The sequence below is a fragment of the Podarcis cretensis genome (assembly GCF_951804945.1).
Source record: "Podarcis cretensis genome assembly, chromosome: 14".
In the NCBI taxonomy this organism is placed as follows: Eukaryota; Metazoa; Chordata; class Lepidosauria; order Squamata; family Lacertidae; genus Podarcis; species Podarcis cretensis.
In genome coordinates, this window is record NC_137183.1 from 56025101 (window position 1) to 56097189 (window position 72089).

The window sequence follows — 72089 nt, forward strand, 5'->3', positions numbered from 1 at the left end:
ATTTAGCCCCAACATATTATAAAACCACAGTAAAACATTAAACATTAAAAACGAATAATAATAATAAGGAGTTGTCAGGCAGTTTCAATGAAGCTCTGCTCTTTGCTCTGGTCACAGCCTTGGTCCTTGGCGTCTTCTCTAAGAACGGGGACACACTCCCATTGTCAAAGCCAACAACCGGGACCTCACCTACACTCTGCTCCTTGCCCTCTTGCTCTGCTTCCTCTGCTCCTTGCTCTTCATTGGCCAGCCTCACCCAGTGAGCTGCTCTTTACAACAAACGGCCTTTGGCATCATCTTCTCCATTGCGGTGTCTTGTGTCTTGGCCAAAACCATCATGGTGGTTCTGGCCTTCATGGCCACCAAACCAGGATCCAGGGTGAGGAAATGGGTGGGTGTCGGGGACTGGGCAAAAGAGGAGGGGCGGTGGAGACAGCCTGCCCATCCTGACCGTTCCAGGGTGAAAGGAAGAGGAAACAGTATAGATTTACAACAGGGCTTTGTGGGAGGTCACAGCTCACAGGCAGATGAGGGAAAAAGTTGGGAAATAATGGGAGAGGCAGAGCAGCAGCTGGTTTGGTGGTGAAGGAAGGCCCAGGGGTGAGCGGGTGATCGCACAAAAGAAGCTCAACAACATTGGAGCTCAAGAACTGTCCGGATTTTTACTTCTTGAAATATGGCAACCCTAGCCTGAGGTTATATACCTGCCAGTTGCCACCAACTTCTGGTTTAAGGAGAAATTATAATTAAAATGCTGAAATAAAAAAAAAGCATGTTTTAATCATTTGGGCCTAATAAAGATTTTAAACAGCCAAGAGGTGGTCCAACTGGTGGAAATGTTTGTTTGTTTGTTTGTTTATAGTTTTACATAACAAATTTCCATTTAAACATATCCATCACCTTAGGGACGCGGGTGGCGCTGTGGGTAAAACCTCAGTGCCTAAGACTTGCCGATCATATGGTCGGTGGTTCGAATCCCCGCAGCGGGGTGAGCTCTCGTTGTTTGGTCCAAGCTCCTGCCCACCAACAGTTCGAAAGCACGCTTAAGTGCAAGTAGATAAATAGGTACCACTTTATAGCGGGAAGGTAAAGGGCGTTTCCGTGTGCTGCGCTGGTGCTGGCTCGCCAGAGCAGCTTCATCACGCTGGCCACGTGACCCGGAAGTGTCTTCAGACGGCGCTGGCTCCCGGCCTCTTAAGCGAGATGAGCGCACAACCCCAGAGTCGGTCACGACTGGCCTGTACAGGCAGGGGTACCTTTACCTTTACCTATCACCTTTACATTTAGGATTCTCAGAATCCCTTGACTTTCCCTGACCTTCTCTGGTTTCCATTGTCCAGCCTTTTTTATCCTCCCCCCCCATTTGTTATATCTATTTATATTTTTATTATTATATATTATATATATTATTTTATTTTATTTATTATATCTATTATTAACTTTTCCATTATATTTTGTCTTTTACAAGTATTACTCTAATGCTGCCAAAGTTTTTAACTGTTTACAATGTTCTCTTAAGTAAGCTATAATTTCCCTCCCATTCTCCCCTAAACTTCTTCTTGTCCTGGTCTCTGATTCTACCGGTCAATTTCGCCATTTCTGCATACTCCATCATCTTCTTCAGCCATTCTTCTCTGGTTGGAACTTTGTCCTTTCCATTTCTGGGCCAGTAGTATTCTTGCTGCTGTCATTGCAAACATAGTCTTTTCTGCTCTTTCAGAATCTCTGTACCTATAATGCCTAACAAAAAAAATCTTCCCCCCCCATGTTATTTTAACCCCCCTCAACTCATTATATATCATTTCCCAGAATTCTTTTGTTACCTTGCACATCCACCGCATGTGGTAGAAGATGCTTTCTTACATTTCCTACATACATTAGAAGCAGTTCTATACATCTTTGCCAATTTTACTGGTGTGAAATACCATCTATACATCATTTTTATATAATTTTCTTTCAACGAACAGCATGCTGTAAATTTTAAATTTTCCTTTCATAATTTTCTTCAAGACTCAAGCTGAATATTATGCCCTATGTCATTAGTGATTTGACTTTTTCATCTTTTGTATGCCATTCTAGCAGCAATTTATACATTCTAGATAAAAAATTCACATAATTTCCCAATTATTCTTTTTCAAACCTTGAGAATTCTGTACTGAATCCTCTTTTCTTATCTACTTTAAGCACATCATTTATTTGGTGATATTGCAGCCAGTCTGTGACTGTCTTATAATTTTATAATTTCATTTGCTGTTCTCTCTCAATGAGCAACTCTTTATAATTTACCCATTCTGCTTTTGCGTTGACTTTTTTTTAAAAAAGGATATCACTTCTATTGGGGAAATCCACCATGGAGTTTTCTGTTCCAACAGGTTTTTATATTTTTCCCATATACCATAAATTGCATTTCTTATTACATGATTAAAAAAACCTTTATGCACTTCTCATACCACAAATATGCATGCCATCCAAATCTGTTATCATGACCTTCAAGGTCTAAAATATCTGTATTTTTCAAAATTATCCACCTCATAATACAATTTTAAATCTGGCAGCAAGAAGCCCCCTCTTTCTTTATCATCTGTTAGTAATTTATATTTAATCCTTAGTTTCTTCCCCTGTCAGATAAATTTAGTTATATCTTTTTGCCATTGCTGGAAGCATCCCTCCCCACTGGCCACAGGTATCGTCTGGAATAGAAACAACATTCTTGGCAATACATTCATCTTTATGACAGAAATTCTTCCCCAAAGTGATAAATTCATTCTTCCCCAAATCTCCATTTTTCTCTTTAGCTCTTTCCAAGTTGTTACATAATTATCCTTAAATATATTTATATTCTTAACAGCCATTCTTAAACCAAAATATTTCACCTTTTTTTTCAAATGTTAATTGCATTGCCAGTTGTAATTCATTTTTACTTTTTTCCATCATATTTTTAGCCAATACTTTTGTTTTGCTTTTATTTAGCTTAAATCCTGTTACTTGTCCAAACTTGTACATTTTGTCCAATACCCTTGGTAGACTCACTGATGAGTTTTCTATTGTTATTACAAGATCATCTGCAATGCTCTCAATTTATACTCTTTGCATCCAACTGATATACCTTTTATTTCTTTTTCTGATCTTATATTTCTTGCCAGTATCTCCAATACTAAAATAAACAATAATGGCTGTCCCTTTTGTAATTTTGCATCTTTCTGATATTACATTGTTCACTAATAACCTTTCCTGTTGGTCTGAATATATTGCATCAATTCTCCGAAATTCATCAACCCTATAGCTTTTTCATAAAACTCCACGACACATTATCAAAGGCCTTCTCTGCACCCACAAACATCAGTGTTGCCTGCTTTTCATTCCTGATCTCCAGATATTCTGTTATATCACTTATGTTCCTTGTATTACCCTTCATCTGTTGGCCAGGAAGAAAGCTGGCTTGATCGTGATGAATTAACTGTTTAAGCATGCATTTCAAACGGTTCGCCATAATATTGGCAAATATTTTATTACCATTATTCAGCAGAGATATCGGCCTGTAATTTTTTACCAAAAGTAAATTCGTGTCTTGTTTCGGGAGTAATGTTATATATGCCTCTTTCCATGATTCAGGAATTTTGACTGTTATCAGTATCTTATTCATTACTTCCACCAATGGTTGTATCAGAAAGTCCTGTAATTTTTTGTAGTATTTGGCTGATAGGCCATCTGGTCCTGCAGATTTACCTATTTTAGAGTATTTGATCACTTGTTGTATCTCTTGAATCGTTATAGGTACATTTAAGTCAATCATTTTTTCTTTTGGAATTTTAGGTAAATTACTTTTCATTAAATTTTCTTCAATAATGTCTTAATTTTCTTTGCTGGCTCGATATAATTCTGTATAATATTTCTCAAATTGTCTTTTAATATCTTTAGGATTATATATTATTCTACTTTCTACCTCCAATTTATTTATCACATTTTGGCCTTTCTTCTTCTTTAATTACCAAGCAAGCGATTTCCCTGGTTTATTTGCAAAATCATTTTTTTGTCTTAACCTTTTCAATTTCCATTCAATTTCTTAATTCTCTTACACTGAAAATTGTGTCTCTAACAGTTTTATGCTTTGTTTTATCAAATCTTTCCCAGGTTTCTTAATCAACTCTTTTTTAACAACCCCACCATAATTTCCTTTTTTTTCTTTCTTGGATGCTTTTTTGATATGCACTTTACTGAATAAAAAAACTTCTCATTACCACTTTGCTTGTGTCCCATACAATGTTTAGATGTGTCCCTTTATCCAAGTTCAATTCAAAATAATCCTTCAGAATCCCCCCCCCCCTTTTTGCATGGTTTCTAGATTATCTAGAAGGCTGTCATTTAGTCTCCACCTAAATATGGAGTTTCATTCTCCTTTTAACTCTAATAACACTGGATTATGATCTGATAAAGATTTTTTTTGTATTTCAGTTCTTTTTATTCTCTGTTCTCTATTTTATTCTCTATGTTAACTCATTTGAAACCCATATCAAATCAATTCTCTCGGCAGACTAATTTATTTTATTTTTAATCCTGTCCCTCTGGTGAAAGTGCTGTTTGTAAAGTGGAACTAGCAGAATTATGCTAGTGTAATAAAGAAATGCAATGAATATACTCTGATAAGGAGCCTCAGCTTAAAGCAAGAGGTGTAAGATCTAGGGGAAAGTGAGTTGTTAATAAGACTAAGGACTCAGCTAGATTGGTAAAGGAAAAGCGTTCTATACGCATGTTATATGCGATATAACACAGTGACACCATATGGTGCTGTGGAGTCCCGTCTTTCCGTGTATGAGTTTAAAATGCATTTATCTGAATTGCTTCTTTGACACTTCTAGATCCAGCCTAAAATCACTCAGTTGGGGGCTGCATGCTTGCCAATGACACCCACAATTACCAGGGCACAGTTCAATAACAAATACGTATTATTATTTTGCTCTTACTGTTTTCTCTCACAGGGCACAATGCTCTAAGGAGATCACTTTGGAACAAGTAATTATTTCAAATTGCTGGGTTTCATCATCTTGTCAAATCCCACATACATTCTATCAGGCCATAAACACAAAGTGTATATAAAATAAATCCTGTGTTATTCGGAGACCCAGTGATAAATTCTGAACACACAGGATCTCATGGGTCAGAAATTTGGCACATCCCCTTTATCAAATTAATCCAGATCCATTGAACCTAATGCAATTCACAGTGGATGAGAGAGAAATCTGGCTTTCTGCATAACTGTTGGTCAAGATGGTAGGAACATTTCTGCTGCTGATTCTTCTCTTCCTGTGGCTCCAGATGCCTCCAACTGAGTGCAAGGAAGACTCTGAGAGATGCACCATGACGGATCCATTCCAGCTTCCATTCCAGTATTATCAGAGAGGGGATCTGATCATTGGAGGAATTGTTACATATTTGGGCTACGCATTTGACAAAATAGATTTCCAGAACCACCCAAACACCAAATTTACAGATGAACTTTTGTAAGGAAATTACTCTCTCCTTGATAGTGTACACTTCTATATGCTTCTATATGAATAACTACACCATACAAACAATGGCATGCTCAGAAAACATTTGCATATACCTTTTTCCAAGTGCGAAGGTTAAATTTTTCTTCTCTTTATATTTTCTTCTCTTTATATTGTGATCTTGGCATCTTCTTCTGCGTTGCTTTATTCCTCATTTTGAGGTTTCTGTTGTCTGCCTCTTCTGCTTTCTCCTCCCCTGATCTCATGGTTTTCACCTGATCTCATGTTTTATCCCCATTTTCCCTCTGTCTGTCCTTTCACACCATGGATTGATAGTTGAACTTTCCCCACATTCACAATCATCGTCATCTAATCTGACAGTCACAGATGCTGAGACATCATAGATTTTGGATTATATTTCTTGCTACACAATCTAAATAATATTGTGCAATTAAATCAGCAGTGTTGCAATCTTCTTCTTCTTCTTTGCAAAATAAAGGGTTATATCTAACGGAGTTGTATGCAGAGTAGAAATTAATACAACTATCCTCCTGTCCAGCAGCACACAAGGAAGCAATTGCTGTTTGCTTTAGCAACCTGTGAGGGGCCATGAATTGAAGCTCCAGTGGTCTACCTCCAGATAAGAGAATAACTTATGTACATGTGTATCTTGCAGGATGTGAATGTTCTGCTCAAAATTAAACACCTGTTAGATGTTCTATTCCTAAAGCTGACTGAATACTATCCATGAATTTCAATTATCAACTGTTAGGAGACACAATGCATATGTGTTGTTTGCATATTTGTTTTATTTAATCTTTTGGAATCTGCCTGAAAAAGCCAGAAATTAACCTGTGTACTTAAAAAGTAGAGGAGAAGAATATCTCTGACATATAGCACAACTCTTTTAATAGTGGAGCACCAAAGTACTACCAGAATATTCCCTCCCTGGTGTTTGCTGTGAAAGAAATCAATGAGAACCCTAATATCGTCCCGAATATGAGCTTGGGGTTCCACCTCTATGAGAGCTACTTAAATGCAAGGATGACTTATCAGAACACCCTGAAACTTCTGTCCACCACAGAAAGGATTGTCCCCAACTTCAAATGTGACAAGAAAAGAAACATGATAGCTGTTATTGGGGCAGTTAACTCTGACGTCTCCCTTCACATGAAGACGATCTTAGGCATCTACAAGATCCCACAGGTAAGTGAGTGTGTGGGCAGTGGAGCTTTTCTGCCTCTGGTACAATAATTCTCTTCTGGGTTCTCCAGACTTTCTTTTACTTTGGTTCCCTTTTCTGAAAAAGAGGAAAGAGAGAAAAATATATAACTGAACGTAAATAGCCAGGCTTTGCTCTTTTTTGGGGGTAGAACGTCCTACAAGTGTGGTGTAGTGGTTAAGAGTGGTGGACTCATAATCTGGGGAACTGGGTTCACGTCTCTGCTCCTCTACCTGCAGCTGCTGGGTGACCTTGGGCCAGTCACACTTCTCTTAAGTCTCTCAGCCCCACTCACCTCACAGAGTGAATGTCAGCCGCTTTGAGACTCCTTCGGGTAGTGATAAAGCGGGATATCAAATCCAAACTCTTCTTCTTCTTTTACCTGGAAAGCTAAAGAGTTATCACTGATATTCATGGTGTCCATGTTGGGCAGGGAGCCCTGAAGTCGTGGCTGTAGGGGAAGGGGTTGGATGACTGCCTGACCTCCTGTCACTTGTGTCCCTGCAGCTTTTCTGGAAGTAGAGGGGTATTGGGAAGTGGGAGGGAGGTTAGTACAGTGGCAATGCACCAGTAGGAGATCTCCTCCTCCCAGTAAGCTGCATTTTGGTTCAGAAATGCTGCCCATCTGATTGGCTCCCAATAAAATAAAATAGATAAATTTGTATTACAATGAGAAGTGAATTCCTCTCCTGTCCCTGGATGTTTCTCATCAGAAAGGGATGTTTCTTGTCCATTCGTTGCCCACCAGCCTCAGCCACTATAGCTCAATGACCAAGGATGAGCACTTGGACTTGGAGTTCAGGAAGTTCTGGGGGGCCATAGGTTCCTCACTCATGAAATAAAACATGATGTCCAAGTGCAAAAGAGTTTCTGGACAGAAAATCCATCTGCAGTTCCCTTGAGCTGTCCTTCCTTCCAAAGTTGCAGAACTTGCAGGAAGATGTCAAGATCTTGTGCTCCTTTAGTGGGGTTCTTCACCTTCCCAAGTTGTTGCAGTCAAGAGAAGAAAAAGACCCCATGGAGAGGGGGGATGCAAAATAATCTGAAAATCATCAGGCCTGTTGCAAAACTCTGTTTTATGGCAACAAGGATAAGACAGGCTGCCTGTGATGGCTGCCAAATGAATACAGATATTAATCTCCAGAATACAGATTTTATCCGAAGAAATGTTACCTAATATAAATAAGTTTATAGGGATTTTTTTTATTACACCAGCTTCTTCATGTGGATGTGGCATATGCTGCTTTTGTTAACTTTGCTGTCTGGTCTTTGACCACAATAAAGATTGATTGATCAATTGTTCTTCCTTAGATTGCTTATTGTGCATTAGCTCCAGTGAGGAGGACCGAGTTGCAGCTCCAAACCTTCTTCCGGACGGTGCCCAATGAGAAATATCAATATGCAGGGATTGTGAAGCTGCTTCTTCATTTCCAATGGACGTGGGTTGGACTTGTTGCATCAGATGATGAAAATGGAGAGAAGTTTGTGCAAATCTTGGTGCCCATGCTTTCTCAGCATGGAGTCTGCACAGCCTTCAAGGAAAAACTACCAGGCTTGTCTCAAGGGTTAGATAATTTCATTTCACTGGATCTCATGCGCGCTAAGTTCTCTTTCCTGATGGCCTCAGAAGTCAACATATTGATTCTATGCGCAGAATCTCAGACCATTACATTTGTGAAGTGGTTGAAATATTTCTTTTCATTAACTGAAGATGTTGCAGAGAATTCTGCAGGCACGGTGTGGATTTTGACAGCTCAATGGGCCTTTGCATCAGAAAAATTGCAAAGGTATTATGATATTCAAGTCTTTGATGGAGCCCTGTCTTTTGCAATTCACACAGAAAAAGTCCAGGGATTTAAAGAATTCCTTCAGACCCTAAATCCCAACTCTGCAAATGGAGATGGGTTCCTCCAAGCTTTTTGGGAACAGGCATTCAACTGTTTATTTTCTGTTTCAAATGACCCCAATGAAAGCAGAGACACATGCACTGGCAAAGAGATTCTGGAGAGCCTTCCTGGGCATATTTTTGAAATGACCATGACTGGTCAAAGTTACAGTATCTATAATGCGGTTTATGCCATTGCATATACTTTGCACACGATTCTCTCATCTAGACCAAAACACAGAATGACGTCAGGCAGAGGTGGACTCGATCCTCCCAAATTGCAACCTTGGCAGGTAAGATTTCATATTCAGAATAATCTTTGCTTGGGGCTGATCTAATGGGTGATGACACACAGTCCATAGAATGAATACACACAAACACATAACCTCTTACAGCATTAAAAAAACTTATTTATTGATTTTTCACACACACAATAACCCTTTACAGATTTTTACAGAACGTAAATTACTTTTTTCCAGCCCCTACTTCCATGGTTTCCATATTTTACCCTTAAATGCTGCATATTTTACGTATAATAGTCCATGAATCCATTTAAACCTATTTTTGTTAAAAATTAATGCGGATGTTCATATTTCAAGTCATGCTCACGTTCTCATCCCAATAAAATAGTTCTTTAAATACTCAATAAAAGGTCTCCAGTTTTCAATGAATTTTTCATCATTTTGGTCTCTAAACTTTGCTGTTAATCTTGCTCTGACTCATACTCCATCATATTCAAAAGCCATTTTTCCTTTAATGGAATGTCTTGTTCTTTCCTTCTTTGGGTATATAATATACTTGCTGCTGTTGCTATATACATAAATTAATTAACCAACTCTTTTGGCACATAATTATCTATAATTCCTAAGGGAAAAGCTTTGGGTTGACACAAAGTCCATAGATTGAATTCTCTCTCTCTCTCTCTCTCTCTCTCTCTCTCTCTCTCTCTCTCTCTCACACACACACACACACACACACACACAAACACACAAACACATATACAACCTCTTACAGCATTTACCTAACATACAGAATATGGCTATTTTCAGCTGTAATTATCTGGTCATTTTTGAAACTTGCAGCTGGCAATGTTCATTGATTGTAGTGTTCCTACAAGTTATGCTCACATTACATATGGTGGAGAAAAGTAAATAAATAAATGGAGAGCAGGTAAAACTCACCATTACCTGCTCTCTATTTATTTACCCCCTCGCCCCTGCCCTCCCAGAAGGTCTTCCTTGCTGACCAGGCTCTCAGAAGGTCCAGGGAGGGCCCTGGGTGTGCAGCCCTCCCCCTTGCTTGCTGGGCTCTGGGAAGGAGGCATGAGGGCGCTTCCCTCCCAAGGCCAGGTGAGCAAAGCAGTGCACTCCATACCAGCCTCAGGGAAGGAGACACAAGGCCAAAGGGTGCATCTCAGTGACCAGCAAAGAAGATGCCCCCTTGCTTCCCAGGCTGTGGGGAGGTCATGGCAGGGCTCTGGGAGCATCCCTGGATCCTCCTGAAACCTACCCAGAGTCTAGGAAGCCCTTCTTCATCTTGTGAACGGCAGTTCCAGGGGTTCCTTTGTGCCTCTGCACATGGACCCCCAGAGCTGAACCCCCAAATACTTAAGTGCCAGATCAGCTGTACTTCCTAGAAATCCATTTGTGCTCCAATGGTGGACCACACCATTTTTGACTCCTTCCCATTGTGTGACATATATTGATTGATACTTTTTCCTTTCCAAAACCAATCAAGCGTCTCCCTTTCTTTATCTTTTGAACTTTGACTTGTTTTATACTGTCTAGCTTCCCTCTTTCCTGAGGAGCATCTCCTTCAACAACAGTGCTGGGGACTTTGTGTCTTTTGATGAGAATGGGGAATTGGCATCTGGATTTGACATTATTAACTGGGTTACTTTCCCCAACCAAACCTTCTTGCGAGTGAAAGTAGGAAAGACAGAACCACAGAAATCCCACGATGTGGAATTCAGCATAGATGAAGAAGCCATCACATGGCACAAAGCATTCAATCAGGTGGGAGTGGCCTCTTGGGTTTTTCTAAAAAAGGGAACATTTTAAAATTTATACCACTGATATAAATAAAAAGGGTAATGTATAAATTGTTCCTCATTATTAAGCAAAATGATTCTGTAGATCCCATATGCAGCAAATTCTTTCCCCACCATTTATGATGTGAGAAGTAGATCTTACACAGATGAAAAAAATAATTTCCCTTCTGCTTTGCTCCCAATATTTATATTATAATTTATTCACACATACACCACCATTCTGGAATAAGGTGAATCTGCCCAATGATCTCGTCTCTTTGGTTCAAACTGTGTTCTTTACCATGCAAAAGGGAGCTTCCTTTTCTCCTCTCTTTCTGGCTAGGTGCTGCCCCTTGGTTTGTGCAATGATCGGTGCCAGCCAGGCTACAGCCGGAAAAAGAAGGAGGGGCGGCCATTTTGTTGCTATGACTGTGCTTCATGTCCAGATGGGATGATTTCAAATCAAACGGGTAGGAGACATCAGCTGCTCTTTTATAAAATGCTTACTAAACTATTTCAACAGTTTCCCCTTATTAGCAGTTCAGTACTCCTAAACAGAACAGCAGTTGCACTCAGATCTGGAAGAAAGAAGACGGACGCAGAGAGTGGGGCAAACTAGAGCCACAACTTTAACCTTTCCAAAGTAGACCTGTGGAAATAGGTGTGGATTTTGTCCTCCCAGTTGAACGACGTGGCCCAGGGAGAGAGGGAAAAATAGTGGAAGTGAACAGCTGGCTTCGCAAATGGTGTAAACAGGAACGGTTTGAATTCTTAGATCACGGACTGCAGTTTCTTGAAGATGGACTTCTGGCAAGCGATGGGCTGCACCTCACAACGGTTGGGAGGAATGTTTTTGCCAAAAATCTCAGAAACCTCATCAGGAGGGCTTTAAACTGACTAATGTGGGGGAGGGAGACAGTGCTCCTGAAGGTAGGAGTCTATCAATTGATGAAGATGATCATCCAAATGTCATAGACCAAATGGAGCAAACAGCACGCAGACCTAGTGGTGGGAGGAAAAAATCCTTAAATAAGAGACACGGGGGAATGATTAATGGACTTCAATGTCTGTACACTAATGCGCAAAGCATGGGAAATAAACAAGATGAGCTTGAGCTCTTGGTACAGCAAACTAAATATGACATAATAGGCATCACTGAAACCTGGTGGGATAACTCTCACGACTGGAATGTAATAATGGAGGGATACAATCTATTTCAGAGAAATAGACCAGACAAGAAAGGAGGAGGAGTGGTGTTATATGTCAGGGATGTGTATACCTGTGAAGAGATCCAAGATTTAGAATCTCAAAGCCAAAGTGAGAGCATTTGGGTCAAAATTAAGGGAGAGAAGAATAACAGTGACCTCATTGTGGGAGTTTACTATAGATCCCCAAGCCAAACGGAGGGCATAGATGATGCCTTCCTGGAACAGATAGCCACGCATGCAAAAGGAAGGGAGATAGTAGTAATAGGGGACTTCAATTACCCAGATATTTGTTGGATGTCAAACTCAGCCAAGAGCATAAGGTCAAACAGATTCCTCACTGGCCTTGCAGACAACTTCATTGTCCAGAAAGTGGGAGAAGCAACAAGAGGAACAGCCATTTTAGATCTGGTCCTAACCAATGTTGATGACCTGGTTAGTGGGGTAGAAGTGGAAGGATCATTAGGTGCGAGTGATCATTGTGGAGTTTGGAACTGACAGGGTTAAAACTCCGTGGTGTCCTGTATCTGGGAGGAGCTTGAGGCAGAGAAGTGCGTCACAGTCTGCAAGCAGAGTTGCTTTCAGTTCTGACTGAGAGACACAGCTCAACGGAGAGGCTGTGAATGTGTCCTTTTGGAAGCACGGAGAGATGCCGGAATGGCGGAGGTTTCTGATGGAAAGAGACTGATTTATGGCTTGTAAATAAACGCTTCTAGAGATAAGAACCGATCTGCCTCTGGACTTGATTTATCCCTATTCTCACACCGACGCAGGAGCGCTGCTGCTCCTCTGCTCTCCTGCCAGGTCAGAGCTTCCAAGCAGAGAGCTGCTCAGAGGAAGCGTGACTGGACGGAAATTTATCTTTACCCGAAGGTGGATTTATATTCACGCCAACAATCATGCTCTTCTGAAGTTTGCTATACAGCGGAAAGGAGCAGCCAAGCATACTAGGACTCAATTTTTTGACTTTAAGAAAGCCGACTTCATAAAACTTAGGGAAGTGCTGGGTGAGATCCCATGGACAGTAATACTAAAAGGAAAGGGAGTTCATGATGGCTGGGAGTTTGTTAAGAGGGAGATAGTAAAAGCACAACATCAGGCAATACCAAAGAGACGGAAACATGGAAGGTGCCTAAAGAAGCCAGGGTGGCTATCTAAAGAACTTTTAACTGAGTTAAGATTAAAAAAGGATGTGTACAAAAAATGGAAAAGGGAGGAAACCACCAAAGAGGAATTCAAACAAATAGCCAGCATGTGTAGACACAAAGTCAGAAAAGCTAAAGCACAGAATGAACTCAGGCTTGCTAGAGAGGTTAAAAGCAACAAAAAAGGCTTTTATGGGTATGTTCGTAGCAAAAGGAAGAACAAAGAAACAGTGGGGTCACTCAGAGGAGAAGATGGTGAAATGCAAACAGGGGACACAGAAAGGGCTGAACTCCTCAATGCCTTCTTTGCCTCAGTCTTCTCTGATAAAGAAAACAATGCCCGACCTGAAGAATTTGGAGCAAATGATTCAGCAGAGGAAACACAGCCCAGAATAACTAAGGAGATAGTACAAGAATACTGTTGTATTTGCAGAGTCTTTTACGTAGTGGAATAATGAGCAGTACGTGCCACATACTTTACTTTACTTTATTTACACTTCAATGCTGAGAGATTACAAACATGCATCTTGCCTCTGCGAGAGCAGAGAAGCAACTCCTCTGTCCTCGGAAACACCGAGAGAACTGTGAAAAACAGGAAACCAGTGTACGTCACATCCAGTCTCCCTTTCCCGTGGGAAACCCAACAGCAACTCTGACTGTGGAATGTAAACAATGCCTTGTGACTAGCATTTCACTGCACAGTGAAGAAAGCAAAAACCAACATCCTCCCCCTTTCTGTGAACATCACTGGGCAGCGTGTTCGTACAATATCAGTACAAACCCAACTTCTGCACATAGGTACAGTGTTGATCCCTTGACACAATCTTGGACAATACATCAGCAGGAATTTCATTACCTGGCATATCGGACACCGTTACGAGTCCCTTCTGAATACGTTCCCTAGCATGTTGCAACTTCAATTGCAAGTGCTTCGTGCTTTGCTTACAACCTTCAGAATTCAGTAAAGCCAAACATGCTTTGTTGTCCTGGTAAACCTGGATTGGACATTTTACAGGAATTTTCATGTCTTTGCACAATTGTAACAACCATTCACAATCTTTAAGTGAATAAGACAGTGCATTCAGTTCAGCTTCACAAGTACTTAAGCTAACTGTTGCTTGCTTCTTGCATGACCAATCAAATAGACCCTGATTGTACATATAGCAAACTCCAGACGTACTTTTCCTGTCTGTTGTGTCACTTCCAAAACTTGCATCTGCAAATATCTCAAGACCACCAGACTTCTGATTATTAAATCTCAGGCTGTAATGCATAGTGCCTTTCAAATAGCGCGCTATGCGTTTCAGAGCTTTCCAATCCTTAACAGTAGGATTGTTGACTTGTCTGCTTAGCAAATTACAGCTAACAGCAATGTCAGGTCTTGAACATCTGGCAATGAAGTTTAGCTTGCCTAGCACACTTCTGTACAGTGTAGTGTCAGAAAATGCTTCTTCAGTGTCATCTACCTGATAACCTGTTGTCATCGGTGTGTCTACAGGGTTAGCATCCATCAGGTTTAGTTTGCTTAACACATCAGCAATTTTCCGTGACTGGTGTACTAGAATGTTACCATCTTGATCTCTCTCTATTTCCAGAGATAGGTAGTTGTTTAACTCACCAAGATCTTTCATGTCAAAGTGCTCTTTCAGTTCAGCTAGGGCGTTATTGTACATTGTGACATCTTCCCAAAAGAATAAAATATCATCAACATAAAACAAGCAATACAGTTTCTTTTGCTCCTCCTCTTTGATAAATACACATGGATCAGCTTTCCCTTGCTTAAAACCTAGAGAAAACAATACCTCAGTGAGTTTTGTGTGCCAACACCGTGCACTTTGTTTGAGACCATAAAGGGATTTCTTCAGAGCACAAACAAATCCCTGTTCTACCTGTACGCCATCAGGTGGAAGCATATAAAGTGATTCACCTAGAGATCCGTACAGAAAAGCTGTATTCACATCGTGGTGACTAACGTGTAGATTCTCCTCTGCAGCCAGCTTGAGCATAAGCCTAATGCTCTCATATCTCACTGTGGGTGAGTAGGTCTCGTGATAGTCTTCACCTGGTACCTGTGCAAAACCTCTGGCTACTAATCTGGCTTTGTGTTTGACTATCTTGCCATTTTGATCTTTCTTCGCTTTGAAGACCCATTTGCTTCCAAGCAGTTTCATTCCTGGAACTACTGGAACAATCTCCCATGTTTTGTTCCTTTCTAAGGAATCAAGCTCAGCCTTCATGGCATTTAACCATGGCTCAGCATCCTTTGAATCCAAATCCTGGATTTCTTGGAAACTTGAAGGTTCAAATACCTTCTTGGAGCTTTTAACAGCTGCTACTGCTGTCTTAGCAAACTCATCAGCAAATCTCTTTGGAGGTCTGCCTTTTGTGGCTCTTTGTGATCTGCGAATTAGCCTTAAGTCTTCAACACTCTCCTCTTCCTTCTTAGGAGAAAAATGACCTATTGTGAACAATGGTTCCTCCAATTCTTGATCAGAGCTTTCAGAGGGTCGCATAGAGGCTTTCGCACTCTTGAAATCCTCTGAATCACCCAACTCAGTTTCAGACTCAGAATCAGAACCTTCATCAGTGGGTGTGGGTTGTTGCGGCTGCTTTTGTTCATCCTCAGTCTCATCACTGTCATCAGGATAACATTGGAAAATTCCCACATTCTTCCCCCACTTGGCATTGTACTCAACACTTCTTGTGAGCTTAATTGTCTTTGAGTCAGTCATCATTATTCTGTAAGAACCTTTCTGATAACCTAGAAAGATACCATGCAATCCACGCTTGCCTAACTTGGAGCTTTGTGGTGTGTGAACCCACATGTCAGAACCAAAAATTTTCATATGTTTGATGTATGGCTTCTTGCCAAACATCTTCTCATAGGGGGTACAACCAATCGCTGAAGATAACCTGAGATTATAACTGTAAGCAAAACACGAGAGAGATTCGGCCCAATAACTCTCTGGAAGATTGGCATCATGCAGCAAGGTTTTTAACCCTTGAAGCAATGTTTGATTTGCCCTCTCGCAAAGTCCATTCTGCCATGGCGAGCGAGGACTAGACAAATCGTGTTGAATTCCTTTCTCAGTCAGAAAAGCTTCAAACTGCTGAGAAGTGAATTCCCCCCGCGATCAGTGAAAAGAGTTTTTATCTTCTTACCATGCACATTTTCCAACCAAGTACAGAATTCCTTGAAAAACCTTGGAAAAGCCTCTGATTTCTGCTTGAGATTGTACACATAAATATACCTGGAAAATGCATCAATGAGAACCATGAAGTACCTGTTTCCACCCAAAGAGGGCGATAGTGGACCAACCAAATCAGCATGAACAACCTGGTATGGTTCTGTAGCTTGCCTACTAGACACCTTACCTTTTGCAGCCATTTTCACTTTGTTTGCTGCACATGCCTTACACTTCATGTAGTACCTGCAGGGTTTAATAGTCATACCTTCAACCAAGGCAGGCATCTTAGATACTGCCTCAAAATGCAAATGACCAAATTTCCCGTGAAAATCACGAATACATTCTGCATGCAAACTTTTGTTAGAACCTGCAATGCAACAAGTTTCATCCTGCACAACATCATCATAATACAAAACAAACAAACGATCAACATATTCAGCATGCAATACATAATCGTTTTTCTTTGTGATGGTGCACTTCTTGTTCTTGAAGGAAATGTCAATGTTCCGTTCATTCAGCTGCGCAACACTGAGTAGATTGTGTGTGGCATCTGGTACGTAAAGTACATCCTGTATCGATAAGTCCAAACTGTGAAGAACAACAGTTCCATAGCCTTGACTGGGGATCGTGTGGTCATCCGCCTGGTGAATCGTACCTTCCTGCGGTGTAAAAGACACGAACAGTCGCTTATCGTTGCACATGTGGTGCGTTGCAGCCGAATCCACCACAAAGAAAGATCTAGACGTCTTCTGGACCTTTGCAACCTTTGGAGTGAAGCGTGAGACCATCGCCTTGTGCTGCGTTGTCCTGGACACCGGACCTTTGCCTTGGCCTTGGCCTTTTCCACGCGATAAGCTTTCGCTGCGCTGCTCTGTCTTGGCCCTGGGATATCTGCATTCCCTCTTCATATGGCCTAGACGTCCACACGAGTAGCATTTCACTGCCTTCAAAGCTTTGGTGCCATCTGGTGGTTCCACTGCACTCTGGGATGACGTCTGTGAAGACTCCCCCTTACCCATGCAGCTAGCACCCCGGCGGTCTGCTTCATTCAGAATCACGGCAGTATCACAGGCTACTGTGAGCTGAGCAGCAGGCTGTACAGCAATCTGAGTGGCAACAGACTCCCCACTTGCATCAGCCAGCATTGCATTAGCCATCTCTGCTTCATTAAATTAAGCTGCGTCACTGCTGCTTCAAACCTCATTCCAAAAGCAATTTTAAAAGTACTTTCGGTTTTCAAGCCTCCAAGCCTTTGCCTTAGAGCCTTTGCATGTGGCGCGGCAAAACAGCTTTAAAAGTTCAAAGTCCAGCCATAAAGCCACTAACTAGAAGCTGGCAGGCTGCCTGGAGCATGAGCACATACCTCTCATCAATCATCTTGACGCGCAGAGCAGATAACGTCCGTCCGTTTCTCTGTTCCCCTGCCGGCACTCCGATTCTTTGCTCCTTTGTTCCTTTGCCAGGAGCCCGATCCGACTTCTGGAGCCCATTCTTCAGTTTGACTGCGTTTTTCTGGGCCCGGAACCAAAAATGTTGTATTTGCAGAGTCTTTTACGCAGTGGAATGATGAGCAGTACGTGCCACATACTTTACTTTACTTTATTTACACTTCAATGCTGAGAGATTAAAAACATGCATCTTGCCTCTGCGAGAGCAGAGAAGCAACTCCTCTCTCCTCGGAAACACCGAGAGAACTGTGAAAAACAGGAAACCAGTGTACGTCACATCCAGTCTCCCTTTCCCGTGGGAAACCCAACAGCAACTCTGACTGTGGAATGTAAACAATGCCTTGTGACTAGCATTTCGCTGCACAGTGAAGAAAGCAGAAACTAGTTTAGATGTTGTCAGAGCTGCCTCCAGGTCCCAGCTCACAGAGGACCAACGCTAGGCTGTAGTTATGTACAAAAGTCTTTATTGAGGTTCAGTTTCCATTTTAAAGCCGCAGCGCGCAGCTCTACGTCTCGACCTTAGACCGGCGAAGTCCCGTCTGAGTCTCCGCCCCTTCCACACCAGTTTAACACTCTCGCTTTGCTCCACCTCTTCCTAAGTTCCTTTCTCCTCTGGGCCCTCCTGCCCGCTAGGGTTTCATCCTTTCTGGACTCCTCTGACGCTGACCCTGATGATTCTTCCCCCTCCTTCCGGCGGGCTTTAGGACCTGGTTCCCTATCCGGGCTACCTTCTGTGCCGCTCGCCTGTACATTTGAACTTGGCGCGCGCACCCAGCCTGCAACTTTCCTCTTGACCGTTCCCTCGCTCTCCGATGGAGGCGTCGCCAACCCTGACTCATCTTCTCTCGCTGGTGGTGCATATGTGGGCTCTGATACCTGGGACTCCTCCCCCCCACTACGCTCTGGTGGGGAAGCTGGTCCTGATTTCCAACTGCTGCTCTGGGAGTCCCCGCTGGCCCCTTGCTTCTGGGGTGTCCCCCTTGGGTCCCCCCTTGCCCTGCTCATCGGCGCCCCCTTCTGTGAATCTTCCGATTCGCTGGAGAGGCTCATGGAATCTATCGGGCTGCTGTCATCTTCTCCTACGCTGCCCTCGGATTGCTCCCCCTCGCTCTCCATCTCCTCTCCTCCCTGCGCTCCCGCTGAGTCCCTGACAGATGTATTCAAGTCTCCAGGGCCAGATGAACTACATCCAAGAGTATTAAAAGAACTGGCAGATGGGATCTCAGAACCACTCGCTGTCATCTTTGAGAATTCCTGGAGAACAGGCGAAGTCCCGGCAGACTGGAGGAGGGCAAATGTTGTCCCTATTTTCAAAAAGGGAAAAAGAGAGGACCGCAATGATTACCGCCCAGTCAGTCTGACATCAATACCAGGGAAGATTCTGGAGCAGATCATTAAGCAAACAGTCTGTGAGCACCTAGAAAGGAATGCTGTGATCACCAAAAGTTAGCATGGATTTCTGAAAAATAAGTCATGTCAGACTAACCTGATCTCGTTTTTTGACAGAATTACAAGCCTGGTAGATGAAGGGAATGCAGTGGATGTAGCCTACCTTGATTTCAGCAAGGCATTTGACAAGGTGCCCCATGATATTCTTGTAAAGAAACTGGTTAAATGCAGACTTGACTATGCTACCACTCAGTGGATTTGTAACTGGCTGACTGACCGAAGGGTGCTCATCAATGGTTCCTCTTCATCCTGGAGAAGAGTGACTAGTGGGGTGCCACAGGGTTCTGTCTTGGGCCTGGTCTTATTCAACATCTTTATCAACGACTTGGATGATGGACTCAAGGGCATCCTGATCAAATTTGCAGATGACACCAAACTGGGAGGGGTGGCTAATACCCCAGAGGACAGGATCACACTTCAAAATGACCTTGACAGTTTAGAGAACTGGGCCAAAACAAACAAGATGAATTTTAACAAGGAGAAATGTAAAGTATTGCACTTGGGCAAAAAAAAATGAGAGGCACAAATACAAGGTGGGTGACACCTGGCTTGAGAGCAGTACATGTTAAAAGGATCTAGGAGTCTTGGTTGACCACAAACTTGACATGAGCCAACAGTGTGACGCGGCAGCTAAAAAAGCCAATGCAATTCTGGGCTGCATCAATAGGAGTATAGCATCTAGATCAAGGGAAGTAATAGTGCCACTGTATTCTGCTCTGGTCAGACCTCACCTGGAGTACTGTGTCCAGTTCTGGGCACCACAGTTCAAGAAGGACACGGACAAACTGGAACGTGTCCAGAGGAGGGCAACCAAAATGGTCAAAGGCCTGGAAACGATGCCTTATGAGGAACGGCTAAGGGAGCTGGGCATGTTTAGCCTGGAGAAGAGGAGGTTAAGGGGTGATATGATAGCCATGTTCAAATACATAAAAGGATGTCACATAGAGGAGGGAGAAAGGTTGTTTTCTGCTGCTCCAGAGAAGCGGACACGGAGCAATGGCTCCAAACTACAAGAAAGAAGATTCCACCTAAACATTAGGAAGAACTTCCTGACAGTAAGAGCTGTTTGACAGTGGGATTTGCTGCCAAGGAGTGGAGTCTCCTTCTTTGGAGGTCTTTAAGCAGAGGCTTGACAACCATATGTCAAGAGTGCTCTGATGGTGTTTCCTGCTTGGCAGGAGGTTGGACTCGATGGCCCTTGTGGTCTCTTCCAACTCTATGATTCTATGAGACTCTATGAGTCTCTTCCAACTCTATGATTCTATGTCCAGTGTTCTCTGCCTGCTCCCCACCTGCCACAGCTTGTGGAATTAGTGAAGACTTGCCTAACCCTCCATCCCCATAGTTTCAGGGCTGAGAGCCAGAAAAAGGAACAAATGTCTATAGCCCCTGAGCTGCTGAATACTATTCAGTGAATCTCATCTTACTATTTTGCACAGTGTATCACTAAGAATGATGTTTATAGACGCTGAAAAAGCTTTTGATAATGTTTCTTGGGTTTTCATCTCTGATACTTGTTTGCAATTAATTGATGGCTCAGAATTGTTGTTTGGGGGCAGGAGCAATATTTATTTCAAATAAAATTTAAAAGGCCTTTGGAGAGTTGGGCAAACTAGAGCCACAACTTTAACCTTGACAAAGTAGATCTGTGGAAATAGGTGTGGATCATGTCCAGTGTTTATTGCCTGCTCCCCTTCTCCCACAGCTTGCTTAACCCTCCATCCCCATAGTTTTAGGGCTGAGAGCCAGAAACACAAAATCAAATTTTGCTGCTCCAAGATATCATGGTGGGCTTCTCACTTTTCAGCAGAGATGACCGTTTGCTCTTTCAATGGCACCATATTAACAGTCGTCAATACTTTGCTTCCTAAATTCCTGGTGATGTGATTGATACCACCTATATGGTTTATGAAGAAAAAATACCTATTGCATTTTACTGGCTTCCACTTATCTCAGATACTTGTTTGCAATTAATTAATGGCTCAGAATTGTGTTTTGGAGGTAGGAGCAATATCTATTTCAAAGAAAATTTAAAAGGCCTTTGGAGATGTAGGAATCCATTTTATTACAAAGAATGAAATATGACAGTAGAAAAAGGATGCCTTGTTTGAGGGAACTCATATATCTGTTTTTTTAAAAATATATAGATATGGATTATTGTTTTGAATGCGAAGAAGGCCAGTTTCCAAACCACAACAGAGATCAATGCATTCCCAAGAGACAAAATTTTCTTTCCTACGCAGAGCCTTTGGGAATCACATTAGCTGCCTTAGCTCTGCTCTTCGCTCTGGTCACAGCCTTGGTCCTTGGCGTCTTCTCTAAGTACGGGGACACTCCCATTGTCAAAGCCAACAACCGGGACCTCACCTACACTCTGCTCCTTGCCCTCTTGCTCTGCTTCCTCTGCTCCTTGCTCTTCATTGGCCAGCCTCACCCAGTGAGCTGCTCTTTACGACAAACGGCCTTTGGCATCATCTTCTCCATTGCGGTGTCTTGTGTCTTGGCCAAAACCATCACGGTGGTTCTGGCCTTCATGGCCACCAAACCAGGATCCAGGGTGAGGAAATGGGTGGGGAAATCTCTGGCCAACTCTGTTCTTCTGGCTTGCTGCTCACTTCAAGCCAGTATTTGTGCTGTTTGGCTCTGTACGGCTCCTCCCTTCCCAGATGTGGACATGAACTCTCTGGCGGAGGAAATCATTGTGGAATGCAACGAAGGCTCTGCCCCCATGTTTTATTGTGTCCTGGGGTACCTGGGATTTCTGGCCAGTGTCAGCTTCACGGTGTCTTTCCTGGCCAGGAAGTTGCCAGACAGTTTCAACGAAGCCAAGTTCATCACTTTCAGCATGTTGGTGTTCTGCAGCGTTTGGCTGTCCTTTGTTCCCTCTTATCTGAGCACCAAAGGAAAGCAGATGGTGGCTGTGGAGATCTTCTGCATCTTGGCCTCCAGTGCAGGCTTGCTCGCTTGCATCTTCTTCCCCAAATTGTACATAATCCTTCTGAAGCCCGACTTGAACAGCAAAGACCACTTGATTCTGAGGAGCAAATAAGAGTCAACTTGCGCTGATGCCTTTAATTGTTGCATTATGAGAAATTCTGCCATTTATTGGAAGAAAACCCACCAAGAACAACACACACCAAAACTATAGTTAACCCCCCTCAGAAGTCACATGTAGATGTGAAACAACACTGGGGATAGATTTGAACTCTGCAGAGCCCCACATGGAAGGCTCCCTTGGGCCAAGTGACGCTCCCCAAGCATCACCCTCTGAAAACGACCATCCAAACGACCTACTAGGAAACAATGCTGCTTACCCCCAACTGAGTCTGCTGAACAAGGACCCCATAGTTGATAGTATTGAAAAGATCAAAGGGATATATTAACCCCATCTCTCTCCTAATGTTGCTTATCATAGAAAGCCACAAAAGTAGTTTCCATGCCTAAATTGGGCCTGAACCCAGACTTAAAGGGCTCTAGAAAATGGTTTTCATGGCTCTGCCTATCACCACTGGCTCAGGGACCTTGCCCTAGAAGGGCAGATGAGTGACTGGCCAGTCATTCCTTAAGCTTTTCAAGGCAGGGTTTCTAAAGAAGTGGTCTTATCACTGCCTCATCTAAGCAGGTAGGGGCCGTCCCCTTGCACAAGGAGGCCTGAATTGTTGCAGAGTACCAGTATTTAGCAGCTTGGAAGTTAAATCTTATGTAAGACTGGCACCCTTTTAGGAATTGTTCATACATTCCTTTAATGTTCAGAAGCATTACTTGCAGAAGGGATGATAAAGAAATAATATATTGAAACACATTCCTAAAATGTAAGCTTATCCAAGCATAGGCTCAGCTTCACTTAGAAAAACACAACTTCTTGCTTTAAACCCCACCGTGTGTCTCTCCCTCTTCCAGATATGCTCTCGGCCTGTACTTTAGGATAGAGGCTATGCAGGTAGTTGAAGAAATCCGCTTTCAATTTCTGTCCTTCTCTCTGTTTCACTTCAGAGACTTCACTCACCGCTGCTCTGCTCTCTCTCTATTCACTGGGAGAAGGAGCATCAAGAGTGTTTCTTCTCAATGGTGTCCAGAGAAGATCCCAAGACTTCTTTCCCAGCTGTGTTCATCGCACAGCCATCTTCCTGCGCTGTGACATCACAGTGAAGTCACTCACACCAAAGGGAGTCTGTGACTTGGTGCTTCTCATGTGACAAGTTAACCAATCACACGAGAGCCACTAGAGAACCTATTAGAATTAACTGTTTAACCAATCAAAACTCAAAGTGCTTTCTGTAACCACACAGCAATAGATATTTAAAAATTCCTATCTTAGCATATTAAACCCCTATACCAAACATTATTCCCCTCTCCCATCCCAGCTCACTGTTTTCTCCTTGGTCAGTTTCATCAGCCAGTAGGGGCAAGGGGCAAATACAAACGGAACACAAAACTCACTGTTAGAGGTAAATGTAACTGTTCTTGGAAAACGCAACTGTGTAAAGTGTAACTGTATAAAGCATGAAACTACTGAAAGGGCAACTGCAATAACTAGACTGGAAAATGTAAAAACAGTAATAACCAGAATGTATCCTTTCTGCAAAACGATTTCAATCTGTCAGCTTTGACAAATTTGACAGATACGCAGTGCCACCTACTGGGTCTACAGCAAAAGCCACCAATTCAACTGCTTCATTGAATGGTTCATTCAGAAAACAGTGCAGTCCATTCCGAAAGTATCGGCAGTTCATTCATAAATATGTCTGCTGTATTTTTTCAAAAGACTATTTAATCATTTTTTCCGTATAAACAACAACTGCAAAAGACACATACAACAAAAACCACAATAACAATAATAACACAATATGACAATTCAGATTTGAACACACCCATGACTACACCTTTTTTAACAATGTCTGCTGTATTATCACAACTACAGGAACTAGCAGGGAAGGCCCGGCTCCTTGGTTTTTCTTTCTTCTCTGAAGGAGTCATCACAGGCATGTCCATCAGGTCTGTCCCTGAAACCACAACACAACACGAAACCCACCATTCCTCTGGGAGCCAGCTTTCTGTTCTTCATGGAGCTGGGAAGGTTCATGAGAACCCAGGTTACTCGCTTAGGAGTGGGTGTCCCTCAGTGGGGGTTTCTGTTTCTGACTCTTGTTCTGGGAATGCCGGCTGTGATGGGGCCGTTTAGCCAGGTTCCGCCAGCCTGCTGAATCATGGCTCTGGCTCCTGTGGCTGCTCGGCCTCAGGGGTCACCGCTGGGCTTACTGGTTCTGCCTCCCTTGCCTGTTCCTCTTGCTCTACGGACCTCACCTCCCAGCTGTCCCCTTGGGATCCCTCTGTCCAGCCCTCCTCCTGGTTTTCCCCTGGGAATCATCCCCTGGTTGATCACAGTGGCGGCGCCAGCATTGCCCTCCCTCCCTCAGCACCCCTGTGGTCTGTCGCCCTGGTGACTGTGGTGGGTCACCGGGCCCGCCTCAAAGTTTTTGCATACACTGGGTCCCTGGCCCGGAAAGTCTGGGGGTCCCTGCTTATCCCCAGCACTGCCTCGTCCTGAGTTCTATCAGGGTGAAGGCGGTCCAGTCTTTTTGTGAGGCGCCGGCCCATGAGTAGTTCTGCTGGGCTCTGGCCAGTCATTGTGCTGAGGGTGCTGTGTTGGGCTAGAAGAAATGCGGTGAGGCTGGTGGACCAGTGTATACTGGCAGCCAGCGAGGAAAATCGACCACCTGAGGATGCAGGGTGACAGTAGTTGAGGGGTCTGCTTTTCGGGGCCAACAGGCCAAGCAGCGGCTTGTGGTCGGTCACCTCAGTAAAGGGCCGCCCATACAAGAAATTGTGAAATTTCTTTACTCCCTTCACGATTGCCAGGCCCTCTTTGTCTGTTTGTGAGTAGTTCCTCTCAGCTGCGGAGAGGGTCTGAGAAAAGTAAGCCACTGAGCCCTCTCTCCCTTCCGGGAGTTCGTGCCCCAGGACGCCACCGATGCCGTAGAGTGAGGCATCACATGCCAGCACCACCGGCAGCCTCTCGTCAAAGTGTGCCAGGACTGAGTTCCAGATGAGCAAGTCTTTGACTGCTTGGAACGCGGCCTCCTGGTACTGCCCCCACACCCACGGGGCCCGTTTGTCTAACAGTCTGTGTAGGGGCTCCGCTACCGCCACCTTATGAGGTAAGAAGGCATGGTAAAAGAAGGCCTGGAGTTTGGCCTTACCCTTAGGTGCTGGAGCATCCCAAATACCCTGCACCTTGTCCCCGGTCAGGTGGATCCTGTCCGCGTCCACCATAAATCTCAGAAAGTCCACCTGTGGCACTCCTAGCAGACACTTTCCCCACTTCACCTTGAGGCTAGCCATCTGGAAACGGTGCAGGATGGTGTGGAGTTGGTCCCAGAACTCCCCTGGTGTGGCCCCAGCAATCAACACATCGAAGAAGGGGGTGATTCCTTTGAGGAGAGAGTCCATTACATTTTGGAATATGCCTGGCACCACGCTGATGCCAAATTGCAGCCTCTTGAACCAGAATGTGCCCCTGTGCATTACAATCGTCTGTGCCTCAGCGGTGGCCTCATCATCGGGCAACTGCTGATAGGCCTGGATCAAGTCCAGCTTGCCAAAAATTGTACACCCTGCCAGGGTTGTGAGGACATGGCTGATCACTGGCACCGGGTACACATGGACCGTAAGGGCCTTATTTACGATACATTTGTAGTCCACGCAGATGGAGACCGAGCCATTGGGCTTGACGGGCATGACGGTCGGGGTTTCCCAGGGGGTGTTGGGCACCGGCTCAAGCACTCCTTGCTCCATGAGCTGGTCCAATTCCTCATCTATGTGAGGTTTCAGGGCGAACGGGACCCAGCGGGCCTTGAGCATGATGGGTCATACAGCAGGGTCTAGTTGTAGGCTGACTGGGGTGGGGCAGTATATCGCCCCAACACCCTATCGAACACTTCCAGAAATTCTTTGCCTATGGCGTCCATGTGGGAGTTGGTGCATTTCACCCCGGTGATGGCTACCCCCAGTGGCCCAAACCACGCCAACCCCAGTAAGCTAACGTACGGCCCCTTGACCACAATCAGGTCCAAACACCACTTCCAACCTCGATATTGTACCTTAAAGGTTCCCACCCATTTACATTTCTGGAAGTCCCAGAGACTGAATGGGAAGGGCCTGAGCTTGGGAATGCCCTTTGGGCACAACTTTCTTAATGTCCGTGCTGATGTTATGGAGAGGGTTGAGCCTGTGTCGAGCTCCAGGCAGCACAGGGCCCCCTCTATCTGTACCTCAATGTAATGTTTTTCCACGTTGGATTGAGGCAGCTGGTATACCTGACAGTCTGCATTATGCTAACTGTTTCCTCCCTTCCTGAACTGGTACAAGGATACGCCACTTGTTGTTGTTGCAGCTGCTGCTGTTACATCCCTAAGGTCCAAAATCCTAAAAATGATGTCTCCATTGGTGACACATGTACACTTGAGTAATATGGTGCACGTGTGATTGAGGAAGAGTTTTGGAAAAACTAGGGAGCTCCCTTCAGATTACGGGTTTGCAGGTGACTCGCCTGTGACTCGCCATTCCCCGTGCACTACTCAACGAGAAATATGTATGATTATTTTTCTCTTATTCTTTAGTCTCACAGAGCACAATGCTCAACAGAGATAACTTTGAAACGTGTAATTATCTCAAACTGATGGGTGTCATCATCCATCTTGTTAAATCCCATGTCAGACCATGAACACAGTCAGAGTGTAAAAGCATATATTTAGTAAACCCTGTGTCACTCAGATGGGTATCATCATCCGTCTTGGTAATCCCGTGTACATTTCGTCAGGCCATGAACACAGTCAGTATCAGAGTGTAAAAGCATAGGTAAAATAAACCTTGTGTCATTCAGAGCTCCAGTGATAAATTCTGAACACACAGGATCTCATGGGTCAGATTATTGCCACATCCCCTTTATCAAATTAATCCAAAGCCATTAAACCTAATGTAATTCATGATGGATGAGAAAGAAATCTGCCTTTCTGCATCACTGTTGGTCAAGATGGCAGGAACATTTCTGCTGCTGATCCTTCTCTTCCTGTGGCTCCAGATGCCTCCAACTGAGTGCAAGGAAGACTCTGAGAGATGCGCCATGACGGACCCTTTCCAGCTTCCATTCCAGTATTATCAGAAAGGGGACCTAATCATTGGAGGAATTGTTACATATTTGGGCTATGCATTTGACAAAATAGATTTCCAGAACCACCCAAACACCAAATTTACAGATGAACTTTTGTAAGGAAATTACTCTCTCCTTCATAGTGTACACTTCTATATGCTTCTATATGAACAACTACACCATACAAACAATGGCATGCTCAGAAAACATTTGCATATGCCTTTTTCCAAGTACGAAGGTTAAATTTTTCTTCTCTTTATATTTTCTTCTCTTTATATTGTGATCTTGGCATCTTCTTCTGAGTTGCTTTATCCCTGATTTTGAGGTTTCTGTTGTCTGCCTCTTCTGCTGTCTCCTCCCTTGATCTCATGGTTTTCACCTGATCTCATGTTTTATTCTCATTCTCCCTCTGTCTGTCCCTCTGGATTGATGGTTGAACTTTGCAGCAAAGCTTGATCCCCACATTCACAATCATCATCATCTAATCTGACAGTCACAGATGCTGAGACATCATAGATTTTGGATTATATTCCTTGCTAAAGGTAAAGGTACCCCTGCCCGTACGGGCCAGTCGTGTCCGACTCTAGTGTTGTGCGCCCATCTCACTTAAGAGGCCGGGGGCCAGCGCTGTCCGGAGACACTTCTGGGTCACATGGCCAGCGTGACGAAGCTGATCTGGAGAACTGGCACCAGAGCAGCACACGGAAACACTGTTTACCTTCCCGCTATAAAGCGGTACCTATTTATCTACTTGCACTTAAGGGTGCTTTCGAACTGCTAGGTGGGCAGGAGCTGGGACTGAAAGACGGGAGCTCACCCCGCCGCGGGGATTCGAACCGCCGACCATATGATCGGCAAGTCCTAGGCACTGAGGTTTTACCCACAGCGCCACCCGCGTCCCCTATATTCCTTGCTACACAATCTAAATAATATTGTGCAATTAAATCAGCAGTGTTGCAATCTTCTTCTTTGCAAAATAAAGGGTTATATCTAACGGAGTTGTATGCAGAGTAGAAATTAATACAACTATCCTCCTGTCCAGCAGCACACAAGGAAGCAATTGCGGTTTCCTTTAGCAACCTGTGAGGGGCCATGAATTAAAGCTCCAGTGGTCTACCTCCAGATAAGAGAATAACTTATGTACATGTGTATCTTGCAGGATGTGAATGTTCTGCTCAAAATTAAACACCTGTTAGATGTTCTATTTCTAAAGCTGACTGAATACTGTCCATGAATTTCAATTATCAACTGTTAGGAGACACAATGCATATGTGTTGTTTGCATATTTGTTTTATTTAATCTTTTGGAATCTGCCTGAAAAAGCCACAAATTAACCTGTGTACTTAAAAAGTAGAGGAGAAGAATATCTCTGACACATGGCACAACTATTTTATTAGTGGAGCACCAAAGTACTACCAGAATATTCTCTCCCTGGTTTTTGCTGTGAAAGAAATCAATGAGAACCCCAACATCGTCCCGAATATGAGCTTGGGGTTCCACCTCTATGAGAGCTACTTAAATGCAAGGATGACTTATCAGAACACCCTGAAACTTCTGTCCACCACAGAAAGGATTGTCCCCAACTTCAAATGTGACAAGAAAAGAAACATGATAGCTGTTATTGGGGCAGTTAACTCTGACGTCTCCCTTCACATGACTATGATCTTAGGCATCTACAAGATCCCACAGGTAAGTGAGTGTGTGGGCAGTGGAGCTTTTCTGCCTCTGGTACAATAATTCTCTTCTGGGTTCTCCAGACTTTCTTTTACTTTGGTTCCCTTTTCTGAAAAAGAGGAAAGAGAGAAAAATATATAACTGAAGGTAAATAGTCAGGCTTTGCTCTCTTTTTTTGGTAGAACATCCTACCTGGAAAGATAAAGAATTCTCACTGATATTCATGGTGTCCATGTTGGGCAGGGAGCCCTGAAGTCGTGGCTGTAGGGGAAGTGGTTGGAAGACTGCCTGACCTCCTGTCACTTGTGTCCCTGCAGCTTGTCTGGAAGTAGAGGGGGATTGGGAAGCGGGAGGGAGGTTAGTACAGTGTCAATGCACCAGTAGCAGATCTCCTCCTCCCAGTAAGCTGCATTTTGGTTCAGAAATGCTGCCCATCTGATTGGCTCCCAACAAATTAAAACAGATAAATTTGTATTACAATGAGAAGTGAATTCCTCTCCTGTCCCTGGATGTTTCTCATCAGAAAGGGATGTTTCTTGTCCATTCGTTGCCCACCAGCCTCAGCCACTATAGCTCAATGACCAAGGATGAGCACTTGGACTTGGAGTTCAGGAAGTTCTGGGGGGCCATAGGTTCCTCACTCATGAAATAAAACATGATGTCCAAGTGCAAAAGAGTTTCTGGACAGAAAATCCATCTGCAGTTCCCTTGAGCTGTCCTTCCTTCCAAAGTTGCAGAACTTGCAGGAAGATGTCAAGATCTTGTGCTCCTTTAGTGGGGTTCTTCACCTTCCCAAGTTGTTGCAGTCAAGAGAAGAAAAAGACCCCATGGAGAGGGGGGATGCAAAATAATCTGAAAATCATCAGGCCTGTTGCAAAACTCTGTTTTATGGCAACAAGGATAAGACAGGCTGCAGTTACAGGGATGGCTGCCAAATGAATACAGATTTTAATCTCCAGAATACAGAAATGTTACCTAATATAAATAAGTTTTTAGGGAATTTTTTATTACATCAGCTTCTTCATGTGGATGTGGCATATGTTGCTGTTGTTAACTTTGCTGTCTGGTCTTTGACCACAGTAAAGATTGATTGATTGATTGATTGATTGATTGATTGTTCTTCCTTAGATTGCTTATTGTGCATTAGCTCCAGTGAAGAGGACCAAGTTGCAGCTCCAAACCTTCTTCCGGATGGTGCCCAATGAGAAATATCAATATGCAGGGATTGTTAAGCTGCTTCTTCATTTCCAATGGATGTGGGTTGGACTTGTTGCATCAGATGATGAAAATGGAGAAAAGTTTATGGAAATCTTGGTGCCCATGCTTTCCCAGCATGGAGTCTGCACAGCCTTCAAGGAAAAACTACCAGGCTTGTCTCAAGGGTTAGATAATTTCAATTCACTGGAACTCATTAGCGCTAAGTCCTCCATCCTGATGGACTCAAAAGTCAATATATTAGTTCTATGTGCAGAATCTCAGACCATTACAGTTGTGAAATTGATGATTAATTTTTCTTCATTAGATGAAGATATTGCGGAGAATTCTAAAGGCAGAGTGTGGATTTTGACAGCCCAATGGGCCTTTGCATCAGAAAAATATCAAAGGTATTACGACATTCAAGTCTTTGATGGTGCCCTGTCTTTTGCAATTCACACAGAAAAAGTCCAGGGATTTAAAGAATTCCTTCAGACCCTAAAACCCAACTCTCCAAATGGAGATGGGTTCCTCCAGGCTTTTTGGGAAATGGCATTCAACTGTTTATTTTCTGTTTCCAATGAGCCCAATGAAAGCAGAGACACCTGCACTGGCAAAGAGAGTCTGGAGAGCCTTCCTGGGCACATTTTTGAAATGACCATGACTGGTCAAAGTTACAGTATCTATAATGCGGTTTATGCCATTGCATATACTTTGCAAAAGATTCTCTCATCTAGGCCAAAACACAGAATGACATCAGGCAGAGGTGGGCTCGATCCTTCAAAACTGCAACCTTGGCAGGTAAGATTTCATATTCAGAATAATTTTTGCTTGGGGCTAATCTAACGGGTGATGACACACAGTCCATAGATTTAATACACACACAAACACACACGCACACATGCATGCACACACGCGCACACCCCCCCTCTTGCAGCACTTACCTAACATATATAGCTATTTTCAGATGTAATTATCGGGTCATTTTTCTATCTTGCACCTAGCAAAGTTCATTGATTGTAATGTTCTTACAAGTTGTGCTCACATTACATATGTGATTGCAAGCTTACATTGGGGGGGGGGGAAGTAAATAAATAAATGGAGTGTTGGGAAAACTCACCATTACCTGCTCTCTATTTATTTACCCCCTCGCCCCTGCCCTCCCAGAAGGTCTTCCTTGCTGACCAGGCTCTCAGAAGGTCCAGGGAGGGTCCTGGGTGTGCAGCCCTCCCCCTTGCTTGCTGGGCTCTGGGAAGGAGGCATGAGAGCGCTTCCCTCCCAATGCCAGGGGAGCAAGGCAGTGCATGCCCACTGGGTGAGTCCCAGAGGCCAGCAAAAAAGGTGCCCCCTTGCTTCCCAGGCTGTGGGGAGGTCATGACAGGGCTCTGGGAGCATCCCTGGGTCCTCCTGCAAGCTTCCCAGAGCCTAGGAAGAATCTCTCTGCATGGAGGGCAGTTCAAATGGTTCCTGACTTTGCACAAGTGCCAGATTAGCTGTACTTCCTAGAAATCCATTTGTGCTGCAACACACATTTTTGACTCCTTTCCATTGTGTGACATAAATTGATTGATACTTTTTCCTTTCCAAAACCAGTAAAGTATCTCCCTTCTTTTTGAGCTTTGCTTTGTTTTCTTCTGCCTAGCTTCCCTCTTTCCTGAGGAGCATCTCCTTCAACAACAGTGCTGGGGACTTTGTGTCTTTTGATGAGAATGGGGAATTGGCAGCTGGATTTGATGTTCTGAACTGGGTTACTTTCCCCAACCAAACCTTCTTGCGAGTGAAAGTAGGAAAGACAGAACCACAGGAATCACACTACGTGGACTTCAGCATGGATGAAGAAGACATCACATGGCACAAAACATTCAATCAGGTGGGAGTGGACTCTTGGTTTTTTTTAAAAAAGGAAACATTTTGAAATTTACATTAGTAAATTAAATAAAAAGGGTAATGTATAAATTCTTCATCATTATTAAGCAAAATGATTCTGTAGAACCCATATGCAAATTCTTTTACCATCATTTATGATGTGAGTAGATCTTTTCTTCTTCAGAGTTCTGGTATAAAAGTATAAAATGGCAATACCAGATTGCCTTCTAAAATATGGCAGGGTTGGGCAGGGTCCAGCCCCTCTCCCCCTGCCCAAATAGGCCTGGTGGGCAAGGACAGCCTGGAGTGGAGGGTCCGGTGTGGCCAGAGGTGGGTGGGACCAAGTGACCATCCGCTCCACTGGCTGCACAGGAAGATGGCAGCCCCCAGGGACCAGCCGCAGCCATGCCATACGGCAAAGCCCATGGAACCAAGCAAGACTTACTTCTCATAACTGACTCATTTGTTTGGAAGGAAGAGTCCTGGTCTGGCAGTGTTTCTCTGAGCCTGATGTATTCTAGGGTCGCCATATGTCTGGGTAATCCAGGGCATGTCCTCTTCTTTGCAGAGGGCAACATGCCCATCCGGGGGGGATTTTTATATTTTGAAGGAAATGTCCGGGGGGGGGGGAGGATTTCGGGTGGGGCTTGGGCACAGGCTCAGGTGCGGGCGTGGGCTCCATTGCACGCCTCAGCCACGTACTTCTAGCCTGTTCCTCTTCAATTTATGGCATCCCTGCAGGTGGCGCTGTGGGTTAAAGCCTCAGCGCCTAGGACTTGCCGATCGAAAGGTCGGCGGTTCGAATCCCTGCGGCGGGGTGCGCTCCCGCTGCTCGGTCCCAGCGCCTGCCAACCTAGCAGTTCGAAAGCACCTCCGGGTGCAAGTAGATAAATAGGGACCGCTTACCAGCGGGAAGGTAAACGGCGTTTCCGTGTGCGGCTCTGGCTCGCCAGAGCAGCTATGTCACGCTGGCCACGTGACCCGGAAGTGTCTCCGGACAGCGCTGGCCCCTGGCCTCTTAAGTGAGATGGGCGCACAACCCCAGAGTCTGTCAAGACTGGCCCATACGGGCAGGGGTACCTTTACCTTTTTAATATATTTGCTTCCTACCTTGCCTTCTCTGTCAACTCCCTATATTTCAGAACCGGTTGTCTTTCCCTGTCCTCTTTCCATCCACCGTATTATAAAGATGAAAAATTCAGTTTCCCTTCTGCTTCACGACCAATATTTATATTACAATTTATTCACACATACCTCACCTTTCTGGAATAACATGTGCCAGAGCTGCCTCCAGGTCCCAGCTCACAGAGGACCAACGCTAGGCTGTAGTTATGTACAAAAGTCTTTATTGAGGTTCAGTTTCATTTTAAAGCCACAGCGTGCATCTCTACGTCTCGACCTTAGACCGGCGAAGTCCCGTCTGAGTCTCCTCCCCTTCCACACCAGTTTAAGACCCTCGCCTTGCTCCACCTCTTCCTAAGTTCCTTTCTCCTCTGGGCCCTCCTGCCCGCTAGGGTCTCATCCTTCCTGGACTCCTCTGACGCTGACCCTGACGATTCTTGCCCCTCCTTCCGGCGGGCTTTAGGACCTGGTTCCCTATCCGGGCTACCTTCTGTGCCGCTTGCCTGTACCTTTGAACTTGGCGCGCGCACCCAGCCTGCAACTTTCCTCTTGACCGTTAACTCGCTCTCCGATGGAGGCGTGGTCAACCCTGACTCATCTTCTCTCGCTGGTGGTGCATATGTGGGCTCTGACACCTGGGACTCCTCCCCCCCACTGCGCTCTGGTGGGGAAGCTGGTCCTGATTTCCAACTGCTGCTCTGGGAGTCCCCGCTGGCCCCTTGCTTCTGGGGTGTCCCCCTTGGGTCGCCCCTTGCCCTGCCCATCGGCGCCCCCTTCTGTGAATCTTCCGATTCGCTGGAGAGGCTCATGGAATCTATCGGGCTGCTGTCATATTCTCCTACGCTGCCCTCGGATTGCTCCCCCTCGCTCTCCATCTCCTCTCCTCCCTGCGCTCCCGCTGAGTCCCTGACAACATGAATCTGCCCAATGATCTCATCTCTTTGGTTCAAATTGTGTTCTTTACCATGCAAAAGGGAGCTTCCTCTTCTCCTCTTTTTCTGGCTAGGTGCTGCCCCTTGGTTTGTGCAATGATCGGTGCCAGCCAGGCTACAGCCGGAGAAAGAAGGAAGGGCGGCCTTTTTGTTGCTATGACTGTGCTTCATGTCCAGATGGGATGATTTCAAATCAAACGGGTAGGAGACATCAGCTGCTCTTTTATAAAATGCTTACTAAACTATTTCAACAGTTTCCCCTTATTAAAAGTTCAGTGCTCCCGAACAGAACAGCAGTTGCACTCAGATCTGGAAGAAAGAAGACGGACGCAGAGAGTTCGGCAAGCTAGAGCCACAACTTTAACCTTTACAAAGTAGACCTGTGGAAATAGGTGTGGATCATGTCCAGTGTTCTCTGCCTGCTCCCCACCTGCCACAGCTTGCTTAACCCTCCATCCCCATAGTTTTAGGGCTGAGAGCCAGAAACACAAAATAAAATTCTGCTGCTCCAAGATATCCTAGTGGGCTTCTCACTTTTCAGTAGAGATGACCGTTTGCTCTTTCAATGGCACCATATTAACAGTCATCAATACTTTGCTTCCTAAATTCCTGGTGATGTCATTGATACCACCTATATGGTTTATGAAGAAAAAATACCTGTTGCATTTTACTGGTTTCCACTTATCTCTGATACTTGTTTCCAACTAATTCTGTTTTGGGAGCAAAAGCAATATTTCTTTCAAAGGAAATTTGAAAGGCCTTTGGAAATGGAGGAATCCATTTCATTACAAAGAAAAAAAGATGCCAGAAGAAAAAGGTTCCCTAATTTGTGGGAACTCATACATCATTATTCTGATTTATTTATTTTTTAGATTCGGATTATTGTTTCAAATGCGAAGAACGTCAATTTCCAAACCAGGAGAAAGAACATTGCATTCCTAAGACCCACAATTTTCTTTCCTATGCTGAGCCTTTGGGATTCACATTAGCGGCCTTAGCTCTGCTCTTCGCTCTGGTCACAGCCTTGGTCCTTGGCGTCTTCTCTAAGAACGGGGACACTCCCATTGTCAAAGCCAACAACCGGGACCTCACTTACACTCTGCTCCTTGCCCTCTTGCTCTGCTTCCTCTGCTCCTTGCTCTTCATTGGCCAGCCTCACCCAGTGAGCTGCTCTTTACGACAAACGGCCTTTGGCATCATCTTCTCCATTGCGGTGTCTTGTGTCTTGGCCAAAACCATCACGGTGGTTCTGGCCTTCATGGCCACCAAACCAGGATCCAGGGTGAGGAAATGGGTGGGGAAATCTCTGGCCAACTCTGTTCTTCTGGGTTGCTGCTCACTTCAAGCCAGTATTTGTGCTGTTTGGCTCTGTACGGCTCCTCCCTTCCCAGATGTGGACATGAACTCTCTGGCGGAGGAAATCATCGTGGAATGCAACGAAGGCTCTGCCCCCATGTTTTATTGTGTCCTGGGGTACCTGGGATTCCTGGCCATGGTCAGCTTCACGGTGGCTTTCCTGGCCAGGAAGTTGCCAGACAGTTTCAACGAAGCCAAGTTCATCACTTTCAGCATGTTGGTGTTCTGCAGCGTTTGGCTGTCCTTTGTTCCCTCTTATCTGAGCACCAAAGGAAAGCAGATGGTGGCTGTGGAGATCTTCTGCATCTTGGCCTCCAGTGCAGGCTTGCTCGCTTGCATCTTCTTCCCCAAATTGTACATAATCCTTCTGAGGCCTGACTTGAACAGCAAAGACCGCTTGATTCTGAGGAGCAAATAAGAGTCAACTTGCTTTGATGCCTTTTATTGGTGCATTATGAGAAATTCCTCCATTTATTGGAAGAAAACCCACCAAGGACAGCATGCGCCAAAACTATAGTCGCATATAGATGTGAAACAAGATTTGAACTCTACAGAACCCCACATGGAAGGCTGCCTCGGGCCAGGTGACACTGTGCAGCTGCTTAGAGTCACAAGAATTTGTTTACATTCCAGAGACATTCCAGGTTGTTGGAAATCTCACGGGAGAAGGATGTGATGTTTACTAGTTTCCCGTTCCTTTGTGTTTTCAGTTGCTCTCTGCTCTCACAGAGAGAGGATGTATTTTTTTTTCTGTCTGCGTAGCTAGAGAATAAAGCATAGCGATGTAGCCATAAATATCATCACTTCCGCGTGCTGCATTGATTCTCTGCTGAATGGGAATGTGCCTGGAGCCTCATTAAAGGCTCAGGTCGTTAATCACGTTGGAGGGCAATTCCAGAAGATGCGCTTTATCAGCTCAGGAAGCAATGCTGTTCACCCCCAACTGAGTCTGCTGAACAAGGACCCCATAGTTGACAGTACTGAAAAGATCAAAGGGATATAACTGGGACACATTAACCTCATCTCTCTCCTAATGTAGCTTATCATAGAAAGCCACAAAAGCAGGTTCCATGCCTAAATTGGGCCTGAACCCAGACTTAAAGGGCCTAGAAAATTGTTTTCATGGCTCTGCCTATCACCACCGGCTCAGGAACCTTGCCCTAGAAGGGCAGATGAGTGACTGGTCATTCCTTAAGCTTTTCAAGGGAGGGTTTCTTAAGAAGTGGTCTTATCACAGCCTCATCTAAGCAGGCAGGGGCCGTCCCCTTGCGCAAGAAGGCCTTAATTGTTGCAGAGAAGCGATATTGAGCTGCATGGAAGTTAAATCTTATGTAAGACTGACACCCTTTTAGGAATTGTTCATATGTTCCTTTAATGTTCAGAAGCATTACTTGCCGTAGGGATGATAGAGGAATAATACATTGAAACACATTCTCAAAATGTAAGTTTATCCAAGCATAGGCTCAGTTTCACTTAGAAAAACACAGCTTCTTGCTTTAAACCCAACCGTGTGTCTCTCCCTCTTCCAGATATGCTCTCGGCCTGTACTTCAGGATAGAGGCTGTGAGAGGTGTGTGCTGCCAAAGCCGGCATAGATAAAACTCCAGGCTCGCTGCCAGTTACAATCTTTTTGATTTATTTACAAAGTTCTAAAGAACATCTCCAGAGCTTCAATCATGTCCGACCCTGTCGGCAAAGATGCCTCGTCTGGTTTCTTTTTACGTTTTTTTGGCCAACATGCAAGTCGGCGGAAACCCCGCCTCTGATTTCCTCTGTTCAAAGAATGACTAGTTCCGGGCTCAGCCTCCCCCCTCCCTGCCTCCTCTTTGCTGTCAGACGACAGACTACTAATTATCTCTTTCGACTCTCTATAAGTGCTGGTCTCTCCCCTTAGCTCTTTCCCCGTTTGCCTCTCCCTGACATCCACCCCCTCCTCAAAGGCCCCCTCCCGCTCAGGAGACCCGACTATACCCATCTCTCTTTCCTCTGGGGTGGTAGGGGAGAAGCCAGCAAAACTACCCTCTTCCTCATCCGTCTCTTCGAACACCCCCCTCCAACCCCCAGTTCCTGGTGTTCCCCAATAGACACCTTCAACTTCTTCTTCCTCCTCGTCCGATGCTGGGAAACCTTCAAATTCCTCTTTGTTGCCTGTTGTTTCGAACACCTGTTGAAAGAACCTACCCCGGGTTTTGGGTTTGTCAGGGAAAAACTGTGGAACTCCTCCACCAGGCCCTTGTCGGAGATACTGTCTTCCGGGACCCAGGTATTCTCTGAGGTCGGGGCCCCTTCCCACGCCACCAAATATTCCAAATTCCCCCCTCCAACGAGAGTCCAGTATTTCCGTTACCTCGTTGCACTGCTCCCTTTCCTCCATTTCGCATGGTGGGATTTCCCCCTCCCCACTACCCTGCCTCCTTCCCCCTCCCTGTAGGGGAACAGCAGTGACCTGTGGAACACCGGATGGATTCTCATGCTCTCTGGCAACCTAAGCTTAAACGCCACCGGATTGATTTGGTGGATAACCTCAAAAGGCCCCACCTTCCTGGGCTTGAGCTTTTTGCAGCCCCCTCTCCAAGGCAACCCTTGCCTCCATCTCCACAAACTGTTCAGCTGTGGGAACACTCCACGACTCCTCTCCCCTTCCTGGGAAAGCCCTTGGATGACGCCCGTGATTGGCAAAGAACAGAATCATCCCAGTGGATACATTCTCCGTGTTATTGTAAGCAAACTCTGCCAGGGCTAGTTTGTCCACGCAATTGTTCTGTTTTTGACTTACGTAACACCGCAAATACTGTTGCAAAACAGCATTCGCCCTCTCTGCTTGCCCATTGGTCTTGGGGTGCCTAGCCGTCGTAAAGCTCACTTCCACCTGGAGCAGCCCCATGAGTTTGCGCCAAAATCGTGAGGTAAATTGAGCCTCCCGGTCCGAAACCACCTGTGCAGGTAGCCCATGCAACCTAAACACATGCTCTACAAACAGCATGGCTGCTTCTTCCGCCGTCACGGCATGCGAACAGGCCACGAAATGGCACATCTTGGTCAAGAGATCCACCACCACCATGATAGCGGTCTTACCCTTACATCTGGGCAGATCAGTGATAAAATCCACCCCTACCACCTCCCATGGCTTTCCGGGTGTCGGCAACAGTTCCAGCAACCCCGCTGGTGCTGCCCTTTCCCCTTTGGCCCTCTGGCATGTGTCACACCCTCACACATATTCCTTTACATCCTCTCTCACCCTTGGCCACCAAAATTCCCGTGTGACCAGTAGCATGGTCTTATGCTGTCCAAAATGCCCTGCCGTGCAGCTGTCGTGGAGTTGCTTGAGAATTCTGCCCCGAAGTTTTTCACCTGGAACATACAAGGCCCCCCTATGGTACAGGAGCCCCCCTTTCACTTCAAAACCCCCCTCGGCACCCCCTTTTTCTCTTATCTCCCCTATCTTTTGTCTGGCAAAGTCATCGTCTCTGAGCAGTTGCATTAGTTTGTCGTCTGTGACCAACATCCCCCCCCCACATCCATTTGCTCTTGGGGAACATCAGCCTTGCCACCGGAGGTCCTTCTCCCGTCATATACTAAGGTTTCCGGGAGAGCGCATCCGCCCTCGCATTCTGCTCTCCCAGCACATATTGGATCTTAAAGTTGAAGTTGGCAAAGAACTCTGTGTTGGTTTCTATTTCCCTCACTGAGCAGCAACTGCAGTCACAAGACATTGTTTTGGATTCCACAGTCCAAGTTACTGTTGGATTCCCACGGGAATGGGAGACTGGATGTGACGTACACTGGTTTCCTGTTTTTCAGTGTTCTCTCGGTTTCTTTGTTAGAGAGATGGTTGCTTCTCTGCTCTCACAGAGGCAAGATGCAAGTTTGTATTCTCTCAGCATAAAGTGTAAATAAAGTTAAAGAATGTAGCACATACTGCTTATCCTTCTGCTGTGTGGACTACTCTGCTTGGGCTCAAGATAAGACGAGCCAGTATCAGCTTCAGATGGGCCAAAGCTGGTCAAAATCTCACACTGCCCATCTTATCTGTCTCTGGCACAACACCCGTGCCGTACGCCAGTACTCCAGATTTTTGTGGTCCGTGCACACCAAAATTTGGTGCTTTGCCCCAATCAGGAAGTGCCTCCATTGTTTGAAAGTAGCGACGATCGAAAGCAATTCTTTATCATAGATGGTGTAGTTCTGCTCCAATTTGTTCAGTTTCCGCAAAAAAAGGCACACGGCCGCCACTCCCCCTTTTGATCTGGCTGCAGCAGCACCGCCCCTATCGCCCGATCAGATGCATCTGTCTCCACACGTAGTGGTTGAGCAGGGTTGACGTGGATCAGTTGCTCCTCCGAAGCGAAAGCCCTCTTAAGCTTCTCAAACCCCTCTTGGGCCGCCTGTGTCCACTGAAACATTTTCTTGATGCTGAGACAGTCCGTTATGGGCACCGTCAGTTTTGTGAAATCCTTGATGAATTTCCTGTCAAAATTGTTGAAACCCAGGAAACGCTGAACATCTTTCCTGGTCTTGGGACTCTCCCATTCCACCACCGCCTTCACCTTCTTCGGATCCATGGCCAAACCCTGGTCCGACAACCGGTACCCCAGGAATTCGACTTCCTTTGCATGGAACTGACATTTCTTCAGCTTGACCCACAAGCAATGCTCCTTAAGTTTGCTCAGGACCTGACGTACGTCCTTTACGTGCTGTTTCTCGTCTTCGGAGTACACTAGCAAGTCGTCCAAAAAGCAAATGCAGTTCTGGTACAGCAAAGGTCCTAGTACGTGGTGCATGAAGGCTTGGAAACAGTGACTTCTGCACTGCAAACCAAAGGGCAAGATGAGATACTCAAACGCCCCCAGCGTGGTGAACACGGCGGTCTTCCACTCATCCCCCTCTCGCACTCGGATGAGGTTGTATGCCCCCCGGAGGTCCAGCTTGGTGAAAATCTTCCCTTTCCACACCCGGGCCAGAACATCGTCAATCCTCGGCATTGGGAAAGCCACCGGTTCCATCAGGCTGTTCAGGATTCTAAAGTCCACTACAAGCCTCCTCTCTTTAGTCAATTTCTTGTCCACAAAGAACACGGGGCTCCCCCTGCCGCCTTGGACTCCCTGATGAACCCCCTTCTTATATTTTTCTCAATAAAATCCTTTAGGTCCTTGATCTCCCCCTCCGACATGGAATAGGTCTTTCCCACCGGCAACGTGGCCCCCGGGACCAGGTTGATCTGACAGTCATATGGCCGATGGGGTGGCAATGCATCCGCCTCTTTCTCACTGAACACCTCCTGTAGATCCCTGTAACATGACGGAATCTCGGTCATCCCCGCTCTGCATGCTGCTGCCCTCCTGCCCTCCGTTTGTTGAGGTTGCTCTAGACCCAGGCAGTTCTCCATGCAGTGCGTCGAACCGAACGTCAGGGACCGTTGATGCCAGGAAACCACCGGATCGTGCAAAGCCAACCAGCTCATGCCCAATATGATAGGCGGACCCGCCAGTGTGGCCATGTGAAAGGCGATGACCTCTGAGTGGGTAGCCACCCGCATCCGCATTGGAGGTGTTTGATGTGTCACTTCACCTCCCAGCAGTTCTCTTCCATCAATTGTGGTCACTTGCAGCGGAAAATCCAAAGGCCTCAGGTTCAGTTGGTGCTGCGCTGCAAACTCCTTGCTAAAAAAGGACGCTGAAGCTCCAGAATCAACTAGGGCCAACTCCTCCACCGCCTGGCCATTTGGGAGTTCTAGGATCACCTTCAACACTATGCTTGCTTTGGGGTGCCCAAGCCGAGGACTTTCGGTGCTGCTCCCGCCTGGCTGTTGCCCCGGTCCACCACCAGCTAGGCTTCTTTGTTTCCCGAAGGCTGGGCTTCCTCTGCCTCTGCCTGTTGGGTGGCCCCCACCATTCCCTGCAAGTTACGACGCTCTGGACACACTGGCAAAGTGCCCAATTTTCTGACACACAAAACATCTTTTTGCTGCTTGCCAGTCTTTATTCTCCTTCCCGTCCGACCGTTGTGCTTTCAAACTCTCCCGCGCCCGGGCTGTGCCTATCTCCATGGGCTCCTGCTCTTGTTGACGTTCTGAGGCAGCTGCAGGTATTTCAAGAATGCGGTCACCATGGAAACTCTGCTCTCTGCCTTGCTTCCTTTCCCGCCATCTGGCTTCCTGTCTCAAACCCACCCCAAGAGCAGCCTTCGTTAATTTGTCCATATTTTTAGGGCGGGGCCCCCTCGCAAGCTCATCCTTAATTTCTGGGTTCAGTCCATTTTTAAACAAAGCTTGTACAGGGTCTGCTTCTAAATCCCAACCCAGTTTCTGCACGAGCATAGCGAATTCTGACCAGTAACTGCGTACCATGGATTTGCCTTGTTTCAAAGCCAAAAGCTCCTCCTACGTCTTGTGAATTAAACTTTGATCTGCATAGATAAGGTCCATAGCTTGCCAAAACTTGGCCACATTTCTGAGGGCTTCATTATTCGAGGCTATTAACAGCCGGATCCAACTTCTAGCCCCTCCCGACAGGTGCCTAATTATGTGAGCAACTTTCTGGGCATCGTCCCCAAACTTAGCCGATTCAAGCTCTAAAAAGTATTTCATCTCAGTTTTGAAATCCAAGTAACTTTCCAGGTCGCCATGGAACCTTTCCACCCACACTGGCTTGCCCCCATCTGCCGATAGTCCACCTGTGGCTCCTCTCTGAGCAGCTCTGGCTTCTTCCAGATGGGCCTGCAAGTCGGACGATCTCTGTTCCAGAGCGACATTTCTCTTCCTCAGCTCCAAGATCTCCTACTCCATTCTGTGGCTTATTCCTTATTCCACCAGCTTTTCAGCAGCAAGAAAGGAGACGAAGCATGCTGTGAGAGGTGTGTGCTGCCAAAGCCGGCATAGATAAAACTCCAGGCTCGCTGGCAGTTACAATCTTTTTGATTTATTTACAAAGTTCAAAAGAACATCTCCAGAGCTTCAAAGCATGTCCGACCCTGTCGGCAAAGATGCCTCGTCTGGTTTCTTTTTACGTTTTTTTGCCCAACATGCAAGTCGGCGGAAACCCCGCCTCTGATTTCCTCTGTTCAAAGAATGACTAGTTCCAGGCTCAGCCTCCCCCCTCCCTGCCTCCTCTTTGCTGTCAGACGACAGACTACTAAATATCTCTTTCGACTCTCTATAAGTGCTGATCTCTCCCCTTAGCTCTTTCCCCATTTGCCTCTCCCTGACAGAGGCCATGCAGCTATTTGAAGAAATCCACTTTCAATTTCCGTCCTTCTCTCTGTTTCACTTCAGAGACTTTGCTCACCGCTGCTCTGCTCTCTCTCTATTCACTGGGAGAAGGAGCATCAAGAGTGTTTCTTCTCAATGGTGTCCAGAGAAGATCCCAAGACTTCTCTCCCAGCTATGTTCATCACACAGCCATCTTCCTGCGCTGTGACATCACAGTGAAGTCACTCACACCAAAGGGAGTCTGTGACTTGGTGCTTCTCATGTGACAAGTTAACCAATCACACGAGAGCCACTAAAGAACCTACTAGAATTGGCTGTTTAACCAATCAAAACTCAAAGTGCTTTTTGTAATCACACAGCAATATATATTTGAACATTCCTATCTTAGCATATTAAACCCCTATACCAAACATTATTCCCCTCTCCCATCTCAGCTCACTGTTTTCTCCTTGGTCAGTTTCATCAGCCAGTAGGGGCAAGGGGCAAATACAAACGGAACACAAAACTCACTGTTAGAGGTAAATGTAACTGTTGATGGAAACACAACTGTGTAAAGTGTAACTGGATAAAGCATGAAACTACTGAAAGGGCAACTGTAATAACTAGACTGGAAAATGTAAAAACAGTAATAACCAGAATGTATCCTTTCTGCAAAACGATTTCAATCTGTCAGCTTTGACAAATTTGACAGATACGCAGTGCCACCTACTGGGTCTACAGCAATTCAACTGCTTTATTGAATGGCTTATTCAGAAAACAGTGCAGAAAATATCAGCAGTTCATACATATATATGTCTGCTGTATTTTTTTTTATATTAAATATTTAATCATTTTTTCGATACAACCACCGCAAAAGACACATACAACAAAAACCACAATGGCAATAATAACACAATATGACAATTCAGATTTGAACACACCCATGACTACACCTTTTTTAACAATGTCTGCTGTATTATCACAACTACAGGAACTAACAGGGAAGGCCCGGCTCCTTGGTTTTTCTTTCTTCTCTGAAGGAGTCATCACAGGCATGTCCATCAGGTCTGTCCCTGAAACCACAACACAACACGAAACCCACCATTCCTCTGGGAGCCAGCTTTCTGTTCTTCATGGAGCTGGGAAGGTTCATGAGAACCCAGGTTACTCGCTTAGGAGTGGGTGTCCCTCAGTGGGGGTTTCTGTTTCTGACTCTTGTTCTGGGAATGCCAGCTGTGATGGGGCCGTTTAGCCAGGTTCCACCAGCCTGCTCAATCACGGTTCTGGCTCCTGTGGCTGCTCGGCCTTGGGGGTCACCGCTGGGCTTACTGGTTCTGCCTCCCTTGCCTGCTCCTCTTGCTCTACTATCACGGTATTGACGAGGAATGAAGGGGAGGAGGAGAGACAGGTAGAGGAAGGGGGGCAGGACGTGGTGGTGGAGGAAAGAAGGGAAAGCCAGGAGGAGGGACAGCTCACAGATGTTGGAATAGAGCCTCAACACCGCACAGGAAGTTCTGGCACAGACAGTGAAGCAATGCCTGTTCCATCTGCCCAGGAAAGGAGAGTGTTAAAGAGGAGGCAGCAGAGACATCACATGACAATTCCACGTCTTTTCTGTTGGAGAAGGGGCGGGCGTAAGGCACTCCAAGAATCTGAGCCGGACGATTCGGATGTGTGATTGTAATGGGCTGCTTGTACATATGTAAAATAAAGACTGTATATATGTATCTCTGAGTGAGCAGAGGCATTTCTTGCGGAGAGCGTTCACAGGCCATCACATCTACAGGCCTCACCTCCCAGCTGTCCCCTTGGGATCCCTCTGTCCAGCCCTCCCCTGGTTTTCCCCTGGGAATAGTCGCCTGGTTGATCACAGTGGCGGCGCCAGCATTGCCCTCCCTCCCTCAGCACCCCTGCGGCCTGTCGCCCTGGTGACTGTGGTGGGTCACCGGGCCCGCCTCGAAGTTTTTTTGCATACACTGGGTCCCTGGCCCGGAAAGTCTGGGGGTCCCTGCTTATCCCCACCACTGCCTCATCCTGAGCTCTGTCGGGGTGAAGGCGGTCCAGTCTTGTTGTGAGGCGCTGGCCCATGAGTAGTTCTGCTGGGCTTTGGCCAGTCATTGTGCTGTGTCCATTGGTGACACATGTACACTTGAGGAATATGGTGCATGTGTGATTGAGGAAGAGTTTTGGAAAAACTAGGGAGCTCCCTTCAGATTACCGGTTTGCAGGTGGGCTGCTTGCTTTCCTGTGACTCGCCATTCCCCGTGCACTACTCAACGAGAAATATATATGATTATTTTGCTCTTATTATTTTGTCTCACAGAGCACAATGCTCAACAGAGATAACTTTGAAACGTGTAATTATCTCAAGCTGATGGGTATCATCATTCGTCTTGCCAAATCCCGTGTACATTTTGTCAGGCCATGAACACAGTCAGTATCAGAGTGTAAAAGCATAGGTAAAATAAACCTTGTGTCATTCAGAGCTCCAGTGAGAAATTCTGAACACACAGGATCTCATCAGTCAGATCTTTGGCACTTTCCATTTGTCAAAATAATCCAGAGCCATTAAACCTATTGCAATTTATGGTGGATGAGAGAAAAATCTGCCTTTCTGCATCACTGTTGGTCAAGATGGCAGGAACATTTCTGCTGCTGCTCCTTCTCTTCCTGTGGCTGCAGGTGCCTCCAGCTGAGTGCAAGGAAGACTCTGAGAGATGCGCCATGACGGATCCATTCCAGCTTCCATTCCAGTATTATAAGAGAGGGGACCTGATCATTGGAGGAATTGTTAATAATTATGGCTATTTATCTGAAGAAATAGATTTCCAGGACCATCCAAACATGAAGTTTACAGATGAACTTTTGTAAGGAAATCACGCTCTCCTTCATAGTGTACACTTCTATATGCTGCTATAGGCTACAACTACACCACACAAACCATGGCATGCTCGGAAAACATTTGACTTCTTGACTTTTTTCCATGTATGAAGGTTAAAATTACATTTTTTCCTCTTTATATTGTGATCATGGCATCTTCTTCTGTGTTGCTTTATTCCTCATCTGGAGGTTTCTGTCTTCTGCCTCTTCTGCTTTCTCCTCTTCCTCCCTCTGTCTTTCCTTCCACACCATGCAGGGATGGTTGAGCTTTGCAGCAAAGCTTGATCCCCACATTCACAATCAGCATCATTTCTTTTGACAGTCACAGATGCTGTAATCAGGAATATCATAGATTCTGGATTATATTACCAGCAGCACCATATAAACAATATTGGGTATAAGTAACTGAAGTGTTCCAAACTTTTCCCCTCAATACAAAGTACCTCACTGAGGTATGGTCAGTGTAGATCAATTGAAACTAATGCCTCTATGTTTGTCTGATCTATTAATCATATGAAAATAAGTGTGTGTGTGTGTGTGTGTGTGTGTGTGGCAGGATTTGAATATTCAGCACAAAACTAAATGCTTTTTAGATGAGATATTCCTAAAGGTGACCGAATATTGAGCATGGATTTCCATTATGAAATGTTAGGCAGCACAATGCATATTAGGTTTTTGCTTATTTGTGTTATTTAATCTTTCGGAATTTGCTGAAAAAAAGCCAGAAAAGATGAATGCCTCTGACACATTTCCAATTCTATTTTTAGTTCAACACTGAAGTACTACCAAAATACTCTCTCCCTGGTGTTTGCTGTGAAAGAAATCAATGAGAACCCCAACATCGTACCGAATATGAGCTTTGGGTTCCACCTCTATGATAGCTTTTTGAATACAAGGATGACTTATCAGAACACCCTGAAACTTCTGTCCACCACAGAAAGGATTGTCCCCAACTTCAAATGTGACAAGAAAAGAAATATGATGGCTGTTATTGGAGCACTTGAGTCTGACATCTCCCTTCACATGACTCTGATCTTAGGCATCTATAAGATTCCACAGGTATAATAATAATAATAATAATAATAATATGCAAGGAATGCACTCTGATAAGGAGCCTCAGCTTAAAGCAAGGGCTGTAAGATCTAGGGGAAAGTGAGTTGTTAGTAAGACTAAGGACTCAGCTAGATTGGTAAAGGAAAAGCGTTCTGTATCCATTGTATATGCAGTATAAAACTGTGACACCAGATGGCGCTGTGGAGACCCGTCTTTCCCTATCGGATTTCCCTGTATGAATTTATAGCAAGTTTAACTGAATTGCTTCTTTGATGCTTCTAGATCCAGCCTAAGATCACTCAGTTGGTGGCAGCATGCTTGCTTGTGACACAATTACCAGGGCACAGTTCAATAAGAAATATGTATTATTATTTTGCTCTTACTGTGAGGAAATATCTTTCTCAATCACACATGTTATAACACTTCTAAAACAAGGAACTTGGGCTTACATCATTCAAATTCCTCTAATATAAAAAACTAAAGAATATATATTTTACCTTCAATAAATTCTCATGGCTTCCACTTCAGGCAGTTATTTGGGATGAATCCTAACCATTTGCTATATCTCTCCAATTATTGTAAGATTGATTGTTCTTCCTTAGATTGCTTATTGTGCATTAGCTCCAGTGAGGAGGACCGAGTTGCAGCTCCAAACCTTCTTCCGGACGGTGCCCAATGAGAAATATCAATATGCAGGGATTGTCAAGCTACTTCTTCATTTCCAATGGACGTGGGTTGGACTTGTTGCTTCAGATGATGAGAATGGAGAGAAGTTTATGCAAATCTTAGGGCCAATGCTTTCCCAGCATGGAGTCTGCACAGCCTTCAAGGAAAAAATACCAGCCATATCACAAGGGATGGATCATTTCATTTCACTGGATCCCATTCGGGCTAAGTCCTCTTCCCTGGTGGTCTCAGAAGTCAATATATTGGTTCTATGTGCAGAACCTCAGACCATTACAGTTGTGAAGTGGCTGCAATATTTCTATTCATTGGATGAAGATATTGCAGATAATTATGCAGGTAAAGTGTGGATTTTGACAGCCCAATGGGCCTTCTCATCAGAAGCAATGCAAAGGTATTATGACATTCAAGCCTTTGATGGTGCCCTGTCTTTTGCAATTCACACAGAAAAAGTCCAGAGATTTAAAGAATTCCTTCAGAACCTAAACCCCAACTCTCCAAATGGAGATAGGTTCCTCCAGACATTTTGGCAACAGGCATTCAATTGTTTATTTTCTGTTTCCAATGAGCCCGATGAAAGCAGAGACACATGCACTGGCAAAGAAAGTCTGGAGAGCCTTCCTGGGCATATTTTTGAAATGACCATGACTGGACAAAGTTACAGTACCTATAATGCGGTTTATGCCATTGCATATACTTTGCACAAGATTCTCTCATCCAGACCAAAATACAGAATGAGGTCAGGCAGAGGTGGACTCGATCCTTCAAAACTGCAACCTTGGCAGGTAAGATTTCATATTCGGAATAAATCTTTGCGTAGGGCTGATCTAATGGGTGATGACACCGTCCATAGACTGAATACACAAGGAAGGAAAACACCCTTTACAGCATTTCCCTTTCCTGCACAAAACAAATGTTATTTTTGGTGCTTCCCAGTTTCCCTTGCCTTCAAGTTGGAGCCAGAATCAATATATTCCCTGTTCTTCCCCTTCAAGTTGCAGAGGTGGAAGTATCTCCTCCTGCATTTCCTCACACAGAAATGTCACCTCTTTGTAGAACTCAATAATGTTCTGCTGTCCTATGTGTTTGTGACGATGATATGTCAGGAGTGTTGAAGAAGGAGGGATGTTAAAGTGGGTCTCATGATGTGTTAAAGATAGTATGTTTTTAACCATGAAGAACCAATCCAGTACTTCTCTTAGGCAACATCCCACCATTTGACATTGCACAAACGAATGATGTTTGTCTCTCAGCACCTATTATAAAATTTACCATTGCTGCTCTCTGTTTCTTCCCCCCTTCCCCCTGCCCTCCCAGAAGGTCTTCCTTGCTGACCAGGCTCTCAGAAGGTCCAGGGAGGGTCCTGGGTGTGCAGCCCTCCCCCTTGCTTGCTGGGCTCTGGGAAGGAGGCATGAGGGCGCTTCCCTCCCAAGGCCAGGGGAGCAAGGCAGTGCACTCCATACCAGCCTCAGGGAAGGAGACATAAGCCACTGGGTGCGTCCCAGAGGCCAGCCAAGAAGGTGCCCCCTTGCTTCCCAGGCTGTGGGGAGGTCATGACAAGGCTCTGGGAGCATCCCTGGGTCCTCCTGCAACCTAGAGTGCAGCTCCAGGGGTTGCTGACTTTGCATGATTTTGCCTTTGCTCATGGACCCCCAGAAAGGAAGCCACACATAATTGGCAGGTCAACTGTACTTCCTAGAAATCCAAAGGTGGACCACACAATGTTTTACTCCTTCCCATTGTGTGACATATATTGATTGACACTTTTTTCTTTCTAAAACAAATCAAGCGTCTCCTTTTCTTTACTTTTTGAACTTTGCCTTGTTTTCTTCTGCCTAGCTTCCCTCTTTCCTGAGGAGCATCTCCTTCAACAACAGTGCTGGGGACTTTGTGTCTTTTGATGTGAATGGGGAGTTGGCAGCTGGATTTGACCTTATTAACTGGGTTACTTTCCCCAACCAAACCTTCTCACGAGTGAAAGTAGGAAAGGTAGAACCACAGGAATCGCACTATGTGGACTTCAGCATGGATGAAGAAGACATCACATGGCACAAAGCATTCAGTCAAGTGGGAGCATTTCTTTAATATTAAGAATACAAATACAAGAATAAGGTCCAATATTAACAACATTCTTCTTTTTTTAAAATAAGTTTTTATTAAGATTTTAAAGGTTACAGAAAAAAAGAAAACAATCAATGAAGAAAAAGAAAAAAACAATACATATCATCAAAAAAACAGAAAAAAGAAAAAAGAAATAAAAAACAAGTCAAACCTTTAACTCACTTACTTACATTCACTTATTTCCTTGACTTCCTCACGCCTCCCATTTTTGTATTCTAATTCAATTAAATATTCCAGCAAATCCTTCCAACTTTGTTTTTATCCTAATAATTTATCTTAACATATTATAATTTTACCTTCTCTCTTTCACCAATTCATTTTTACTTAATCCTTTATATCCTTTCTGCTAAAATCACATAATTTTCCCCCCAACATCTTTCTAACATTCCTTAATTTTACAATATTTCTGAAGATAAACTTTAAATTTCTTCCACTCTTCTTCCACCAACTCTTCTCCTTGGTCTCGGATTCTGCCAGTCATCTCAGCCCAATATTAACAACATTCTTAAGACTGGTTAATGCATGATTATGTTAATGCAATTCCTACAATAAAGGAAGCTCTACTGCCAGGTTTAGCTAGGTTACATTAATAAGAATAACATTAATAGGAATACATTAATAGGAATAAAGGTAAAGGGAAGGGAAGGCAAAGGGCCCCTTGATGGTTAAGTCCAGTCAAAGGATGTGAGAAATGGCAGAGCGCACGTAAACACCATTTGCCTTCCCACCATAGTGGTGGCTATTTCTCGACTTGCACTGGGATGCTTTCAAACTGCCAAGTTGGCAGGATCTGGGACAGAGCATTGGGAGCTCACTCCATCTAGTGGATTTGAACCTCCAACCTTCTGATGAACAAGCCCAAGTGGCTCAGTGGTTTAGACCACAGCACCACTTGCGTCCCTAATGCAGGAGTAAATCCTATGGAAACAACGAAGACAAGGGAAGGATAAGTTGTCCATTTGTGTTGAAGGAAGAGTACTTGCCCTGTAGTGTTTCTCTGAGCTTAATGTATATGCTTTCTATTTTGCCTTCTCTGCCAACACAGTATATTTCAGAATCGGTAGTTTATCCCTGTCCTCTTCCCATCCACCATCTTACTGAGATGAAATATTCAATTTTCCTTCTCCTTGACTCCCAATATTTACATTACAATTTATCCACGCATACACTAATTTTCTGGAATAACATAAATCTGCCAAAAGCTTGTCCTACATGAAACAGCTTTATTCTGCACTGCATCATAATCACTAAGTAGGGAGCGTATCTTTTGTCATGGAAACTTTGCTGTTTACCCTATAAGAAGAAAAGCAATAAAAAGAATTATTTATTCTAACAGGGGGGACAGACTTTTTTAAAAAAAAAAATTGGGAAAATAGAGGCTGAGTGAAACGTGGAATGTTGGATCTGGTTGTCAGGGAGGAAACCAAATCATAGCTGTCAACTTTTCCCTTTTCTTCTGAGGAATCCTATTCAGAATAAGGGAATATCCCTTAAAAAAGGGGAAACGTCGGCAGCTATGAGCCAAACGTGCATTGTGTGTTTCCCGACTTAAGAAACGTGCCATATAAAGGGGGACCTTGTGAGACCAGTAAGTCCAAGGTCTCAAATGATCAAGCTGCAGCACAGACCAGAGGCCCTGCTGAGTTATATCTTAGACCCAGCATTTAGGCAACTGCCGTTGCATTTGTGCTAACAGAGCAAGCGATGTCAGCATTTCACTCTCCCACTGCTGGATGTGTGATTGTTATATCACATGTCTGTGTTTACTTCCCAGCCTTGGAAAGTGTGAGAATGGAAGTCAGTCTTTCTCTTCTGCTGTATTGTACTTTTGTACTTACTTTCTCTCTTTCTCTTGGAGAAGATGTGAGAGGACACCATGATTGCTTTGTCCTGTATATATTCCTTAATAAATTACTTAGAATGCACACAACTAACCTCCACATCGTTTCTGCTATACTCTGCTGATTGAGTGTGCACATATCTTCTGATATGAGTCACTGGTGCATGCTGGGACTGCAGATTCATGGACATCCTGGGCTGCATTTCATCAGGAAGACACCTCGATCTGGGGGCTGCTTGTGCTCCCCCCGGCATGTTCCGAAAATGCTCTTGTCTCTTTAGTTCAAACTGTCTTCTTTACCATGCAAAAGGGAGCTTCCTCTTCTCCCCTCTTTATGGCTAGGTGCTGCCCCTTGGTTTGTGCAATGATCGGTGCCAGCCAGGCTACAGCCGGAAAAAGAAGGAGGGGCGGCCATTTTGTTGCTATGACTGTGCTTCATGTCCAGATGGGATGATTTCAAATCAAACGGGTAGGAGACATCAGCTGCTCTTTTATAAAATGCTTCCAAGTCTATTTCAACAGTTTCCCCTTATTAACAGTTCAGTACTCACTCCTAAACAGAACAGCAGTTGCACTCAGATCTGAAAGAAAGAAGACAGACACAGATAGTTGGGTGAACGAGAGCCACAACTTTAACCTTGACAAAGTAGACCTGTGGAAATAGGTGTGGATCATGTCCAGTGTTCTCTGCCTGCTCCCCTTCTGGCACAACTTGCGGAGTCAGTGAAGATTTGCCTAACCCTCCATCCCCATAGTTTTATGGCTGAGAGCCAGAAACACAAAATCAAATTCTGCTGCTCCAAGATATCATATTGATATCATATGATATCAAATATCATAGTGGGCTTCTCACTTTTCAGTAGAGATGACCGTTTGCTCTTTCAATGGCATCATATTAACAGTCGTCAATACTTTGCTTCCTAAATTTCTGGTGATGTGATTGATACCACCTATATGATTTATGAAGAAAAAATACCCGTTGCATTTTACTGGTTTCCACTTATCTCTGATCCTTATTTCTAACTAATTAATGGCTCAGAATTCTGTTTTGGGAGCAGAAGCAATATTTCTTTCAAAGGAGATTTGAAAGGCCATTGGAGATGGAGGAATCCATTTCATTACAAAGAATGAAACATGACAGATGAAAAAGGTTTGATGGAACTCATTAATTTGATTTCTTTAGATATGGATAATTGTTTCAAATGCCAAGAAGGTCAATTTCCAAACCACAACAGAGATCAATGCATTCCCAAGAGACAAAATTTTCTTTCCTACGCAGAGCCTTTGGGATTCACATTAGCTGCCTTGGCTCTGCTCTTCGCTCTGGTCACAGCCTTGGTCCTTGGCGTCTTCTCTAAGAATGGGGACACTCCCATTGTCAAAGCCAACAACCGGGACCTCACCTACACTCTGCTCCTTGCCCTCTTGCTCTGCTTCCTCTGCTCCTTGCTCTTCATTGGCCAGCCTCACCCAGTGAGCTGCTCTTTACGACAAACGGCCTTTGGCATCATCTTCTCCATTGCGGTGTCTTGTGTCTTGGCCAAAACCATCACGGTGGTTCTGGCCTTCATGGCCACCAAACCAGGATCCAGGATGAGGAAATGGGTGGGGAAATCTCTGGCCAACTCTGTTCTTCTGGGTTGCTGCTCCCTTCAAGCCAGTATTTGTGCTGTTTGGCTCTGTACGGCTCCTCCCTTCCCAGATGTGGACATGAACTCTCTGGCGGAGGAAATCATCCTGGAATGCAACGAAGGCTCTGCCCCCATGTTTTATTGTGTTCTGGGGTACCTGGGATTCCTGGCCATGGTCAGCTTCACGGTGTCTTTCCTGGCCAGGAAGTTGCCAGACAGTTTCAATGAAGCCAAGTTCATCACTTTCAGCATGTTGGTGTTCTGCAGCGTTTGGCTGTCCTTTGTTCCCTCTTATCTGAGCACCAAAGGAAAGCAGATGGTGGCTGTGGAGATCTTCTGCATCTTGGCTTCCAGTGCAGGCCTGCTTGCTTGCATCTTCTTCCCCAAATTGTACATAATCATTCTGAGGCCCGACTTGAACAGCAAAGACCACTTGATTCTGAGGAGCAAATAAGAGTCAACTTGGGGACTTCCGGGTTAGCACGATTGGATTAATGGCGGATTCCCTCCGAGCTCCGGAGGGAATCGGCTCTGCTGAGGACGGGTCTTACCGTGCCGGCGACGCGGGGACCCTTAGAAACCGCAGGCGCGGAAGCCTGCGGACTTGGTGACTCGGCGGGCACCTTTAAGCGCCTTCCCCGACCCACGAAGAGCCTTTTTAAAGGCTACAGAGAGGGTACGGGGAGTGGCGTGGTGCTGTGAGTAGACCGCTACTTCAGTGGAGCGTAGCCGCGAGCCATGGCCGGAGAGCGCTGACTTTTTTCCCAAAATTCGGACTGGAAAATAAACAACCCGTGAGTAGATTGGAATCTGGACTTTAAAATTTATACCTTTGAATTTGGTACAATCGGGGGATGTGCTAAAGGGAAGTCCAAACCCCCCCTACCTAGAAACGATCTAAAGCAAGGATTGGAGAACTAAGGTGGAGAGTATTGTTTTTGCTGTCAGATAAAAGATACTTCAATGAATTTGACAGAAGAAGTCTTTGTGCTGGAGAGAAAGTGAGGAATTTTGGAAGCTTTTGTGTAACCCCCCCCCCGAACCCGGGAGTGTCCTGTGCGTAAGCCGGAGGAAAAAGAATAAGGAGTTTGACAGCTGTCAAAGGAGCTGTCAAACGGGCGGTTAAAGTTAAGAACTTTGTTACTTAAAAACTCTCTGAATTAAAAGTGTTGCATTTGAACTGAGGTGGTTGGAAACAACGTAGCTATAAACAATAAGTAACGGACTGTTGGAAAAGGACTATCAAGTAATTGGAATCCCCCTAGGGGGAACTAGAGACATTACAATGGCTGCAGAGGGAAAATTACTGGCAGAGATAGAAAAAATGTTTTTTCTCGTGGGAATCCTGCAAGAGCAGAGTACGGCTATGAACAAAGAACTTATGACCTTGAATTCTAAAACAAACAACTCTGCTGAATGCATAAAGGATTTGACTAATAAGAAATCTGCAGCTGAACCAGAAGAGACATTTTTGGAACAGGTGGAGAGGAAAGAAGGAGTGGAAAAGGAAAATACCAATCAGAAGCCTATATTGTCAGGAAATAAAGAAGAAGATCTTCGGATTACAAATCTGCGAAAGATGAGAAAGATGAAGGAGGAAGTCCCTGGAGTACCTGGAATTCTGGAATTTAAAAGAATAAAGAAATATGATTGGGACTTTCTCTTTGAGTATGGGAGATCAGCTGACCTTTTGCAGCAACTGCTTTTAAGTATTTTGGATGGAAGAAAACTTGGTGTGACTGCGACTGAACTCCTTCGAGACCTGAGGACCAACAAAAAGGGTTACCAACAAAATCGGCGGAGAGAGACTGACAGAGACTTGAAGGCCTCGGATGTGAGGAATCCGGGCTAGGAACTGTTTCTGTGGACATAAGGGTTGGAAACCGGGGTAGGGAGGGAGGGGAGAACAGAATTTCAAAATTTTATGATTTTTGTATTTGGCCATTATGACATATAATTAATTAAAATATAAAGGGAGAAATTCGTGGGAGGGAAATTAGGTCGACCTTAGAAAAAAGATTTAATGTTTATAAGAGAATTGGATAAGTTAAATGTGGACAAGTAAAAAGAGTTAAGTTTTAAAAATAATAATAATATGTTAAAGATGAGAGATAAGAACTTGCTGAATTAATTATTGGAATTGGGATGTATGAAGAGGGGGTGGGGGGAAGTCAAGGAAAGAGGGTAAAGAAAGTAAGAGTATGAAATTATATATGTTTTGTTTTTGTTTTTGTTTTTGTTGTGTGTGTGTGTATAAAATGTGAAAACCTAATAAAAATTTTTATAAAAAAAAACAACAATTTGAGTATACCACCCTTCTATTATTATTATTATTATTATTATTATTATTATTATTACCCGCCCATCTGATTGGGTTGCCCCAGCCACTCTTGGTGGCTTCAAACATATATAAAAAGATAATAAAACATCACATTCTAGAAGGCTTCCCGAGACAGGGCTGCCTTCAGATGTCTTCTGAAGGTTATATACTTATTCATCTCCTTGACATTTGATGGGAGAGTGTTCCACAGGGAAGGCACTATCAAGAAGGCCCTCTCTCTGCCTGCTTCTCTGTAACCTCACTTCTCGTAGTCTCAGGGACTGGCCAAAGGAGGAATATTGGAGACTGCCTCTCCAGCCTGACCCTTCCAGGGAGGGGAAAGAGGAAAACAGTTTGGAGTTACAACAGGGGTTTGATGGAGGCCAGAGAGGACAGTAAAAAGAGGACGGTAAGAAACATTCCCTTGTCTTTGTACATTCTTGGGAAACCAGCCCAGAGTTAGCTGACAGCTGCCTAACATGCAGTGAGGGAACCACCAGAAGGGTCTCAGAGCTGGACCTCAGTGTCCAGGCTGAACAATGGGGGCTCCTTCAGATATATGCCCATAAGATCTTCACCACATGGACTTGCAATGTTAAAACCACAACCTACATAAAAAATTAAGAATTAGATTAGAGAACACTGCTACTGGTTGATGTGGAGAAAGCCTTCAATAGTGTGGCATGGAATTTCTTAATTCATACTTTCAAAAGCCCTAAAATAGGAAACAAAATTACGAATGGAATTAAAGCAATCCACGCAAACAAAAAAGATAAGTTAATGATAAACAATGAAATTACTGAAGAATTTAATATCGAAAGAGGGACCAAGCAAGCCTGCCCTCTGTCTCCACTTTTATTTATTACAATGTTGGAGAAACTCCTAATAGTGATAAGAAAAGACCCCAAAATAAGGGGCATTAACTTAGGTAGTAGGTATTACAAGGTGAAAGTATTTGCAGATGATGTGATTATTACCACTGAAAATCCAATTGAAGGAATACAAGAAGCTCTAAAGAAGATGAATGAATTTGGAGAGGTCTCGGGATTCACATTGAATAAAGATAAATCCAAACTATTAACAAAAAATATGGGAAAGAAAGAACAGGAATATCTAAAAAGAACAACACATCTAAAAATTACAAATAAAGTAAACTTCTTGGAGATTTTGATTACCAGTAGGAATACTAATTTGTACAAAGATAATTACATTAAAAAGTGGAAGGAAATAAAAGAAAATTTAGGTAATTGGAGCAAGCTAGACCTGTCTTTATGGGGCAGAATATCTATGATTAAAATGACAGTACTTCCCAAAATTGCTGAAGAATTGATGCTTTTGCATTATGGTGCTGGAGGAGACTCTTGAGAGTCCCATGGACTGCAAGAAGATCAAACACATCCATTCTTAAGAAAATTAGCCCTGAGTGCTCACTGGAAGGACAGATCGTGAAGCTGAGGCTCCAAGACTTTGGCCACCTCATGAGAAGAGAAGACTCCCTGGAAAACACCCTGATCCTGGGAAAGATTGAGGGCACAAGGAGAAGGGGACGGCAGAGGACGAGATGGTTGGATAGTGTTCTCGAAGCTACAAACATGAGTTTGACCAAACTGCGGGAGGCAGTGGAAGACAGAAGTGCCTAGCGTGCTCTGGTCCATGGGGTCACGAAGAGTTGGACACGACTAAATGACTAAACTACAACAACGTCACAAAATGCTTTTTCTTTTCCAGACACTACCAATAATTATCGGTACAAAATGCTTTAAAGCTTGGCAGAGGGACCTTTCCAACTTCATTTGGCAGGGTAAAAAACCAAGAGTTAGATTCAAATTGTTGATGGAGCCTAGAGAAAGAGGAGGGTTCGCTGTTCCGGACCTTAAACTGTATTTTGAGGCTGCATGTTGGACATGGCTGAAAGACTGGATTTTACTTAAGGGCACCAAAGTCCTAGATTTAGAAGGCTGGGACAAAGTCTCTGGGTGGCATGGCTACCTAGGTCATGATAAAATAAAAGCACATAAAGGCTTCACGAATCACCTGGTGAGGAAGGCGCTATTTGAAGCCTGAGAGAGGAACAAAACAAGTTACAACAAAAAACCCCTGGTGGATATCAGCTATAGAATCAACTGCTCTTCATAGAAATAATATGAACAATAATTGGTTAACGTACCGGGATCTGGTAGACGAGATAAGTTACTGCCCTAAACTGAAAAAATTCAAAGAACTTAAACAGCTTGGGGTGAACTGGTTAGAGTACTTTCAACTTAAAGCAACACTTGAAAAGGATAAAAAACTGAAAGGATTTGATAATAAAATATCAATTTTGGAAAAGGAAGTTCTATATAACAATCAAAAGACTCTCTACAAAATTTATAAACTGTTGCAGAATGGACAACTAGTAATAAGTGTTGGAGGTGTACAAAACACAATGGAACCTTCTTCCATATGTGGTGGACCTGTCCAGAGATTAGAAACTTCTGGGACATGATCCATGAAGAAATAAAGAAGCTATTAAGAATAACATTTAGTAAAAGACCAGAGGCATTCCTTTTGAGAATTCTGAACAACGATATCCCAAAAGATAAAATCAAATTATTTTTGTATGCGATGTCAGTGGCAAGAATCCTGGTGGCTAAGTACTGGAAAGGTAAACAAATACCCACTAGGGAAGAATGGTTATGCAAACTTTGCAAATACCTGGAACTAGCAAAGCTGACAGACATGACAGAAACCAAAAAATATAGTTAAGAAGCAATGGGACTGTCTGAATGAATATTTTGAAAGACAAGGTTCAAGGGCAAAAATCTGGCTGTGTTTAGAATGATCTTGTGAATGGAAAGGAAAATGTACATACATATATAGACATATAAGAATAATAATGAAATAAAGGTAAAGGTAAAGGTACCCCTGCCCGTACGGGCCAGTCTTGACAGACTCTGGGGTTGTGCGCCCATCTCACTTAAGAGGCCAGGGGCCAGCGCTGTCCGGAGACACTTCCGGGTCACGTGGCCAGCGTGACATAGCTGCTCTGGCGAGCCAGAGCCGCACACGGAAACGCCGTTTACCTTCCCGCTGGTAAGCGGTCCCTATTTATCTACTTGCACCCGGAGGTGCTTTCGAACTGCTAGGTTGGCAGGCGCTGGGACCGAGCAGCGGGAGCGCACCCCGCCACAGGGATTCGAACCGCCGACCTTTCGATCGGCAAGTCCTAGGCGCTGAGGCTTTAACCCACAGCGCCACCTGCGTCCCTAATAATGAAATACAGGTATGCATATTAAGTATGAAAGGAAGTGCTGTGAGGTCAGTGGAAGTTTATTATTTATGTAAAAAAAGGTGTTAATGGTTTTTTGAGGTATTTTTTTTAATCCATTCTTCTATTTTCTATTTCTTTTCTACTTCCTCTGTTCACTTTCATAATTTCTTTCTTTCTTTCTTTCTTTCTTTCTTTCTTTCTTTCTTTCTTTCTTCTTTCTTTTATTCTCTTCTTTGCTTTCTTCATTATTATTTTGTATGTATTGCTTTGTTTCGATGTAGTTACTTTGCAATAAAAAAATAAATTAAGAACAACCAGTAATCTTCCCTTCCGCAACACATTTAAAGGTCAACCAGCCAAAGGCCTGGTTGAAGAGGAAGGTTTTTGTCTTCTAGTCTAACCTAGAGGTTCCCAGAGCAAAGACAACATTAGTTAGGCTTTACCTGGCCATGAGCCGAAGCTGATGGAAGACGCTCTGCACCATGGAGGCCACCTGAGCCTCAAGCACCAGCCGTTGCTCCAGAAGTTCCCCAGAGCTGTGAACCTGCTCCTTCAGAGGGGATTCAGCTCCATCAAGAGCAGACAACCTCCCATCCATCAGGTCTAAGGAACCACCCACAAACTGTGCCTCACTCTTATCTGCATTGAGCTTCAGATTTATTGACTCTCACCCTGTCCATTACCAAGACAACAATCCAGCACACAAACTGTCACTCTTGCAGGTGAAAAGGAGAAGAAGAGCTCTGTGTGATTATTATATTTCTGACAACATGCTCCAAAACTCTAGATAACCCTCCTCAGAAGTCGCATGTAGATGTTAAACAACATTGGGGATAAAATTGAACCCTGCAGAGTCCCACATGGAAGGCTCCCTGGGGCCAAGTGACACTCCCCAAGGATCACCCTCTGAAAATGACCATCCAAGTCAGACTTGGAACTTCTAGGAAGCAGTGCTGCTCAACACCAACTCAGACTGCTGCTGAAGGACCCCGTAGTTGATAGTATTGAAAAAATCAAAGAGAATTAACTGGGGCACATTAACCCCATCTCTCTCCTAACAGAAGTTGTCATAGTATGCCACAAAAGCAGTTTTCATGCCCAAGCTGGGCCTAAACCCAGACTTAAAGGGCTCTAGAAAATTGTTTTCATGGCTCTGCCCATCACCACTCGCTCAGGAACCTTGCCCAAGAAGGGGAGATTAGTGACCATCATTCCTTAAATTCATCAAGGGAGGGTTTCTTAATCATCTAAGCAGGCAGGGGCCGTTCCCTTGCACAAGGAGGACTTCATTGTTGCAGAGAAGCAATATTGAGCTGCTTGGAAACTTAATCCCACATAAGACTGACAGCCTTTTAAGAACTGTCCATACATTGCTTTAATCTCCAGAAGCTTTCCTTGCAGAACGGATGATAAAAGAATAATAAAAGAAGGCGGTGAAGGTCCTGTGTGAGTGTCTGGAAGCGGTTGGAGGATAGATGGCGGCTAACAGATTGAGGTTGAATCCTGACAAGACAGAAGTACTGTTTTTGGGGGACAGGAGGCGGGCAGGTGTGGAGGATTCCCTGGTCCTGAATAGGGTAACTGTGCCCCTGAAGGACCAGGTGCGCAGCCTGGGAGTCATTTTGGACTCACAGCTGTCCATGGAGGCGCAGGTCAAATCTGTGTCCAGGGCAGCTGTTTACCAGCTCCATCTGGTACGTAGGCTGAGACCCTATCTGCCTGCAGACTGTCTCGCCAGAGTGGTACATGCTCTGGTTATCTCCCGCTTGGACTACTGCAATGCACTCTACGTGGGGCTACCTTTGAAGGTGACCCGGAAACTACAACTAATCCAGAATGCGGCAGCTAGACTGGTGACTGGGGGCGGCCGCCGAGACCATATAACACCGGTCTTGAAAGACCTACATTGGCTCCCAGTATGTTTCCGAGCACAATTCAAAGTGTTGGTGCTGACCTTTAAAGCCCCAAACGGCCTCGGTCCAGTATACCTGAAGGAGCGTCTCCTCCCCCATCGTTCTGCCCGGACACTGAGGTCCAGCTCCGAGGGCCTTCTGACGGTTCCCTCACCGCGAGAGGCCAAGTTACAGGGAACCAGGCAGAGGGCCTTCTCGGTAGTGGCGCCCGCCCTGTGGAACGCCCTCCCATCAGATGTCAAAGCGATAAACATCTACCTGACATTCAGAAGACATCTGAAGGCAGCCCTGTTCAGGGAAGTTTTTAATATGTGACATTTTAGTGTATCTTTCATCTTTGTTGGAAGCCGCTCAGAGTGGCTGGGGAAACCCAGCCAGATGGGCGGGGTACAAATAATAATAATAATAAATTATTATTATTATTATTATTATTATTATTATTATTATTATTATTGGAAGCACATTCTCAAAACATAAGCTTATCCAAGCATGGGCTCAGCTTCACTTAGCAAAACACAGCTTCTTGCTTTAAACCCAATTCTGTATCCCTCCTTCTTCCAGATATGCTCTCAGACTTTACTTTAGGATAGAGGCCAGGCAGCTATTTTAAGAAATCCACTTTCAATTTCCACCCTTCTCTCTGTTTCACTTCAGAGACCTCATTCACCTCTGCTCTGCTCTCTCTATTCATGTGGAGAAGGAGCATCAACAGTTGTCAGGAACGAGCCAGCTCCAAGTGGCACTTTACACCAAGCTACAGAATACAGGCAGGAACAGAGAGGTTTATATTTGTTGCAGGATGAGCAGAGGCCAGAGCTGCCAGCGCCGACTTCCTTTGACCTTGGACAGCCAGTTGCCAAGGGAACCACTGAGAGTGGACTGGAACACAGCGAAAGCTCTCAGGGAGATCAAATAGGGGTGAACAGACACAGAGACAGTCTTTTAGAACAGGAAGAGTTTGGAGCTGGTCCAATAAGTCCGAATAGTCAGTGAATGGGAGGGCTGCTGAACAGGAAGCAAAAGAGACGTAAGGGGTGAAGGTTCAATATCTTCTGTAGGAACCAGAAGGAGTCGTTAGAAAGGTCATCTTGAGTGATAAGGTTGGTGGCTTTGTTAGAGCTGTCCAGAGCTATCTGTTTGTTTAAATTCTCCTTTTTAATAACCCTCACTTGATGTGTTATAAAGCCAGGAACCTGGACTCCTTACAACAGTGTTTCTTCTCAATACTGTCCAGAGAAGATCCCAAGACTTCTCTCCCAGCTGTGTTCACCACACAGCCAATTTCCTGCGCTCTCTCATCACAGTGAACTCACTCACACCGAAGGGAGTCTGTGACTTGGTGCTTTTCATGTGACAAGTTAACCAATCACACGAGAGCCACTAGAGAACCTACTAGAATTAGCTGTCTAACCAATCAAAAATCAAAGTGCTTTTGGTAACCAAACAACAATATATATTTGAACATTCCTATTTTAGCCAATCAAATCCCCATACCGAACATTAATTCCCCCTCCTGACCAAGATGGCTGTTTTCTCCTTGCTTGTTTTTATCAGCCGGTAGGGGAAGGGACAAATACAAATGGAAGACAAAACTCACTGTTATAGATAAATGTAACTGTTATTGGAAAACACAGCTGTGTAAAGCAAAGTGTAACTCTATAAAGTATGAAACTACTGAAAGAACAACTGTAATAATTAGACAGGTAAATGTAAAAGCAGTACAGTGGTACCTTGGTTCTCAAACTTAATCCGTTCTAAAAGTCTGTTCCAAAACCAAACATTCCAAAACCAAGGCGCACTTTCCCATTGAAAGTAATGCAAAACAGAGTAATCCATTCCAGACTTTTAAAAACACCTAAAACAGCAATCAAGGTACAGCTTATGATTGGTGCAGGTGCCCTGGAAACAATAGCTGACAGCCGCATCGGACGTTCGGCTTCTGAAAAACATTTGAAAATTGGAAAACTTACTTCTGGGTTTTTGGCATTTGGGAACCAAGGCTTTTGAGTACCAAGGTACCACTGTAATAACCAGAACGTATCCTTTCTGCAAAACAATTGCAATCTGTCAGCTTTGACAGATATGCACTGCCACTTACTGGGTCTACAGCTAAAGCCACCTGTCAGAGCTGCCCGAGGTCCCAGCTCACAAAGGACCAACGCCAGTCCGTTGTTATGTACAAAAGTCTTTATTGAAACGCAGTTTCGATTTCAAAGCCGCGGCGTGCAGCCCTACGTCTTAAACTCTAGACCGCTGAAGCTCCGTCTGAATCTCCTCCCCCCGACACCAGTTTAAGACTCTAGCCTTGCTCCACCTCTTCCTTTGCTCTTTCCTCCTCTGGGTCCGCCTGTCCACTGGGGTCTTGCCCTTTCTAGACTCTTCTGACGCTGAGTCCCCTGAGTCTTCCCCCTGCCTCTGGCGGGCTTTAGGACCTGGTTCCCAATTCGGGCTTTCTGCTGTCCCGCGCGTCTGTACATTTGAACTTGGCGTGCGCGCCCAGCCGGCCACCTTTCTCCTGACCGTTACACTGCTCCTGTCACTGCTTCCCCCTTCGGGGGGGCTAGTTGGATCTGACTTCCCCTCCGTTCCCTCACTCTGCGATGGAGGCGTGGCCAGCCCTGATTCATCTTCTCTCCCTGCTGGAGGAGAAGCTGGTCCTGATACATGGGACTCTTCCCCCCCACTACGCTCTGGTGGAGGAGCTGGTCCTGATCTCCCGCTGCTGCTTTGGGAGTCCCCGCTGGCCCCTTGCTTCTGGTGTGTCCCCCCTGGGACCCCCCTTGCCCTGGCCATCGGCGCCCCCCTCTGGGAATCTTCTGATTCGCTGGAGAAGCTCATGGAATCTCTCGGGCCACTCTCATACTCCCCTACGCTGCCCTCAGATTCTTCCCCTTCGCTCTCCATTTCCTCTCTCCCCTGTGCCTCTGCTCCTGAGCCCCTGACACCACCCATTCACAAGTTACAACTGCTTTATTGAATGGTTCATTCAGAAAACAGTGCAAGTCATTCATAAACAATCATCAGTTCATTCATAAATATGTCTGCTGTATTTTCGCAGCTACAGGAACTAACAGGGAACGCCCGGCTCCTTGGTTTTTCTTTCTTCTCTGAAGGAATCACCACATGCACATCCATCAGGTCTGTCCCTGCAACCACAACACAATACAAAACCCACCATTCCTCTGGGAGCCGGCTTTCTGTTCTTCAAGCAGCTGGGAAGTTTTATAAGAACCCAGGTTAGGAACCCTTGCTTAGGAGCCACACTGAGAAGAGCTCAAGAGAACTTCTAACACCTTGCCAACATTTTGTCCCCCAGTAGAGCCTTTCCCTTGGCTGCTCCCATCACCAGGGACATCTTACTGTCTGCAAGCCCAAGAATGTTTGACCACGCAAGAATGGAACTGCTCCAAGAATGCTCACATTGAACCCAAACCTCACACAGCTGGGTAACTGTGAAAGCCCAAGAAAGATCTTGTATATTATGTCCCATTGCCCCATAAACAAGTAATTATTAGAACTTAAACCTTCAGGTTGTCTCTGTCACTCACTTTCTAAATTGCAGGATGTCACTGGCTTTTCCATTCTCATCTTCCACAACCACATGCCTTTTATGTTTCAAGTTGCACCACTGCATTTAGGCCGTCATTGTCACCTGCTGGCTCCCTCACATTGTTCTCCTACTTTTAGATGACAAAATTCATTTCTCCATATGCATTTCTCTACATCTTTACATATAACTAGTCAGATTAAGCTGTTGGTTCATGCAAGAAGGGTTTTTCTGATGTGTTTAGCAACAGGAATGTCTGGCAAACACTAACTATTTTTCTATTTTGTGAAGAAATGTAATACCTGTATTGCACCTGAAACTGGAGTTTGCATTATTCTATCTGTATCCTCCCTCCCCTGAACTGGTGTACCAGTTGTTGTTGTTGCTGCTGCTCTTGTTGTTACACCCCTAAGATCCAAAATCTTAAAAATGAGGTCTATGTTGGTGACACATGTACACTTGAGGAAAATGGGGCATGTGGGATAGAGGAACAGATTTGGAAAAACTAGGGAGCTCCCTTCAGATTACCAGTTTACAGGTGGGCTGTTTGCTTTCCTGTGACTCGCCATTCCCCGTGCTCTACTCAACGAGAAATATGTATGATTATTTTGCTCTTATCATTTTGTCTCACAGAGCACAATGCTTTAGGGAGATAATTGTGGAACCAGCAATTATTTCAAACTGATGGGTTACATCATCCATCTTGCCAAATCTCATGTCAGACCATGAACACAGTCAGAGTGTAAAAGCTTATATTAAATAAAGCCTGTGAAATTCAAAGCCCCAGTGAGAAATTCTGAACAGACAGGATCTCATGGGTCAGATATTCGGCACTTTCCCTTAATCAAATTAATCTAGAGCCATTAAACCTAATTCAATTTATGGTGGATTTGAGAGAAATCTGTCTTTCCGCATAACTGTTGGTCAAGATGGCAGGAACATTTCTGCTGCTGATTCTTCTCTTCCTGTGGCTGCAGGTGCCTCCAGCTGAGTGCGAGGAAGACTCTGAGAGATGCACCTTAACGGATCCTTTCCAGTTTCCATACCAGAATTATCAGAGAGGGGATCTTATCATTGGAGGAATTGTTAATGCTTTTGGCTGTACATCTGAAGAAATAGATCTCCATGACCACCCAAACACAAAGTTTACAGATGAACTTTTGTAAGGAAATCACTGTCTCCTTCATAGTGTGCACTTCTATATGCTTCTATAGATTACAACCACACCACACAAACCATGGCATGCTCATAACACATTTGACTTTTTCCACGTATGAAGGTTAAAATTACATTTTCTTCTCTTTATATTGTGATCTTGGCATCTTCTGTGTTGCTTTATTCCTTATCTTGAGTTTTCTGTCTTCTGCCTCTTCTACTTTCTTCTCACCTGATCTCATGCTTGATCCTCATCCTCCCTCTGTGTTTCCTTTCACACCAAGGATAGATGATTTTACTTTGCAGCAAAGCTTGAGCCCCACATTCACAATCACCACCATTTAATCTGACTGTCTCAGATGCTGTGAGAAAAGAATATCATAGATTCTGGATTATATTCCCAGCTGTACCATTTAAATAATATTGGGTAATATTGTTGCTTAAGTGTTGCAAAGTATCTTACTGAGGTCTATGCAAATTAGGCCAACTTTGTCTGATCTATTAATCATAAGAGATAAGAGAATAACTCAAGACAGAGCTGTTATTATTATTATTATTATTATTATTATTATTATTATTATTATATGTGTGTGTTACAGTATGTGAATGTTCTGCACAAATGTTTTTTAGATGCTATATTCCTAAAGCTGACTGAATACTGACCTTCGATTTCCATTATCAAATGTTAGGATGTACAATGCATATGAGGTTTTTTTTTTTTGCTTATTTGTGTTATTTAATTTTTTGGAATTTGCTGGAAAATGTCAGAAAAAATTAATATCTCTGACACACTGTACAACACTTTTATTAGTTCAACACTGAAGTACTACCAGAATAGCCTCTCCCTGGTGTTTGCTGTGAAAGAAATCAATGAGAATCCTAACATCGTACCAAATATGAGCTTTGGGTTCCACCTCTATGATAGCTTTGGAAATACAAGGATGACTTATCAGAACACCCTGAAACTTCTGTCCACCACAGAAAGGATTGTCCCCAACTTCAAATGTGACAAGAAAAAAAAAATGATAGCTGTTATTGGAGCACTTGACTCTGACATCTCCCTTTACATGAAGACGATCTTAGGCATCTACAAGATTCCACAGGTATAATAATAATAATAATAATAATAATAATAATAATAATAATAATAATATCATCATCTATATGCCATCCATCTCACTGGGTTGACCCAGCCACTCTCGGTAGCTTCAAACATGTTATAAAACCACACCAAAGCATCAAACATTAAAAACTCCCCAATACAGGGCTGCCTTCAAATTTCTTCTAAAAGTCAGATAGCTCCTTATTTACTTGTCCTCTGAAAAGATGGTGTTCCACAGGGCAGGTGCCACCACCAAGAAGGCCCTCTGCCTAGTTCCCTGTAACCTCACATCTCGCAGTGAGGGAACTGCCAGAAGGCCCTCGGAGCTGGACCTCAGTGTCCGGGCTGAACGATGGGGGTGGAGATGGGGGCTGAACGATGGGGGTTTCACAGGGCTGTTGAAGGAATGACCGTGATGGCCCCTCCCAACCAGCTGGTTTGATCTATGCAGGCATTAATTTAGCTATGAATGTAGGTTTCTCTTAGGGCTGCCTTCAGATGTCTTCTAAAATTCAGATAGCTGTTTATTTCCTTGACAGCTGTTGGGAGGGCATTAAACAGGGCAGCCTCATAGACCTGATATCACTTAAGAAATATTTCATTTTCTACATACTTCATTGTGAATGATCAACCTGACCAAGATGATGTCATTGGTGAAAAATGGATACAGTGGTTTTATGTAATAACACTTCTAAGACAAGGAATTTGTACTTCCATTCATTCAAGGTCCTGCAATATACAAAGCTATAGAATAAATTCAATAAATTGCCATGGTATCCACTTCAGGCAGTTATGTGGGATGAATCCTAACCATTTGATATAACTCCCCAATTATTGTGAGATTGATTTCTTCCTTAGATTGCTTATTGTGTATTAGCTCCAGTGAGGAGGACCGAGTTGCAGCTCCAAACCTTCTTCCGGACGGTGCCCAATGAGAAATATCAATATGCAGGGATTGTCAAGCTACTTCTTCATTTCCAATGGACGTGGGTCGGACTTCTTGCTTCAGATGATGAAAATGGAGAGACGTTTATGCAAATCTTAGGGCCAATGCTTTCCCAGCATGGAATCTGCACAGCCTTCAATGAAAAAATACCAGCCTTTTCTCAAGGGATAGATTATTTCAGTTCATTGGATCTCTTTAAGACTAAGTCCTCTTTCCTGATGATCTCGGAAGTCAATATATTAGTTCTATGTGCAGAACCTCCAACCATTACCAATGTGAAATGGATGATTTATTTTTCTTCATTAGCTGAAGATAATGCAGAGAATTCTGAAGGCAAAGTGTGGATTTTGACAGCGCAATGGGCCTTCTCAGCAGATACAATGCAAAGGTATTATGATATTCAAGTCTTTGATGGTGCCCTGTCTTTTGCAATTCACACAGAAAAAGTCCAGGGATTTAAAGAATTCCTTCAGACCCTAAACCCCAACTCTCCAAATGGAGATGGATTCATCCAGACTTTTTGGGAAAAGGCATTCAACTGCTTATTTTCTGTTTCCAATGAGCCCAATGAAAGCAGAGACACATGCACTGGCAAAGAGAGTCTGGAGAGCCTTCCTGGGCATATTTTTGAAATGACCATGACTGGTCAAAGTTACAGCACCTATAATGCGGTTTATGCCATTGCATATACTTTGCACAAGATTCTCTCATCTACGCCAAAATACAGAATGATGGCAGGCAGAGGTGGACTCGATCCTCCCAAACTGCAACCTTGGCAGGTAAGATTTCATATTTGGAATAAATCTTTGCCTGGGGCAATCTAATGGGTGATGACACACAGTCCATACAATGAATACACCTCTAACAGCATTTACCTCTCCCAACATAACAAATGTTCTTTTCAGTGCTTCTCAGTTTTCCCTTGCCTTCATGTTGGAGCCAGAATCAATACATTCCCTGTTCTTTCCCTTCAAGTTGCAGAGGTGGAAGTATCTCCTCCTGCACTTCCTCACACAGAAATGCCACCTCTTTGTAGAACTCAACAACGTTGTGGAAGGAGCTGCATGTTCTGCTGTCTTATGTTTTTGTGATGCTGGTATGTCAGGAGTAGTGAAGAAGGAGGCATGTTAAATTGGGCCTCATGATCTGTTAATATCAGAAAGATGGTATGTTTCTATTCAGGAAGAACCTCTCCAGAACATTCCTTTGGCAACATCTCACCATTTGACACTGCACAAACCACTGGTGTTTGTCTCTCTGCACCCTTTATTAATATTTTTCTATAAAACCACTGAAAAACCTCCAAAATTAAAAACTTCTCTGCAATATGAGTACTTTAAAAACCCTGAATAGATGGCAAGCCTCATAATGCATTCCATATAAAAATGGTTCTGAAACTAGACTTGTTTCATTATCCATGTGAGAATGCACAAAGTCAGGAAGAGAAAGTAGAAATATGAAGAATGAAGAATGCATTTGAAATTATATAGCTTTGTTTCTACCACTGGCTGTGAAAGCATTCTATCCACCAATAACAACTATCTTTTACAGCCTGCAGTTGTTTCTGCACCAAAAATGAACTTATATAGCTGTTTTAAATGTAATTGCACTTCCCTCCCAAAGCCAGGTGAGCAAGGCAGTGCATTCCATACCAGCCTCAGGGAAGGAGACACAAGGCCAAAGGGTGCCTCTGAGGGGCCAGGAAAGAAGGGCCCCCCTTGCTTCCCAGGCTGTGGGGAGGTCATGACAGGGCTCTGGGAGCATCCCTGGGTCCTCATGCAAGCTTCCCAGAGCCTAGGATGCCCCTCCCCACCTTGTGGAGGGCGGTTCAAGGGTTTCCTGACTTTGCATGATTTTGCCTTTGCTCATGGACCCCCAGAGCTGAATCCTCAAATACTTAAGTGCCTGGCAAAGTGTACTTCCCAGAAATCTATATGTGCTCCAGTGCTGGACCACACCATTTTTTACTCCTTTCCATTGTGTGACATATATTGAGTGATACTTTTTCCTTTCTAAAACCAATAAAGTGTCTCCCTTTTTACTTTTTGAACTTTGTCTTGTTTTATTCTGTCCAGCTTTCCTATTTCCTGAGGAGCATCTCCTTCAACAACAGTGCTGGGGACTTTGTGTCTTTTGATGAGAATGGGGAATTGGCAGCTGGATTTGATGTTCTGAACTGGGTTACTTTCCCCAACCAAACCTTCTCGCGAGTGAAAGTAGGAAAGACAGAACCACAGAAATCCCACAATGTTGACTTCAGCATGGATGAAGAAGCCATCACATGGCACAAAGCATTCAATCAGGTGGGAGTGGACTTGGTTTTTCATAAAGGGAACATTTTTATTATTATTCAGAATACAGTGGTACCTTGGGTTAAGAGGTCTGGAGGTCCTTTCTTAACCTGAAACTGTTCTTAACCTAAAGAACCACTTTCGCTAATGGGGCCTCCCGCTGCCACCGCGCTGCCACTGCATGATTTCTGTTCTCACCCTGAAGCAAAGTTCTTAATCCGAGGTACTATTTCTGGGTGAGCAGAGTCTATAACCTGAAGTATCTGTAACCCGAAGCGTCTGTAACCCAAGATACCACTGTAAAAATACAAGAATAAGGTACGGTTTTAATAACATTCTTAAGTTCAGTTATTGCATGAAGGGAATACTACAAGAGAGTAAGATCTCCTGCCAGTCTTAGCCAGGTCACATTAATGTAGGACTAAAGGTAAAAGGGAAGGCAAATGACCCCTTAATGATTAAGTCCATTGTAGTGCTTGTCTTGCTTTTCAGGCAATGTCTGTAGGCGATGTCTGCAGTTTTTCTGCAGACACCTTTCTAGAAAATTTGGCCATCATGACTAAACCGCTTGTGGCACAAGAGAACACCGTGATGAATGCCAGAGTGCCTATATATCAACTTGCACTGCTAGGTTGGCAGAAGCTGGGACAGAGCAACGGGAGCTCACCCTGTTGTGTGGATTTGAATCGCTGACCTTCTGATCAACAAGGGGCTCAGTGGTTTAGACCACAGCACCACCGGAGTCCCTAATGTAGGAGTAAATCCTATGTTACCAATCAACACTTATTTTTCAGAAGACAAGGGGAGGATAAGTTGTTCATTGGTGCTGAAGGAAGCGTTTTTGTCTTGTAGTGTTTCTCTGAGCTTAATGTATATGCTTCCCATTTTGCCTTCTCCGCCAACTCCCTGTATTTCAGAATAGGTTGTCTTTCCCTGTCCTCTTACCACTCACCGTCTTATACAAATGAAAAAATTATTTTCCTTTCTGCTTCACACCCAATATTTATATTACAATTTATTCACGCATACACCACCTTTCTGGAATAACATGAATCTGCCAAGTGATCTCGTCTCCTTGGTTCAAACTATCTTCTTTACCACGCAAAAGGGAGCTTCCTCTTCTCCCCTCTTTCTGGCTAGGTGCTGCCCCTTGGTTTGTGCAATGATCGGTGCCAGCCAGGCTACAGCCGGAAAAAGAAGGAGGGGTCACCATTTTGTTGCTATGACTGCGCTTCATGTCCAGATGGGATGATTTCAAATGAAACAGGTAGGAGACATCGTCTGCTCTATAATAAAATGCTTCCTAGTCTATTTCAACACTTTCCCCTTATTAACAGTTCAGTACTCCAAAGAGAACAGCAGTTGCACTCAGATCTGGAAGAAAGAAGACGGACACAGAGAGTTGGGCAAACTAGAGCCACAACTTTAACATTGACAAAGTAGATCTGTGGAAATAGGTGTGGATCATGTCCAGTGTTCTCTGCCTGCTCCCCACCTGCCACAAATTGTGGAGTCAGTGAAAACTTTCCTAACCATTCATCCCCATAGTTTTAGGGGTGAGAGCCAGAAACACAAAATCAAATTCTGCTGCTCCAAGATATCCTAGTGGGCTTCTCACTTTTCAGCAGAGATGACTGTTTGCTCTTTCAATGGTCCCATATTAACAGTCGTCAATACTTTGCTTCCTAAATACCTGGTTATGTGATTGATAGCACCTACAGTCATACCTCGGGTTAAAGCTGCTTCAATTTGCATTTTTTTGGGTTGCGGACTGCCAAAACCCGGAAGTACCGGAATGGGTTACTTACGTGTTTTATCAGTCACTCATATTCAGAAGCGCCGAATTGCAACCCTCACGTGCATAGATGGGCAGACGTGGGTTGCAAATGCTCCGGGTTGAGAACATGCATCCCGAAAGGATCATGTTCACAACTCGAGCGTCCTCTGTATATGATTTATGAAGAAAAGGAAAAGCCAGAAACACAAAATCAAATTCTGCTGCTCCAAGGTATCAATACTTTGCTTCCTAAATTCCTGGTGATTTGATTGATACCACCTATATGGTTTTTGAAGAAGAAAATACCCGTTGATTTTTACTAGTTTCCACTTATCTCTGATACTTGTTTAGAACTAACTGATGGCTTAGAATTGTGTTTTGGGGGCAGAACAATATTTCTTTTAAAGGAAATTTGAGATACCATAGGGGATGGAGGAATACATTACAAAGAATGAAACATGCCTGAAGAGTAGGGTTGCCTAGTTTGTTGGAACTCATATATCATTCATTTGATTTGTTTAGACATGGATAATTGTTTCAAGTGCCAAGAAGGTCAATTTCCAAACCAGAACAGAGATCAATGCATTCCCAAGAGACAAAATTTCCTTTCCTACGCAGAGCCTTTGGGAATCACATTAGCTGCCTTAGCTCTGCTCTTCGCTCTGGTCACAGCCTTGGTCCTTGGCATCTTCTCTAAGAACAGGAACACTCCCATTGTCAAAGCCAACAACCGGGACCTCACCTACACTCTGCTCCTTGCCCTCTTGCTCTGCTTCCTCTGCCCCTTGCTCTTCATTGGCCAGCCTCACCCAGTGAGCTGCTCTTTACGACAAACGGCCTTTGGCATCATCTTCTCCATTGCGGTGTCTTGTGTCTTGGCCAAAACGATCACAGTGGTTCTGGCCTTCATGGCCACCAAACCAGGATCCAGGGGGAGGAAATGGGTGGGGAAATCTCTGGCCAACTCTGTTCTTCTGGGTTGCTGCTCCCTTCAAGCCAGTATTTGTGCTGTTTGGCTCTGTACGGCTCCTCCCTTCCCAGAT

General features: G+C 44.4%; 2 protein-coding genes across 2 annotated transcripts; both read left to right on the top strand.

Moving 5' to 3' along the window:
- Window positions 1–21206: 21206 nt before the first annotated feature.
- Window positions 21207–22106, top strand: LOC307202696 (vomeronasal type-2 receptor 26-like; the record flags this gene model as incomplete). The annotated part of the gene is made up of 1 exon (XM_079952861.1): window positions 21207–22106. The coding sequence occupies one exon, from the start codon at window positions 21207–21209 to the stop codon at window positions 22104–22106; it is 900 nt and encodes a 299-aa protein (XP_079808987.1).
- A 6437-nt stretch (window positions 22107–28543) lies between these two features.
- Window positions 28544–49247, top strand: LOC307202750 (vomeronasal type-2 receptor 26-like). Its single transcript, XM_079952954.1, has 3 exons — window positions 28544–28895; window positions 47072–47938; window positions 48993–49247. Exons 1-3 carry the CDS (start codon window positions 28689–28691, stop codon window positions 49236–49238), a joined length of 1320 nt encoding a protein of 439 aa, XP_079809080.1. The 5' UTR covers window positions 28544–28688; the 3' UTR covers window positions 49239–49247.
- Window positions 49248–72089: the final 22842 nt, after the last annotated feature.

What these genes read in the sequence shown, in the direction of transcription:
- LOC307202750 (XM_079952954.1), top strand. Translation starts at nt 28,689, where the DNA reads ATGAGCTTGGGGTTCCACCTCTATGAGAGCTACTTAAATGCAAGGATG. An exon ending in GCATCTACAAGATCCCACAG is followed by an intron (nt 28,896 to 47,071) that starts GTAAGTGAGTGT and finishes GTTCTTCCTTAG; the next exon opens with ATTGCTTATTGTGCATTAGC. An exon ending in CAAAACTGCAACCTTGGCAG is followed by an intron (nt 47,939 to 48,992) that starts GTAAGATTTCAT and finishes TCTTCTGCCTAG; the next exon opens with CTTCCCTCTTTCCTGAGGAG.